A 72089-nucleotide genomic window follows, 5' to 3' on the forward strand; every position below is an offset into this window, starting at 1 on the left:
AACAGGGAATCAGAGAGGTTAATCTGTAAATGACAACAATGTCAGAACAATAAAAGAGGGAATAAACAGTGTACATATAGAACTTCCTAGTGGAGAGGAAGGCAAAGCAATACTAAGTAATAATAGACTGGTTCAAACCTAGGGAGATAAGGATAAATTTCAAGGTAGCCACGAAGATAGTTAACAAACCTACTCATCAAAATAAAGAAGAAAAACATAAGATCTCAATAAAAAGAAAATCTACAAAAGCAAAAGAAATGAAAAAGAAATTCACAAAGAAACAGAATTCAGCACAAGAGAATAATAGGAACAAAGAAAACGTCAGCACTACAAAATGACAGCAATAAACTCACACCTATCAATGATTACACTGAATGTAAATGGCCTAAATGCACCCGTAAAGAGACACAGAGTAACAGAATGGATAAAAAAAAAAACCAAGATCAATCAATACACTGTCCACAAGAGACACACCTTAGAAACAAAGACATAAATTTATTAAAAATCAAAGGATGGAAAAAATACGTATATATCAAGCAAACAGCTACCAAAAAAGAGTGGAGTGGCAATACTAATCTCAGATACAACAGACTTGAAAACAAAATCCATCATAAAAGACAAAGATTGTATATATTATATAATGATTAAAGTCACAAACCATCATGAAGACTTAACCATAATAAACATCTATTCACCCAATGACAAGGCTCCAAAATACATAAAACAAACTCTATAACAGCACTGAAAAGAGAAATTGACAGTTCCACATTAATAGTAGGAGACGTCAACACACCACACTCAATAAAGGACAGAACTTCAAGAAAGAAACTGAACAAAGTAACAGAAGAGCTAAAGGGCACAATCAGCCAACTTGACTTCATAGATATATATATATAGAACACACCACCCAACTGCTGCAATGTACAAATTCTTTTTCAACGCACATGGAACATTCCCCAGAACAGATCACATCTTAGGCCACAGAGCAGCCCTCAACAAAATCCAAAGCACTGAAATAATGCAAAGTATCTTCTCTGACCACAATGCCATCAAAATGGAAATTAACAACAGAAAGAAGGAGGAAAAAAATATCTTACATGGAAACTGAATAACACCCTGCTTAAAAACCACTGGATAATAGAAGAAATCAGAGATTTCCATCCAGAGATGGAATCAAAGAATTCCTACAATCAAATGAGAATGAAAACACATCATACCAAAACCTTTGAGACAAAGCAAAAGCAGTCCTCAGAGGTCAATTTACAGCAATAGATGCACACATCAAAAAAGAAGAAAGGGACAAAATCAAAATTTTACCTACGTAACTTGAACAAATAAAGAACAACAAAAGAAGCCCACAGCCACCAGAAGAAAGGAAAAAATAAACATCAGAACAGAAATAAATGAAATAGAGTATAGAAAAACAATAGAAAGAATCAACAAAACCAAAAGTTGGTTCTTTGAAAGGATCAACAAAATCGACAAACTACTGGTGAAACTGACAAAAGAAAAACAAGAGACAATGCAAATAACCCAAATAAGAAAAGAAATGGGGGATATTACCACAGAACCAGCTGAAACAAGAAGAATCATAATAGAGTATTATGAAAAACTATACTCCAGCAAATCTGAAAACCTAGGGGAAATGGACAAATTTCTAGACACGCACTACCTACCCAAACTAACACAAAATGTTGTTGAAAATCTGAACAGACCCTTATAAGAGAAGAAATTGAAAACATAATAATAAATTCCCAACAACAAAAAAAGCCCCAGCCCAGATGGCTTCACTGGAGAATTCTACCAAACATTCAGAGAAGAGCTTACACCAGTACTACTCAAACTATTTCAGAACATACAAAAGGAAGCAATATTTCTGAATTCATTCTATGAAGCTAGCATAGCACTGATACCAAAACCAGGAAAGACACCACAAAAAGAAACTCACAGACCAATATCTCATGCAAAAATTCTCAACAAAATTCTAGCCAATAGATTTCAGCATCATATCAAAAAAATAATACACCACAGTCAAGTAGGATTCATACCAGGTATGCAAGGATGGTTCAACATTAGAAAATCAACATAATCTACCACATAAATAAAAGGAAAGAAAAGGATCACATGATCTTCTCAATTGATGCAGAAAAGGTATTTGACAAAGTCCAACACCCATTCCTGATTAAAACTCTCAATAAAATAGGTATAGAAGGGAAATTTCTCAACACAGTAAAGTGTATCTACGCAAAACCAATGGCCAACATCATTCTTAATAGAGAGAGGATGAAAGGGCATCCAAAATGGTAAGGAAGAAGTTAACCTGTCCCTATCTGCAGATCATATGATACTATACATAGAAAACTCAATAGACTCTATGAGAACAATTGGAACTAATAGATTCAGCAGAGTGGCAGGATACAAGATAAACATACAAAAATCAGTTGGATTCCTATACACCAATAGAGAGAACAATAAAAAGGAAATCAGGAAAACAGTACCATTTATTATATCCCCCCCAAAAATGAAATACTTAGGAATAAATCTAACCAGGGATGTAAAAGACCTATACAAACAAAACTACAAAACACTACTGCAAGAAACCAAAGGAAATCTACATAAATGGAAAAACATAACATGTTCATGGATAGGTAGACTCAACATTGTGAAAATGACAATTCTACCCAAAGTGATTTATTTTCAAATACAATGCAATACTGATCCAAATACCAACAACATTCTTTAAAGAGATGGAAAAACATCATTAACTTTATATGGAAAGGGAAGAAGGATAGGTAAAGCACTACTGAAGAGGAAGAATAATCTAGGAGGACTCACACTTCTTGACTTCGGAACCTACTCTATAGCTACGGTAGTCAAAACAGCCTCGTACTGGTACAAGGACAGATACATTGACCAATGGAATAGAACTGAGAACCCGGATGTAAATCCATCCACCTATGGTCACCTAAACTTCAACAAGGGCACAAAGTCCATAAAATGGGGAAAAGACAGTCTTTTAAACAAATGGTGCTAGCAAAACTGGATGTTCATCTGCAAAAAAATGAAACAGAGCCCTTAAAATCTCACACCATATACAAAAACTAACTCAAAATGGATCAAAGACCTAGATATAAAACCCAAAATCATGAAGTTCATTGAGGAAAAAATAGGATCAACACTAGAGGCCCTAATACACGGCATTAACAGGATACAAACAACAACCAACAACACACAAACTCCAGAAGATAAGCTAGACAACTGGGATCTTCTAAAAATAAAACACTTAGCTCATCAAAAGACTTCACCAAAAGCGTAAAAAGAGAACCTACAGGCTGCGGGAAAATATTTGACTGTTGCAAATCAGATAAAGGTCTAATCTCTAAAATCTACAAGAAAATCCAATACCTCTACAACAAAAAGACAAATAATCCAATTAAAAAATGGGCAAAGGAAATGAGCAGACACTTCATCAAATAAGACATTCAAGTGGCCAAGGGACACATGAGGAAACGCTCACAATCACTAGATCACTAGCCATTAGAGAAATCCAAATCAAAACCACAATGAGATACCATCTCACCCCGGCATTACCAGCCAGAATCAAAAAAAAAAAAAAACAGGAAATAACAAATGTTATGGAGGCTGTGGGGAGATCAGAACTCTTATGCACTGCTGGTGGCAATGTAAAATGATACAACCATTTTGGAAAACAATATGGCACTTCCTTAGAGAGCTAGAAATAGAAATACCATATGATCCAGCAATCCCACTCCTAGGAATATATCGTAGAGAAATAAGAATCATCATACCAATAGACACATGCACACCCATGTTCACTGCACCATTGTTCACAATAGTAAAAAGATGGAAACAACCTAGATGCTGATCCACAGATGAATGGATAAACAAACTGTGGAACATACACACAATGGGGTATTATACAACAATAAAGAAAACGATATATCTGTGAAGCATCTCATAACATGGATGAATTTGGACAGCATTATGCTAAGTGAAATAAGTCAACCACAAAAAGACAAATACTGTATGAGACCACTACTATAAAACTCATGAAAAGGTTTATGCACAAAAAGAAACAATTTTTGATGGTTATGAGGGTGGGGAGGGTTGGTGTGAAAAAACACTAAATAGACAATAGATAAGCGGTAACTTTGGTGAAGGGTAAAACAGTACACAATACTGGGGAAGCCAGCACCACTTGTACAAGGCAAGGTCATAGAAACTCCATATACACATCGAAACTCCCTGAGGGGCCAAATTGTTGGGGTGAGGGCTATTGGGACCATGGTCTTGGGGAACATCTAGCTCAACTGGCATAACATAGTTTATAAAGAAAATGTTCTACATTCTACTGTGGTGAGTACCATCCAGGGTCTTAAAAGCCTGTGAGCAGCCATCTAGGATACTCCACTGGTCCCACCCCTTTGGGAACAAGGAAGAATGAAGAAAACTAAACAAACAGGGGGAAGATTAGTCCAAAGGACTAATGGACCACATCTACCACGGCCTCCACCCGGCTGAGTCCGGTACAGCTAGATGGCGCCTGGCTATCACCACTGACTGCTCTGACAGGGATCACAATAGAGGGTCTCAGACACAGCTGGAGAAAAATGTAGAACAAAATTCTAACTGAAAAAGAAAGACCAGGCTTGCTGGCCTGACAGAGACTAGAGAAACCCTGAGAGTATGGCCACTGAGCATCCTTTCAGCTCAATAATGAAGTCACTCCTGAGGTTCCCACCTCAGCCAAAGATTTGAACAGGCCCATAAAACAAAGGGAGACTAAAGAGGCACACCAGCCCTGGGGCAAGGACTAGAAGGCAGGAGGGGACAGGAAAGTTGGTAAAAGGGAACCTAATGTTGAGAAGGGAGAGTGTTGACATCTCGTGGGATGGTTAACCAACATCATAAAACAATATGTATACTAACTGTTTAATGACAAACTAGTTTGCTCTGTAAACCTTCATGTAAAGTACAATTAAAAAATTTAAAAAAAAGATTAGCCCTAGGCTGAGAACTACTCTAACCCCACCTAACAAATCTTAAAACAGGATATAAAAGTATAAAGCTACTTCCAAGTAATTTTGATTTGTCCCAGAACAAAGCTCAATAGTGTTTACAGAATACCAAAAAATCCAGCAGATAACAGGGTAAAATTCAAAATGTCTGGCATCCAATCAAAGATTATCAAATATAAAACAGCAAAAAAATATGACCCAGGAGAAGAAAAATCAATCAACTTAAAATTACCCAGAATTGACAAACTTGTTAGCATTAGCATAAAAGAGCATGAAAATAGTTGCTATAACTGCATTACATAGAATTAAGTTAGTAAAGACATGAAAGATTTTAAAAAGACCCAAATCAAAGTCTAACAACAAAGACTACAATGTCTAAGGTGAAGAATACACTGTATTTTATATGTCTATTAGTACTTTAGACATTGCAGAAGAAAAAATTAATGAATTTGAAGGCATAGCAGAGAAGTCATCTAAAATAAAATACACAGAGGAAAAAGAATTTTAAAAAGGAACAAATCATCAGTGAGTTATAGAACATCTTCAGGTAATTTGCTTCTGAAGAAGATGGATGAGGAACAGGAAAAAAAAATTGAAGAAATAATGGCCAAAAATTTCCAAATTACATGAAAACTATAAACCAACAGATCCAAGAATCCCAATGAAACAGAAACACAAGAAACAGGAAGAAAACTACATGAAAATCATAATGCACAAATCAGTGATAAAGAAAAAAATTCTAAAAGCAGCCAGAAAAAAAAAAAAAAGGTGTGTTATTTACAGAGCGGCATCAATAAAAGCAACAGCAGATATTTCCTTGGACAAATACGAAGCAAGAAAGTGGAGCAACATGTTTAAAGTACTGAAAGAAAAAAAAACAGTCAATCTAAATTCTGTACCCAGAAAATAATGAAGACATTTTTAAGACACACAAAAGCTGAGAGAATTCATCATCAGCAGACCTGCCCTAAAATAAATATAAAGTCCTTCAGGTAGAAGGATAATGATACCAGATGGAAACTTGTACATACACAAAGAAATGAACAGAACTGGAAATGGCAAATACATAGGTAAATATATGAGATGTTTTCATTTAAATCTCCTTAGAAAAACTTATTGATCATCACCGAAGTATGCTAGAGAATGAATTCATTATCCTGAAGATAGGTGAAAAAAAGAGGAAGCAAGCATTTATCTACCTTTCCCTTATGAACTCTAACTCAGGTAATCAAAGAGTTGGGAGGAAAAGTTCTCCTTAGAAAAACATTTTTTTTCCCCCAGAAGAAAGCCAGTTAATAAACGAAGTAATAATAGACTTAGAATATCACCAATTTGAAACCCCTAATGAAATACTGTATCTAAGCAAAGATCTAGGCAATGCGTATTAAAAAACTTTATAATACATTGATCAGATAACAAACCCTGATCTCAATAATCAATCCGCACATAATTAAAACAGCGACAGCTAAACATGATACCAGCCAAAAACCAAAACCACTGTAGTCCAGTGGATTCAGACTCATAGCGACCCTGTAGCAGAACTGCCCCACAGGGTTTCCAAGGCTGTAAATCTTTACCGAAGCAGACTGCCACATCTTTCTCCTGAGTAATGTGATACAATAAGAAGGTTAAAATATCACCTATTAAATATTCTTAACAAACAAACAAAGCCAAAGTAAACTGAATTTAATCAAGCGTCTAGATTAAACTTCCAGTTTACGGGAAATACAGGGATTGAGGGACTTTTTTTTTTTTTTAATATCACAGCGATATAAACAGTAGAGCCCAGAACGTCAGGAACTCTATGAGACAAATAACCAGGTTTCTTCAACAAATAAACTGTTAGGGAGAAAAATAAAAGGAGGAAAGGGAAATTTATAGACTAAAAGAGGTTTTAAAAAACCAAAAAAAAACCAAACCCACTGCTGTCGAGTCGATTCCGACTCATAGCGAGCGTATAGGACAGAGCAGAGCTGCCCCATAGAGTTTCCAAGGAGCACCTGGCCCATTTGAACTGCCGACCGCTTGGTTAGCAGCTGTAGCACTTAACCACTACACCACCAGGGTTTCCAGAAGAGGTTTTAGAGACATATAAAACAAATACAATGTGTGAACTTTGTTTGGGTCTGCATTTGAATAAACAACTGTAAAATAAAAAAATATACATAAAATATTTGGGGAAATTTGAACACCGACTGGATGGATATTTAATATCGAGTAATTTATTGATTTTTATTTTAGCTTTGATAATGATATTGTGCTTTTCTTTAACAAAACAAGTTCCTTTCTTCAGAGATACATACTGAACATTTTATGGATGAATTGATATGATGTTTGGGATTTGTTTCAAAATAATTCAAGTGGGGGGAAGAGTAGAATTCAGGTAAAACAAGTCTGACTTTGAGTTAACAATGGTTGAGTCTGGGTGATGTGTATATGGGAGTTCATTATACTATACTCTCTCCTTTTATGCATGTTTTAAATTTCCCATAGTTAAAACAAATAATACCCTGTTTTGCTTCATTTCTGGATCATAGGCTTCAGAGGGCAGTGAATGTGAGGGAATGAACAGTAAAGACTGGTGTTGCCATAGAAAATTTACTTCATGAATAAACAATAGAGAGAAAAATAAGAAATTCAAGCATAATAAATAGCCTTATAGCCTTATAAACCAGATTATCTTATTTTAAACAATCAGGTGATACATATTCTACAAGGGATTAAACTTTATCACAGCAAGGCTTTGACTATAAATACAGGTTTTCCAATGTATAAATCACCACCTTAACCAATTTATTGTAAAAGTCCACGAAGAATACCTGTAGATTTCAGGAATTAAAATGGGCAAATAGTGTTATTTGATCTAGTAACATCTATAAGAAAAACAGAAGACAAGCATCTGATCTTCTGCCACACTGTAATAAATTGAAATCAGTGAAAATTGGCTTGTTTTGAGATAAATGTATGTCTTCTTTGCTATACTGCTTTTTATTTTTTGTCTTAATTAACGCCTCTTTTCTGATATTTCATTATAGTTCTGGGATGTATTCCAGAATTAAGCAGCCCACTGCCTGAGAATATAGCATGAGAAACAATGTGTTAGAAAACTAAAAACAGTGGGAAGATATTAGTTAAATCTTAGGCCACATACCCGAGTCAACCTTTTCCAAAGCTGTTTCTATCTGGACTCCCTGATGCAAGCTTGTATTTGGGGAAACTACAAAACAACAACAAACAAAAAAATACAGCAATAACAACAAACAAAAACAGGAAATAGCAGTCAATTTCTAAGCTACTTTAAGTCAAGCTTAGTTGGCGGCCTGGATGTACCGATCTAGACAAGAGCAGGAGGCAGTGTTTGGCACTGAGAGGGGAGGAGAGCCAAGCACTAAAGATATAAAAAAACAAAAAAAAAAAAACAAGGCTGCCTTAAATCTAGCCACAATGTCAAAGCAACACATGAAAAATGAAAATTTCAGTTTGGTCTCACAATGAAAAACATTCAGATATTTCAAAGTCTTTGCAATTTTCGCTTTGCAGGAGGATAGTAGGTTTACTCAGCCATAACAATGTGATTCTATAGCTAAGCCCACGAGTCTGTAATTTCACGCAATTTTTTTAGCTGTCACACCATGTAGCTAAATGACAGTTTTTATCACTAGAAATTCTTGTGCCCATGATTATCTTTTAAAAGCAGTAGAGCTTAGCAGGGTCTTACAAAGAAGCAAATACCCTATTTTTGAAAATAGAGAACCAGAACATGATGCAGGAGAAAGAACACTGAAATGATCATCAAGACACCTGACTCTGGCCATACTTGTCATTTACTAGCCGTGTGTTCACGGGCAAGTCACTTCACTTCTTTATTCCATTTAACTCACTCTTAAAATAAAGACTTTGAATTAGATCATCTATAAGGTACATTTTAGTTCTAATTCACTCATTCAACACATATTTATCAATTGCCTACTACAAGGACGTAACATAGTAGCTAACAGTGTGTTTTTGAAATCATATTACCTGTTTTCAAATCCTGTATCTACCCCTTACTAGCTATGTGTGTCCTTGAACAAGATATTTTAACTTCTCTGTGCCTCAGTGTCCTCATCTATAAAATGGAAAGAGTTATAGCATCCAGCTCATAGAGCTGTTGTAGAAATTAAAGTAAGATAATTAATTTAAAGAATTTAGAACAGTGCATGGCATTCAGTGAATGTTAGCTATTATCATTATGAGTTAATCATTGGAGATACAATGGGGAACAACACAGAAACAATCCTCGTTCTCAGAGAGCATCCATAGAGGAAAGAAAGAACAAATGACAAAAATGGATAAAACTATAATAGATGAAGCAGTTGCTGTGGAGAAACATAGCAAGAAGCAGCAGGAATGACTGACAAAACTTGTGGGGCTGAGGGGAGAGGGGCTTAAACTGAGACAAGAAGAATAAACAGGAAGTAGCTGGTTAAGGAAGAGGGAAGGAATATGTTCCAAGCAAATAGAACAGAATGTGCAAAGGCTGTAATTCAGCAATTCCTATGAGCTAAGACATGATATTTCCATGAAGTATAATTCATGAAACAATTACCATACATTAAAATGTACCATGAATTTCTGTTTATCAATTAAGAGATTAAAAAGGCAAATGACTGAGTGGGAGAAGACATCCAGATCATATATATGTCAAAGGACTAATATCCAGAATACATAAAGGAATGAATACACAACCCAGTAGAAAAATGAACAAAAGACTTAAACTGATATCTCATAAAAGAGGCCATCCAAATGGCCAATAAACATAGAAAAAGGTGGTCAACTTCATTACTTACTCATCAGGGCAATATAAATAAAAGCCACAATGCAGTACCACTATACATTCATGAGAGTGGCTAAAATGAAAAGGAAAAAAAAAAGTCCAGTATTAACAATGTTGTAGAGAAGCCATAACTTTCATACGCTGCTGGTGGGAATGTAAACTTGTACAAACACTTTGGCGGCAGCATCTACTATCTGCATGTTTTATGATCCTGCTATTACATTTCTAGATACTCAATAAAAATGTACACACGTGTTCACAAAAAAAACTATTAGAATGTTCATAGCAGCATAATGTGTAACCGTTCAAAAACTAAAAATCTGAATGTCCACCAGCAGCAAGACAAATAAATAAATAAATCATGGTATGTTCATTCGCATTCACATACAGCAATGAGAATGAGTGATCTAAAATTAAACCTAACAATCTGGATTCTTCTCACAAACATAATGTTGAAGAAAAAAATGCAGACACACATACACACACACACACACAAAATACTACTTGATTCTATTTATATAAAATATAAAACTGGCAAAATTACTCTATGCTATTAGAAATCAGGGCAGTGCTTAATCTAATGGAGAAGGTAATGACTGGGTTGCTGGTAGTAGTCTGCCATCTGATCAGAATTCTGGTTACATGAGTGTGTTCAATTTGTGAAAATGCATTGAAAATTCACTTAAGATATTGTACTTTTCTGTATGTATGTTATGCTTCAACAGAAGCCTAAAATTCCTTACAAATGTACCATGGATACCATTTATCACATGATTATCTTGAGAAAATGTGGGTAGGACCTTGAAGAACTGAAAGTCGAGACAAATAAATATTAATGGATATAAAGGGAGAAGAGAGAGGTCAATGGTTGTTACTGCAGGGAAAGCAACCTTGATGTGACATCATGTGGTGTGGAGATGTGAGGTCCTAGGCACTTAGGCAAACATGAGAACAGAGAGAACCTGGGAAGAGAGAGAACTGACCAGGAGAAGGAGAGTGATTTTCAAAAGATACCCTTTGTTTCCGGCTTGCCATGATCAAAATAGTTACGTATTTACAAGATTTCAAGATTTTGTGGGGAAAAAGAAAGAAAATCAAAGTATAGATTTATTTGGGTTTCATAAAGCAATTTAGGAATCATATCTGAGTCCTCCTATTTTATAATGGATTGGTAATGTCTACAATTGAAAACAGAATTGACATGCTTCTTGCAGATCTCTCACAATTAAGAGAAAAGATGATCACAGCAATTCCAAGACTGAGATGAACTTGCACTTCCCTCTCCCTTATGAATATAGGGTAATAATGTTTTCAAATCCAGGATCATAATTAAAAAGGAATAAAGTGTTGAGGGACTACAGACCACGTGTATAATTTGCAATAATGAAACTAATAGTGGCAGTCCTCAACTTAACGACCTATTCAGGTTAAGATGAACCCACACTTACTACTGTCCTTTTTATTTTTTCTTTACGGCCTATGATAATAGAAAGTTGGTGAGATACCACGTGAGGAAGGACTGTCTCATTAGACTGTTTTAACAGTCATCAAACAGAAGAATAGGATTTTGGAGGGAGTTAAAGAGTGATTGGCATAAAATTGACACTTTTAAAAAACAAAGAAGAGTAGAGGTAATGGCCAACAGAGGTGTAACTAAGGTATGGCAGGTAGGGTGTGTGCCCTGGGCACTGCTTGAGAAGGGGGTGCTAATGAGCAGCTTCTATCGGACATCGCAGTTTCCATTGCCAGCTATGAGAGACCATCCTCCAATTTAAAATTAATTGCCATAGGTGCTGTTTTCCGTACATAGGCCCCTGAGAGCCGATACACGGAATAGAGAAACTTTTGATGATGTGTATAGAAGACCAAATCCAGAAGTGGATTCCTATGAGTTTTTTGACAATTCAAATGAGAGCACTCAGCCTTTTCGAAAATCTGGAAGAACAACAAGGAGAAAACTACTGCGGGAGCACTTCACTGCCAGCTAGGCCTGGCTTCAACACTTCGAACGCTGATGTGGGTGCGTATAACTGAAGAAGGAAGCGCTGATGTTGATGCTGCCAGAAAAATTCAACAGGGAGCTGCACAAGATGGAAGAGGAAGGAGAGAAGGTGTCAAAAAATTTTAGAGTGAAAGGATTAGCTGGAGTTTTTTCTAAACTAAATAGGGGGCTTCAGTTGCTTGGAAACATGGACCCAAATGCTGATTGCTTTGCTTAAGTCGATAGGCAGATTCAGGAAGCAGCGAGATGTCACGGCAAAATACATGAAAAAAAGAGCCATACAGACAACTCTCACTAATTTTCTGACTCGAAACGACATCCCTATCCCCAGGGATAATCCAGATGATCCAGAACCTTCCACAAGTGGAGTTATTACCGTATCTGACAAAATGTGAACATCATCCTACTCTTCATTGTCAATTTTTATGATTTTTTATGTATGTATTAAAATATATCTGTAAGTTTATATGTAATGTTTCCAACCCCCAAAGACAAATAAAGATCAGATTTATAAAAATATTGATAATAAAAGGCAATAATAATAAAAACTAAAAAAAAAAAAAAAGAAATGAAGTATTCTACTTACTTTGGAACCAACTTACGATGGAGTCATCGGAACAGAACCCCACTGGAAGTCGAGGATTACCTGTACAGCATGGTAGCAGGTGACACGTCAGATGTAATAATGGATTCATGGGGCATTTTCTTTATGAATACAATTCTATATTCTACAAGTATATTCATTGTATTCACTCATGAAGGTGTTAATGTTGGTGATAATACCCTGCTTGCGACATTCAATCATTATCTTTGAATAACAGTATCCAGTTATTGGATTCCCCATCTCTCATCTTGCTCCCACCTCTCAGGCTACACTATATACCCCTCACTCCAGTTTAACCACTCTAGGGTGGGGACAGGGTTCTCCTCATTTTCCATTGGGTAAATGAGGGAATCATGCCAGATCTCTTTTATTTAATTTTGAGGGGAGATGATCTGTTGGAAAAACTTTTGTAAATTATAAATTTTCAACCAAATTAAGAGCCTAAATTTAGTAGGCTGAATAATGGCCATCGAAGGTCTAGCCCAATACATTTGCCATTGAGTCGATTCTGACTCATGGTAACTCCATGAATAAAACTGTGTTCCACAGAGTTTTCAATGCTGATTTTTTGCAAGTAGATCACCAGGGCTTTCTTCCAAGGAAACTTTGGGTGGACTCGAACCTCCAACCTTTCAGTTAGCAGCCAAGTGCGTCTGCACCACCCAGGGCCTCCCCACACAAAGACATAAGGTCCTAATCCCTGGAATCTATAACTGCTACCTAATAAGGGAAAGGAGCCCTGGTAGTGCAGTGGTTAAGAGCTTGGCTGCTAACCAAAAGGTTGGAAGTTCAAATCTACCAGCCACTCCTTGGAAATCCTATCAGAGAGTTCTACTCTATCCTATATGGTTGCTGTGAGTTGGAATCAACGTGACAGCAATGGGATGATAAGAAAAAAGAGGTCTTTGCAGATATAATGAAGTTAAGGATCTTGACATGGGGAGATCATCCAAGATTATCTGGGTAGGCCCTATATCCAGTCACAAGTGCCGTTATGTGAGAGAGACAGAAGAAGATTATACACACATACAGAAGGCTATGTGAAGACACGAGCAGAGATTAGACTGATGCAGCCACAAGCACAGAATGCCAGCAGCCCTAAGAAGCTGGAAGAGGCAAGGAACATTCTCCCCTAAAACCTCCTGAGGGAGTCCAGCCCTGCCCACACCTTGATTTCGGCACAGTGAAATCGATTGCAGACTTCTGGTCTCCAGAACTGTGAGACAATACATTTCTGTTGTTTACAGCCACCGATGTGTGGTAATTTGTTACAACTGCCACAAGAAACTAATACATAGGCTATAGTGACTATTGTGGTGGGCATAAAATAGGAAAAAAAGTACATCCCATATTATGAATGTGTGTGCGTAAGAAAGAGAGATGAACAGAAGTTCAATATCAATATATTCCTTTACTTTCTACCCTTTAGGAAAGCTGTTATTAGCTGGCGATAGAGATGAACGGATTCTGTATACCACCCATCTCTCTGACCCCAAATGCCTAGCATACTGCCAAGTACACACCAAAGATTGTTTTGGAGTAAATGAATGATCAGAAACAATATTGTGCACATCTCTGTCATCTTTAGGCACATTAATCTATAAAATAAAATTTCTGACATATTCAAAGTTTAGACACAGACTAAAAAAAAATTATGATCTTGTCAGACCAACAGCATGAGCATCACATGGGAGCTTAGCAGAAATGCAGAATCTCATGGCTCATCCCCAGGAAACCCTGGTGGTGTCGTGGTTGAAGAAATACGGCTGCTAACCAAAAGGTTCAAAGTTCAAATCTACCAGGCACTCCTGGGAAACTCTATGGGGACAGTTTTACTCTGTCCTATAGGGTTGCTGTGAGTCAGAATTGACGGCAACAGGTTTGTGTTTGTTTTTTTTTTAATAACTCACCCCAGACCTACTGAATCATATTCTGCCTTTTAGTAATATCCCCAGATGATTCCTATGCACATTAATATTTGAGAAGCACTGATCTATGAGACAGAGAAATCTGAACTCTGAGTACTGATAATATTAAGAGGTTACTGTTAACATTTTTAGGTGTGACATTGGGTTAAAAGGGTCCTTTTAGAGGTACATATTGAAATATTTATGGATTAAAATTATATGATGTCTGGGTTTGTTTCAAATTATTCTGCAGGCAGGGGTGAGAAATGGATGGGGGTATAAGAACAACATTTGGCCATGAAATAATATTTATTGAAGATGAGTGATATATGCATGGAGGTTCATTATACCATTTCTTCTACTTTTGGATACCTTTGAAATATTCCACAATAGAAAGCTAAGTAAATGTTTACGAGGTGAGTCTTCCCCCTTCCCCCATACCCTGCAATAGTTCTTATTGAACTGGGAATCTTTCCTTATAGAAACTGGCCAATATGTGAAATAAAATTTAAATTCAATTGATTCATTATCTGCAGGGGGAAAATGCACCATACTTTCCCTTACTCCCACTGTAACCTCTCATATAAAAAAAATGACCTTGGCGAATGTCCACATGCGGGACTCTCAAGAGTTATGTGGCCTCCTTGGACCTGGGTACAGAACCTTTTCTATGCCCAAAACACATAATCGGAGCAGACATTCTTCCAGTTACTGTATACAAACAGAATGCTTGATTAGGGAGTGAAGAGTTCTAACTGGACAATCTTCAAAAGATAGAGTGGCTGAAGGACTAGAAAAGAGATTTTCTAGTATCCCTTTAAGGGACAGTGATTGGGAAATCCAGCTAAGTAATGCCAAAAAGGATCCACTTTGCTGTTATCACCTTAGCATTATTAAAAAAAAAAAAAAAGAAGAACACTGCCGTCAGAGCAACTATTTCTCTCAGTGATAAATATCTTACGTCTACAACCTCACAGGCAGGAGTCTGAAAATGTAGCTTATTTAGCTCCTTTCTCTTCTTCGGTGTTTTCAACAATAATCACCATTCATCCATCTTATTTGTCTGCCTCTGTTGCTAGTGCAAGAAAGAAGCAGCAGCAGCTCCGCCAGTGGTATGCTCATAGTCTATCCAGCTGCAGCAGAATGTTCTGCAGCAGAACATCCCTTTTGCTTGGCAACCATGTCCTCATCATTATTGAGGCTCTCATCAGTTATGATTAGAAAATGAATTCAATTAAAATCAGTTTGCCTACAGAAAACCAGAAGATTTTACCCCTCCCCCACCTCATTTCCCCAAATACTGTAGGATTACTGAGAATGTGTAATTATTGCAGTTCTTTAAAAGAGGAGGTCAATTGTTCTCTCTGCTTAGGATCCTTATTCTTGATAAAGAAGCAGGGCACATTCAAATTGGAAGACTGAAAGAAATGACAGATAAATTGGCTTGAGCAACCTGACTGTGACTCAGAATCTGAATTTACCTTTGTCCTGCTGCTTTGGGAGCTTAGGAGTTGGGGGTGGGTTGGGGGTTTCATTGGGATGTATACACACCATGTATGTTTTTCATTAAATTGCATGCATTTTTTAAATTACACTAATCAAATTGGCTTAGTAGTCCTTTGAATGTAAATTTCCTTTAGCAAAACACTGAGATAAATTACCACAAATTTACATATGGATACTAAGATTGATGCCAGGCAAGATTTCAAGCAGATGCCTTACAATGTGAAGAATCAGGCTGAGACTAAATGAAATCACTTGGCCAAAAGTTCTGTATTATCAGTTGCTGGCTGGGATCCAATTGGACAGATCCTAACAGTAATCTTAACCCTCTCCTCAAAATCTTTGAGATCTCCAATTCCCATGACAAAAGTGTGAAATAGGTATTATTTTGCTATTTTTACAAATCAGGACATTGAAGCACAGAGACCAAATGATCAAAACACCTTTCAAAACATTTTAATCCACACTGCTGGATATTCTTACAGAATTTAGCACCAAAAAAAAAAAAACAAAAAAAGGACACAGGTGTCTTCAAATTAGAGTACACACTCTCCTGAAAATATATGAAAACTTTCCAAGGGGTGCACAGGAATGGGTTGTTAAAAAAAAAAAAATGATCATTTCTAAAATTTCAACTTCCGTATGCATTCCTTTGTCTTTCCTAAAACTTATCATTTGCTAAATCCCCTTTCACTATCCCCTTTCTTCTCCCATTTTACAGAAGAAAAACATACACTCTCACCCATCCCAAAAGTGATTTATGGTAACTGTCCCAGGGTGTACAACCTCCAAAGAATGCTACAATATGTATGAACCTCAAAAACATTTTGCTCAAAGAAGTCTGCCACAAAATTCTACTAACTGTATGATTCCATTTATATGAAATTTCTAGAAAAGACAAATCTCTATCCACAGAAAACAGAGCAGTGGTTTCCTGAGGCTGGAGGTAGGAGCAGTGATTGATGGCGAACGGGCATAAGCAAAAAATTCTGGAACAATGGAAATGTTCTAAAACTAGAATTGTGGTGGTGATTGCACAAATCTATACATTTACTAAAAATCATTGCTGTTTATACTTACAAAAAGTGAAATTTTTATGCCTCAATAAAGCGGTCGTAAAAATTAAAAAAAAAAAAAAACAACATGATGCCAAACAAACAGACAATTAGAAATAGTGGTGTCTATTTGGACTGTAATGCTTGGGAACATTTACAATCTAACTACAGTCCAGGTCATTTCCAAGTCTTTGCTTTCAACAAAACTGAAAGAGTGCTCAATCCAATTGTCAGTTGGTAGATCATTCAAAATAATTCTTGATGATAGATTGCTGTGATTTTTGGCATTTAAATGTAAAGAAAGTCAAAGAAATATTCCGTACATTCCCATCTGCACAGTACATTTCCTCAGTGCTTATATTTACAAAAATGACAAAAGAGAAATAGACTTGATGATGAGTTGTCTGATTATACCTATCCAAAAAAACCAAACCAAACCCAGTGCCATTGAGTCGATTCCAACTCATAGCGACCCTATAGGACAGAGTAGAACTGCCCCATAGAGTTTCCAAGGACCGCCTGGCCGATTCGAACTTCTGACCCTTTGGTTAGCAGCCATAGCACTTAACCACTATGCCGCCAGGGTTTCCTGTTAATACATATAAAAAAAAAAATAGGTAAACTAATTACAAAAAATCTATTACCTTAAGGAAAGCATTTCAAATTGCATATTTAGTAATTATTAATCAAAAAAAATATAACACTTTAGGTTGTTTTGACCAATTTTGGATTAACAATAATAATGTTATTAACCCAATCTAGAAAAAAAAATTTTACTTGGAGCCTTATAAGATCATATAAAATCATAAATATCAACATATGTGCATGTTTTTGTTGCACGAATGTATGATACAATGAACAACAAAAGCTTTTCCAGCATAAAAGTATAACCCAATAATATTTGAATAAAACTCTGAGGAAGGAAAAGAAGAGAGGTACAAGTTCAAAGAACTTAATAAACTATACAGAATTTCCAAATGTTTACAAAGAGATTTTTCATGAGTTTTAAATGGATGATAAAAAGAGGGTTTTTTTTTGTGAATTTTAAATGGATAATAAAAAGCTTCACTCCAGTATTTAGCCCCATTTGGTACATTTATAATAAAAACAAACCAAAACCAAACCCACCGTCGTCAGTGGATTCCAACTCATAGACAGCCCATAGAGTTCCCAAGGCAGTGAATGTCTGTGGAAGCTGACTGCCACATCTTTCTCCCGTGGAGCCACTGCTGGTTTCAAAGCACTGACCTTTCGGTTAGCAGTCCATAGCTTTAACCACTGCTCAGTGGTATATTTTGTTTATATTCTATTGGTGCATGAAGTTCAAGAATAGGCAAAACTAATTTATTGTGATAAAAGTCAAAACAGTGGTTATCTCTGGAGTATTTTGTCTGGGAGGGGACATTGGAGAGCCTTCTAGAGTGTAGAAATACTCTGTGTGAGTGGGATCTGCAGAACTACACAGTGGTATACATATGTAAATAATCACCCAGCTGTACATTTAAAATCTGTGGACTTTATTGGGTTTGAACTCACTCAGAAGTGCCTCAAAAACAAGCCTGGTGATCTGCTTCCAAAAGGTCAAAGCCTTGAAAAACTTGCAGAGCACCATTCTCCACATGGGGTCCGTTGTTCTGAGTGGACTCAATAGCAACCAACAACAACATGTAATTCTTCAATTAAAAGATAAATAAAAGACAGCGTCGCATATACAAAACCCTGGAGATTGCATCCTTTGCTTCTGTTTAAATTTATGGTAAAAAAATAAATTAATTAACAGGTCATCTTCAAAATGTATATCGTGGTATACAGTTTTTCCCAGTTCTTTTAAGGAACCACGTGAGCCAAAAGTGTGAGAACCATCAAATTAGCCTTTCTGAACCAAAAGAGCTGTAGTCAATCCCTCCACAGTGCAGGCACAGCTCTCTGTAACAGAGAAGTTTTACCCCTATCCCCATCTCTGCCCCCACCTCTAACCTGGGCCTGTCCACCCGTTGGTAGCTCACTGTCCACATTCATTTCAGGACTACACTTCCCGGTAATGCAACCTAGGTGCTGGTGGAAATTTACATTCCTTACATCGCATTCCGGAGTGTGAGTGGTAAATTCAGCAGTAACAAAAATTCAATAGTAGAAAGGGGTTAAAAAAAAAAAAAAAGGCGGTGATTTGGGAGCTTTGCATCCTGGGACTTGTAGTTTTCTCTGCACTGGTCTTGGCAAGGAAAGAACTACAGAAGGCTTCAAATCTGCAGGAGGGTAAAAAAGAAAGAAAAACCGCGACCTCGGCATGAAGAAAGAACCAGGCGGCAGGAACAGAGACGTGTTAAGTAAATCTCAGTAGAACCTATGGACTATGAACAGAAACTCAGCAACTGGCACCAACAGATTAAGAACTAAATAGAGGATTAAAAAGAAATCAGTGATTTTTGTTGTTTTTATAAAGGAATGCTCACACATGGTTGAAAATATTGAAAAGTATGCCTATGAAAATAAAAATCACAGGTAATCGTACCACCCAGAGACATACATTTATATAATTTTATACGCTAGGGTCTATTTTGCTATGTTCTAGAAGATGCAATTAAACTCTGCATAACTATTGAAATGGAGAGGTAGCACTACCGAAAATGAAGAAACAAAATTGTTTGCAGATGATATGATTGTACACCTAGAAATACCCAAAAAACGTAAACCGACAAATAGAACTAATTAGGGTTTAGAAAGGTGGCTTCATATAAAATGCAAAACAAACAAAAAATAGCTTTCCTATATGCCAGGAATAAACATTTAGAAATTATAATAGGGAGGAAATACTAGAACTTAGGGAGGAAATACTAGAACTAGGTCTTATATGGAAAAAAATGTTATTACTGGGGGGGAAATGCCCTGTTCCTTAATGGAAATTTATTTTTTTTAAATGTCAATCGTTCCCAAAATGTGTTTGCTTAAATGTCTCTAATCTGCTCTATGGAGTCTTGCTACCAATTTAATACCTTTTGGTTTCTGGTCCTCAGTAAACACAGTGATGCTTTCTTGATTTTATTCTTCCTTTCTCTTTATTTTCTTTACCTTTAGGAAAGAAGTGTTCGTGTCATGGAGAGGGAAAATGAAATTAACATTTGTTGAGCAACTCCTATATACCAGACACTATTTTAGGAACTTTGCATACTTTACCTACTTTAATCCTGACACCAACCTATGAAATCGATACCAACTCTATTTTATAGATGAGAAACCTAAGACTCAGGGATTACGTAAAACGTACCCCAGGCCTTACCGTTAATATAGGGAGTCCCTGAGTGGTGCAAATGGTTAACATGCTCGACTACTAACCTAAAGTTTGGTGGTTCGAATTCACCCTGAGGCTCCTCAGAAGAAAGGCCTAAGGATGGACTTCCAAAAGATCACAGCCATTGAAAAGCCTATGGAGCAAAGTTCTACTCAGAAACACTTGAGGTCTCCGTGAGTCCAAATCTACTCCATGGCAACTGTTTTTATTTCATCACTAATAAGCAGTGGGAAAGGAGCCCTGGTGGTGCAGTGGTTGTGTTCAGGGGCTAATGGAAAGGTTAGCAGTTCAAACCCAACAGCCACTATGCGGGAGAAAGATGTGGCAGTCTGCTTCCCTAAAGATTACGTATAGCCTTGGAAACCCAATGGGGAGTTTTACTCTGCCCTATAGGGTTGTTATGAGTTGGAAACAAAGGCAATGGGTTTGGGTTTATTTATAAGTAGTGGAGGCAAGATTCAAATCCAGATATTAGAATTAACCCATGCTCTTTCTACTGAAGATTGACCTTTTTACATGCTGGTTTTGTGAGACTGAACATGTTAATTAATTAATGTGCCTCAGCTTCCTCATCTTTGGAGTTGAAACAAAAATATTACAGTACCTAGCCCTCAGGTTTGTTGTAAAGACGGAGTGATGTGATCCACATAAGAAGTGTTGGGGACATGATTGGTGTTCAATAGGCAATTGCTATGATCATGATGATGATGACTGCTACTAAGCACATGTTGGGAGAATGAAGCCCATTTGGTTTTCAGATATATGTCAGTACTACAGAGGTGGAGTGGTTGGTAACTTATTTGTTTGATAAATATTAACTGAGCATTTACTATGTACCAACATTAGGTAATTTTATATATGCTCTGGATTAAAAAACAGAAATGAAAAGAAGGGGGACTAGAAATAATATATATAACATGGTGATTATTATGCATTAGTAACTATTGAAGCTACATGAAATTTCATCCTATTCATATGACCATGTGTCTAAATAGCACACAAATCCAAAGCTTTTTCCCTTCTACTTGATAACAATTATTTTATTCTTTTATTTGAACATTTCAAAATCTACCTCCTAAAGAAATGTTTATTCAAATGCATAAATCTCCCATATGGGAAACTTAATTTATTTATTAATTTCTTCACATAAAAGAAATAACCTGTAATTAGTTTTATTGTACTTTCTCTGCTTGCTTCATGAACTGGTTTAAGAGAATATACCTAATAAGAGAATATACCTAATGCATATGAGAAATCCTGGCATACACTTGAATTTTAGTGCAAAGCATTTAGTAATAAGGTGGAGAGAAAAGAAGTAATACAATTGGTTTGGTTGCCACAGTTCATAAACAACTCATAAATCCATAATAAATTGCAAGAGGAGTGAGTTTAACATGAGGAATTAGAAATCCGGTCACTCTGCGAATAATAAAAGTGGCACCTAGGCAAGCCTTAAATATCCACTATTCCAGAATCTGATTTCAGTACTCCCTTTTGATCAATTTTAAGAAACTTCAGTTAAAGGGGCATCAAAATATAATATTTATTGTACAATTGTTTTTTTTTTTACAATTCCATAAAGATAAACCAAAAACCAAATCTGTTGCCATCAAGTCGATTCCGACTCATAGCGACTCAGTAACTGCTTTTTAAAAGCTCATTTTCCAAGAATTGTCCTATATGAAATTGATTAGACTGGTCAGAAATGTCTTAATCACCTAGTTTAAAATAGTTTATCATCCTCTGCAAGTGGAAAGTTAGTCATATGGTTTATTCTTTGTTTCTGTTTTTGTTGTTGTTTTGTACTTGTTGTTGTTGTTTTACTATCTTTTTGCAAAAGCCCTCCCTATCCTGGACTAACCTCTGTGAGAGCAGGGTCTTTGTTGTGTTCACTAATGGTGTCCCCTGAGGAGCCTAGAATAGTACCTGGCAACAGTAGGAGCTCAATATGGCGACACATCAGGAGTGTTTCACTTTCTAAAATACAATGTCACCAAAACTTGTACTAAATGGAAATACTTAATTATTACATTATCACCCTGCATAACATAGTGTTTCAATGTGCTTGGACATATTAGATTTTCCTTTGTGATTTGTCACTGTCCGTTTTTTTATGGGAAGCACTAGTAAAAGTTCTCATCTTGAAGAGCTTTGGAAGGAATATGGAGCTGGGAGTCCACAGATCATTTTTTTTATTCTAACTCCATAACTTAAGCACTGTATGACCGTAGGCAAGTCACTTTGCCTCTGTGCCTTAGATGGCTCGTCTGTAAAATCCGTTCTATAAAAGCTTTTCTAACAACTTCCAAGGATTCCTGTGGAGATCAATGAAAATATGAGATAGCAAGACAGCATCTGTATGTGGCAAGCATACTTCCCCCAATCCTTCCTTCCACCTTTTCTTCCTATGTAAGCACTATAAATATATTGGTTATTGACAGTTTTAATGATCCAGCAAGTTTTGTGACCTTTTATATAATTTAATTGTTTTCTTTTTGTTGAGAATATAAACATCAGAACATATACCAATTCAGCAATTTCTACATATAAAATTCAGTGACATTGACTACACTCTTCAAGTTGTACAACCATTCTCACCTCCTTTTTTGAATTGTTCCCCCCCCCATTAACATAAACTGCCTTCCCTGTAAGTTTCCTTACTAATCTTTTGAGGTGGTATTATCAATTTGATCCTATATAGATAGCTCTTAAAAGAGCATAACTCTCAAGGCAGGCATTTTTTACTAGTTAAGTTATTGTTTGGTTTAAAGAAGATTTTTGGTTTAAGGTTTAAAGATTATTTAAGGACAATAGTTTTAGGGGTTAATCCAGCCTCCATGTCTCCAGAAAGTGTGGATTCCATGAGAATGTGAAATTCTGTTCTGCATTTTCTCCCTTTTCATCAAGATTCTTCTATGGAAACTTTGACAAATTGTCATTAATGGTAGCCAGACACCATCCAGTTGTTCTGATCTCATGGCTAAAGGGGCAGTTGTTCATGGAGGCAATTAGCCACACAATCCAATTCCTCCTCCTATTCCTGACTCTCCTTCTTCCTCTGTTGCTCCAGTGGACAGAGACCAACTGTTGTGCCTCGGATGTCTGTTTGTATGCTTTTAAGATACCAGGCACTATGCAATGAACTGAGAGATAGAACAGAAACATTAAACATGATATCAGGCCAATTAACTGGAATGGCCCATGAAACCATGACCATAAACCTTCAAACCAAAAAACCAAACCCCATGAGGTGTTTGGTTGTACATAAGGCCTCAGCAGCTGTTCTTTTGTTGTTGTTGTTGTAAATATATCTGTCTCAGGCTGGGTTCCCTAGAGAAGCAAAACCAGTGAAGTGTATAAATATACAGAGAGAGAGTTTTATATCAAGGAAATGGCTCACACTGTTGTAGAGGCTGAAAAGTCCCAAGTCCGTTGATCAGGCTGGAGGCTTCTCCTGACTCATGTAGTGAGGGCTGGCAAACCCGAGATCAGAAGGTTGGACAACCAGCCTCTGGCTCAAAGGCTGCAGAGCTTGACAAGTCCCAAGATTAGGAGGTAAGCTGCTAGTTCAATTCCCAAGAACTGGAGGTCTGATAAACTAGAGCCAGCTGCAGGATCCAAAGTGAGCAAAAGTCCACCTATATTGGATGCAGGCCACACCACGAAGGAAACTGCCTTTCAGCTGATTGGCTGTTCATAATAAATGTCATCATGGAGGTGATTACATTATATTGGATCTCATTATGGGGGTGTTTACATCATTACATAGCTGCCAAACTATATCATAACTGCCAATCACTGAGAATCATGGCCCAGCCAAGTTGACACACAGCCTTAACCATCACAATATCTACCAAGAAACTTCTGCCAATTCAGCTTTTTACAGGTGTACAGTTTATCGACAGCAATTACATTAATTGGCTGTGCAACCCTACTTTTAATAAATGTGATTTTTCCATCACCTAAAGTGAAACTCAGTGCTCCATAAGCAATAACCCCACCCCTTCCTCCTGCCCAAGTGAAAAACAAACTTTGGTCTCCATACATTTGCCTGTTCTTGTCTTTTTATGTAAGTGAGGTCATACAGTATTTATCCTTTTTGATTGGCTTATTTCACTCAGCATACTATGTTCCAGCTCCATTCAGGTTGTAGCATGCATCAAGACTTCACTTCTGGGAGGCAGGGCCAAGATGGCGGAGTAGTCAGATGCTTCCTGTGGTCCCTTTCACAACAAAGATGAGAAAAAACAAGTGAATTGATTATATATGACAGTCTAGGAGCCCTGAACATCAAAGGCAAAGTTGAGGAATCAGATCGAACAGCAAGGGGAGGGAGAGATGGTTCAGAAGCAGCCAGGAATTGCCAGACTTGAGCTAGTGGGAATTGGCACCCTGCAGGCTGGATCAACTGACATGCACGGTGTGACAAGCAGTGGCACTCAGAAAGCGTTTTCCACATCAGGAGAGATCAAGCAACGAAGAGTCTGCTCAACCCTCCAGGACTAGCAAGAAGTGGCACTCAATCAGCAAAAGATAAGTACATATGTCTAACCTACTGCATGAAGCAAAAAAAAAAAATCCCTTTTGAGAAAAACTTCTCTCCCATTTACCTGCACCCTCCCTGCTCTGTGCCAGGTCCAGGCTGGCTTCAGTGATTGCTGCATCCCATAGACCAGAAGTAGGACCTGTCTCATGCCCCGAGCCATTCTCCCAGCTTTGGAGAGAGAACAAATTAACAAACAGGAAAAAATAACCTGCCAGCTCCCCTAAGCTGGGAACTCAAGGAAGGCACAGCCCATTTGCCTAAGCAGAGGTATAAGTGGTCCACAGATTTTGAATGCATTTCATCACTGCATAGACCAGTGTGGGCCCATTACAACAGTGTGGACCCTCATTACCACACTACAACAGGATATTTACCTGAAGTCTATTTTCACCTATATCAGCTTTAAGGGGAAGTGGCAGATTAATGACTTTTGATACTGCCCTGCCCATTAAGCAGGGTCCTCACATACCATATCAGGGGCCAGAGGGCTGGTGGCTCCACCAATGCCACCTAGCCACCTGAGATAGGGGACCAAAAATAAGTAGTGCCACCAATCTTTACAGCCAACAGCATTTGGTGCCCATAGTCCAGATACAAAGCCCACTCACCTACATGCTCTATGGAACAGGGACATGCTTTTGTCACAGACAGAGGAATCTGTCAGGCCCCTGCATTGCTCAGCTCATGACCCCTACTGCAGCCAGATACCTGTGCCTACTCCAATCACCCCTACCCATCTAGGACTGTAGGTGAGAGCCTGCACCACACACTTGGTGACCAGTTACCTGGAGACCTGAGCTAAATCCATACCAGAAAAGTAAACAGACTCCTGGGCTCACATACCTAGTAACAGCTCTAACCACCTGGTGACAGGATATGAGAGCTTTAAAGATGCCAATAATCAAAGTTGCTCACACCACAAGCCTATTTGAGCATAAAAAAAAGAAGCTAGGACACAGTAAACAAACATAAAATAAGTATAATAACTTATTGATGACTCGGAGACAACAGTCAATATCAAATCACATAAAGAGGCAGACCACAATGGCTTCAGCAAGTGAACAAAACAAAGAATCAAGAAACCTTCCAAAGGAAGAAAAATTTTTGGAAATACCAGAGGTAGAATTCAAAAGATTAATATACAGAGCTCTTCGACAGATCAGGAAGGTCAAGCAAAACACAGAACAAGCCAAGGAACACACAGATAAAGCAAAAGTGGAACTTAAGAAGGTTATAAAAGACCAGAATGATAAGTTTAACAGGCTGCAAGAATCCACACAGAGACAGCAAACTCAAATCCAAACGACTAACAATAAAATTTCAGAGTTAGACAACTCAATAGAAAGTCATAGGAGTAGAACTGAGGCAATGGAAATCAGAATTGGTTAGATTGAAGATAAAGCACTTGGCACAACTTGTTTGAGGAAAAGTCAGGTAAACAAATTTTTAAAAAAATGAAGCACAAAGGAGAATGAAGAACACCAAGGTCACATGACAACTAAGAGCCCAAGAGACACAGAGGGCCACATGAACCAGAGACCTACATTATCCTGAGAACAGAAGAACTAGTTGGTGCCCGGCCACAATCGATGACTGCCCTGACAGGGAGCACAATAGAGAACCCCTGAGGGAGCAGGAGATCAGTGGGATGCAGACCCCAAATTCTCATAAAAAGACCATACTTAATGGTCTGGATGTGACTAGAGGAATCCAGGCGGTCATGGTCCCCAAACCTTCTGTTGGCACAGGACGGGAACCCTCCCCGAAGACAATTCATCAGACATGAAAGGGACTGGACAGTGGGTGGGAGAGAGATGCTGATGAAGAGTGAGCTAATAATATCAGGTGGACACTTAAGACTGTCTTGGCATCTCCTGTCTGGAGGGGGGATGGGAGGATAGAGAGAGTTGGAGGCTGCCAATGTTTTCACGAAAGGAGAGACTGGAAGGGCTGACTCATTAGGGGGAGAGCAAGTGGGAGTAAGGAGTAAGATGTATATTAACTTATATGTGACAGACTGACTTGATTTCTAAACGTTCACTTGAAGCTCAATAAAAGTTCATAAATAAATAAATAAAAATGAAGCAACCCTGAGAATTTTGTGGGACTCTATCAAGAGGAAAAATCTACAAGTGATTGGAGTACCAGAACAGGGGGGATAACAGAAAGTATAGAGAGAATCTTTGAAGATTTGTTGGCAGAAAACTTCCCTGATATTGTGAAAGATAAGAAGATATCTATCCAAGAAGCTCATCGAAACACACGCAAGGTAGATCCCAAAAGAAAGTCATGAAGACGTATTATAATCAAACTTGCTAAATCCAAAGATAAAGAGAGAATTTTAAGATTGGCTAGAGATAAAGAAAAAGTCACCTAAAAAGGAGAGTCAATAAAACTAAGCTCTGACTACTCAGCAGAAACTATGCAGGCAAGAAGGCAATGGGATGACATATATAAAGCCTTGAAGGAAAAAACTGACAACCAAGAAATATATATCCAGCAAAACTGTCTCTCAAATATGATGGTGAAATTAGGACGTCTCCAGATAAACAGAAGTTTAGGGAATTTGTAAAAACCGAACCAAAATTACAAGAAATACTAAAGGGAGTCCTCTGATTAGAAATTCAATAACATCAGATAAAAACCCAAGACTAGAAACAGGACAGAACAATCACATATCAAGCCAGGTAGGGAAGTCAAAAAAAATAAATCAAAGCTAAAACACTGAAAATAGGGAAACAGAGACATCAATATATAAAAGATGGCAACATTAAACCAAAAGACAGGGACTAAAAAATGTAGTTATGTATCTTTCATATGGAGAAGAAGTCAAGGCAATATAAACAAATAAAAGATTGGTTTAAACTTAGAAAAATAGAGGTAAATGTTAAAGTAACCACAAAGGAAATCCTACAATCCTACACATCAAAATAAAAAACAAGAAAAACATAAAGACTCAGCAAATACAAAATCAACAATAATGAAAAAGAGGAAAAGACAAATATATAAAGAAAAACAACTCAGCACAGAAAATTAAGTGGAACAAAGAAATGATCAACAACACACACACACACAAAATACATCAAAATGACAGCACTAAACTCATGCCTATTAACAATTACGCTGAAAGTAAATGTCCTAAATGAAGCAATAAGAGACAGAGAGTGACAGAATGGTAAAAAACACTATCCGTCTATATGCTGTATAGAAGAGACACACCTTAGACTTAAAGATGCAAACTAAAATTCAAAGGATTGATAAAAAATATACAGAGCAAACAAAAAAAAAAGCAAGAGTGGAAATATTAATCTCTGACAAAATAGACTTCAAAGCAAAATCACCACAAAGGATAAGGAAGGACACTATATAATGATTAAAGAGTCAATACACCAGGAGGACACAGCCATAATAAATATTTACACATCTAATGACAGGGCTCCAAAATACATAAAACAAAATCTGACAAAATTGAAAAGAAAAATAGAGAACTTCACAATAATAATTGGAAACTTCACCACACCACTTTCAGTGAAAGGACAGAACATCCAGAAAGACCCTCAGTAAAGACAAAGAAGATATAAATGCAACAGGCAACCAAGTTGATCTCAAGGACATATACAGAACATTCCACCCAACAGCAGCCAAGTATGCTCTTTTTTCCAATGCTCATGGGGCATTCTCCAGAATAGATCACATATTAGGCCACGAAGCAAGCATTAACAGAATCCAAAACATCGAAATATTACAAAGCAACTTTCCTGACTATAAAGCCATAAAAATAGAAATCAACAACAGAAGAAACAAGGAAAAAACAATCAAATACATGGAAACTGAACAACACCTTGCTCAAAAACTACTGGGTTATAGAACAAATTAAGGACGGAAAAAAGAAATTCACAGAATCAAATGAGACTGAAAACACATCCTACCAGAACCTTTGGGACACAGCAAAATCAGGGCTCAGAGGTCAATTTATAGCAATAAATGTACACTTCCAAAAAGAAGAAAGAGCCAAAAACAAAACATTGAATCTACGACTCAAACAAATAAAAAGAGAGCAGCAAAAGAAGCCCCCAGGCACCAGAAGAGAGCAAATAATAAAAATTAGAGTAGAGTTAAATGAAATAGAGAACAGAAAACCAATTGAAAGAGTTAACAAGATCAAAAGCTGGTTCTTTGAAAAAATCAACAAAATTGATAAATCATTGGCCAAACTGAAAAAAGAAAAACAGGAAAGGAAGCAAATAACCAGAATAAGAAATGAGATGGGCAATATTACAATAAACCCAATGAAATTAAATGAATCATAACAGAATACTATGAAAAATTATGCTCCAACAAATTTGAAAACCTAGAGGAAATGGACAATTTTCTAGAAGACACTACCTACCTAAATTAATCCAAACAAAGGTAGAACAACTAAATAAACATATAACAAAAGAAGAGATTGAAAATGTAATTTAAAAACTGCCAACAACAAAAAAAATCCCTGGCCCTGATAACTTCACTGGAGAATTCTACCAAACTTTCAGAGAAGAGTTAACACCATTACTACTAATGGTATTTCAGAGCATAAAAAAGGATGGAATACTCCCAAACTCTTTCTATGAAGCCAGCATAACCCTGATACCAAAACCAGGCAAAGACAACACAATAGAAGAAAACTACAGACCAATATCCCTCATGAACACGGGTGCAAAAATCCTCAACAAAATTCTAGCCAATAGAATTCAACAACATAACAAAAAAATAATTCATCATGACCAAGTGGGATTCCTACCAAGTATGTAGGGATGGTTCAACATTAGAAAAACAATCAATGTAATTCATCACATAAATAAAACAAAAGACAAGAACCACATGATTTTATCAATTGACGCAGAAAACGCATTTCACAAAGTCCAACACTCATTCATGATAAAAAAAAAAACTATCAGCAAAATAGGAATAGAAGGAAAATTCCTCAACATAATAAAGGGCATTTATACAAAGCCAACAGCCAACATCATCCTAAATGGAGAGAGTTTGAAAGCATTCACCTTGAGAACGGGAGCCAGATGAGGATGCCCTTTATCACCATTCTTATTCAACATTGTGCTGGAGGTCCTAGCCAGAGTAATCAGGCTAGAAAAATAAATAAACGGCTTCCAAATTGGTAAGGAAGGAGTAAAAGTATCCCTATTTGCAGATGATATGATCTTATACCCAGAAAACCTCAAGGAACCCCCCCCCCAAAAAAAAAAACTACTGGAACCAGTAGAAGATTTCAGCAAAGCATCAGGGTACAAGATAAACATACCAAAATCAGCTGGATTCTTCTAAACAAACAAAGAGATAGTCGAAGAGGAAATCACAAATCAATAGCATTTACATTAGTCCCCAAGAAGATAAAATACTTGGGAATAAATCTAACTGGAGATGTAAAAGACATATACAAGAAAACTGCACTACAGTACTGCAAGAAAATAAAAGAGACCTGCATATGTGGAAAACATATCTTGTTCATGAATGGGAATGGTTAACATTGTGAAAATGTCAATTATACCCAAAGTGATCTACAGATACAATGCAATCCCGATTCAAATTCCAAGGACATTTTTTAATGAGATGGAGAAAAAAATCACCAACTTCCTTTGGAAAGGGAAATGTTTCCGGATCAGTAAAGCATTCCTGAAGACGAAGAACAAAACAGGAGACCATACACTACCTGATTACAGAACTTATTTTACCGCCAAGGCAGTCAAAACAGCCTGATACCGATACAACATAGACCAATGGAACATATTTGAGAATTCAGGTGTAAATTCATTCACCTATAAGCAGCTGATATTTGAAAAAGGCCCAAAGTCCATTAAAAAATGGGAAAAGGATATGAACAGGCGCTTCAACAAAGAAGATATTCAGGCAGCTAAGAGATATATGAGGAAATGCTCGCTATCATTAGCCATTAGAGAAATGCAAATCAAAACTACAATGAGATACCATCTCACCCCAACAAGGCTAGCATTAATCCAAAAAACACAAAGTAATAAATGTTGGATAGGTTATGTAGAGGCTGGAACACTTATACACTGCTGGTGGGAATGTAAAATGGTACAACCACTTTGGAAATGGATTTGGCTCTTTCTAAAAAAGTTAGATACAGAAGTGCCATACGATCTAGCCATTCTACTCCTTGGAATACATCCTAGAGCCATAACACAAATAGATATATGCACACCCATGCTCATTGCAGCACTATTCACAATATCAAAAAGCTGGAAACAACCTAGGTGCCCATCAACAGATGAATGAATAAACAATAATGGTATATTCGCACAATGGAATATTATGCAATGATAAAGAACAATGGTGAATCTGCAAAACATCTCATAACATGGATTAATTAGGAAGGCATTATGCTGAGTGAAATTAGTCAGTCACAAAAGGACAAATATTGTATGAGACCGCTATTATAAGAACTCGAGAAAAGGTTTAAACACAGAAGAAAACATTCTTTGATGGTTACGAGGGTGGGGAGGGAGGGAGACGGGTATTCACCAACTAGCACTAGACGAGAATTACCTTAGGTGAAGGGAAGGACAGCACACAATACAGAGGAAGACAGCTCAACTGGACTAAACCAAAAGCTAAGAAGTTTCCTGAACATGACCAAACACTTTGAGGGACAGGATAGCAAGGGCAGTGGTCTGGGGACCATGGTTTCAGGGGATATCTAGGTCAATTGGCATAACAAATTTTATTAAGAAAATATTCTGCATCCCACTTTGGTGAGTGGCTTCTGGGGTCTTAAAAGCTAGCGAGCAGCCATCTAAGATTGGTCCCAACCCACCTGGAGCAAAGGAGAAAGAAGAACACCAAAGACACAAGGAAAATATTAGCCCAATAAACAAAAAGGGCCACATAAACCAGAGACTCCATCAGCCTGAGACCAGAAGAACTAGATGGTGCCTGGCTACCAATGACCACCCTGACAGGGAACACATTAAAGAGTCCCTGAAGGAGCAAGAAAAAAGTGGGATGCAGAATTCAAATTTACATAAAAAAACCAGACTTAATGGTCTGACTGAGACTGGAGGAACCCCAGAAGACATGGCCCCTGTCATAGATTGAATCATGTCCCCCAGAAAATTTGTGTATCAACATGGTTAAGCCATGATCCCCAGTATTCTGTGGTTGTCTTCCATTTTCTGATTGCAATTTTATGTTGAGAGGATTAAGGTGAGATTGTAACACCACCCTTACTCAGATCACCTCCCTGATCCAAGGTAAAGGGAGTTTCCCCGGGGTGTGGTCTGCACCATCTTTTATCTCTCAAGAGATTAAAGGAAAGGGAAGCAAGCAGAGAGTTGGGGACCTCATACCACCAAGAAAGCAGCACCAGAAGCAGAGCACATCCTTTGGATAAGGGGTCCCTGAGCCTGAGAAGATCACTGACCAGGGGAAGATTGAGGACAAGGACCTTCCTCCAGAGCCGACAGAGAGAGAAAGCCTTCCCCTGAAGCTGATACCCTGAATTTGGACTTGTAACCTACTAGACTGTGAGAAAATAATTTCCTCTTTGTTAAAGCCATCCACTTGTGGTATTTCTGTTATGGCAGCACTAGATAACCAAGACAGGCCCTGTGCTCTGTTAACCCAGAACTAAAACCAGACAAAGATTAGACTGGACTATAAGACATAAAATGATACTTGTGAATAGTGTGCTTCTTAGTTTAAGTAGTCTTAAGTGATGGAAGACAGGAAAAGCAAAATTGAAGACAAACACTTGGATACAACTCTGAGGAAAAATCTGAAAAAAGAACGAAAAAAAATGAGGAAATCCTGAGAATTATGTGGGATACAGTCAAAACCAATAATTTGCAAGTGATTGGACTTCCAGAACAAGGACAGAAAACAGATAACACAGAGAGGATTATAGAAGAATTGCTGACAGAAAACTTCACTAATATCATGAATGATGAAAAACTGACCATCCAAGAGGCTCAACAAACCCCATACTGGATAGACCCCAAAAGAAAACACCAATGCAGATCATAACCACACTCGCTAAAATCAAAGGCAAAGTCCTGAGAGCTGCTCAAGAAAAACAAAATGTCACATAAAGAGGAGAAACAATAATACTAAGCTCTGATTATTTGGCAGAAACCATGCAGGCAAGAAGGCAATGGAATGACACATATAAAACCTTGAAAGAAAAAACTTGCCAACTAAGAATAATAAAATATATCCTGTAAAACTTTTCTTCAAATATAATGGTGAAATTAGGACATTTCCAGATAAGCAGAAATTAAGGGAATATGTAAAAACCAAACCAAACTTACAAGAGTTATTAAAGGGAGTCCTTTGGTCTGAGAACAAACAACATCAGACCACAGCCTGAGTTTAGGATGCAGGATTGTACCAGCCAGATACCAACCTAGGAAATGAACTCCCAAGGACTAACCAAAACCAAAAGAATTGCAACAAGGAACCAGAGAGTTTAATCTGTAAATGACAACAATGTTAGAACAATAAAAGAGGGAATAAATGGTGTAGGTATAGAACTTTCTAATGGAGAGGAAGGCAAGGCGATACCAAGTAATAATAGACTGGTTCAAACCTAGGAAGATAAGGGTAAATTTAAAGGGAACCACAAAGAAAGTTAAGAAATCTACTCATCAAAATAAAGAAGAAAAACATAAAGTCTCAACAAAAACAAAATATACAAAAACAAAAGAAATGAAAAAGTAATCTACAAACAAAAGAAAATCAACACAGGAGAGTAAGAGGAACAAAGCAAATGTTAGCACCGCAAAAAAGCACTACAAAATGACAGCAATAAACTCACACCTATCAATTACACTAAATACAAATGGCCTAAATTCACCCGTAAAGAGACACAGAGAGACAGATGGATAAAAAACAGGATCCACCAATACATTGTCTACAAGAGACACACCTTAGAAACAAAGAAGTAAATTTATTAAATATCAAAGGATGGAAAAAATATATCAAGCAAATGACTACCAAAAAAGAGCAGGAGTGGCAATACTAGACTCAGATAAAATGGACTTTAAAACAAAATCCACCATAACAGACAAAGATGGGTACTATAAAATGATTAAAGGGATGATCATCATGAAGACTTAACCAGAATAAACATCTATGCACCCAATGACAGTGCTCCAAATACATAAAACAAACTCTAACAGCACTGAAAAGAGAAATTGACAGTTCCACAACAATACTAGGATACTTCAACACACAACTCTCGATAAAGGACAGAACATCTAGAAAGAAACTCAACAAAGATACAGAAGAGCTAAAGAGCACAATCAGCCAACTTGACCTCATAGACATATATAGAACACTCCACCCAATACTGCAAATACACATTCTTTTCCAATGCACATGGCATGTTCTCCAGAATAGACCACATCTTAGGCCACAGAGCAGCCCTCGACAAAATCCAAAACACCGAGATAATACAAAGTATTTTTTCTGATCACAATGCCATTAAAGTAGATATTAACAACAGGAAGAGTAAGGGAAAAAAAATTGATTACATGGAAACTGAATAACACCCTGCTTAAAAACCACTGGATAATAGAAGAAATCAGAGATGGAATCAAAAAATTCCTAGAATCAAACAAGAATGAAAACACATTGTACCAAAACCTTTGGGACACAACGAAGGCAGCCCTCAAAGGTCAGTTTATAGGAATAGATGCACGCATAAAAAAAGAAGAAAGAGACAAAATCAAAACATTAGCTACACAACCAGAATAAATAGAAAGAGAACAGCAAAAGAAGCCCACAGCCACAAGGAGAAAGGAAATAATAAAGACCAGAGCAGAAATAAATGAAATAGAGAATAGAAAAACAATAGAAAGAATCAACAAAATCCAAAGTTGGTTCTTTGAAAGGATCAACAAACACTGGCCAAAGTGACAAAAGACAAACAGGAGAGGATGCAAATAACCCAAATAAGAAATGAAATGGGGGACATTACAACAGACCCAACTGAAATAAAAAGGATCATAACTGAATATTATGAAAAACTATACTCCAACAAATTTGAAAACCTAGAGGAGATGCACAAATTACTAGAAACACACTACCTACCCAAACTACCACAAAATGATGTTGAAAATCTGGACAGACCCATAACAAGAGAAGGGATCGAAAAGTTAATTAAAGAACACTCCCAACAACGACAACAAAAAAAGCCTTGGCACAGATGGCTTTACTGCAGAATTCTACCAAACATTCAGAGAAGAGCTTACGCCAGTACTACTCAAACTCTTTCAGAACATAGAAAAGGAAGATACACTTCCGAATCCATTCTACGAAGCCAGGATAATGCTGATATCAAAACCAGGCAAAGACGCGACAAGAAAAGAAAATTACAGATCAATATCTCTCGTGAACATAGGTGCAAAAATTTTCAACAAAATTCTAGCCAGTAAAATTCAGCATCATATCAAAAAAAAAAAAATACACCATGACCAAGTAGGATTCATACCAGGGATGCAAGGGTGGTTCAACATTTAAAATCAATCAATGTAATCCACCACATAAACAAAAGAAAAGAATCACATGATCATCTCAATCAACACAGAAAAGGCATTCAGCAAAGTCCCACACCAATTCCTGATACAAACTCTCAGTAAAATAGGTATAGAAGGAAAATTTCTCAACATAATAAACGGCATATATGCAAAACCAAGGGCCAACATCATTCCTAATGGAGAAAGGCTGAAAAAATTCCCCATGAGAATAGGAACAAGACAAGAATGTCCTTCATTACCACTCCTGTTTAACATTGTGTTGGAAGTCCTAGCTAGAGCGATAAGGCAAGAAACAGAAATAAAGGGCTTCCAAATTGGTAATGAAGAAGTTAAAGTCTCCCTGTTTGCAGATGATATGATACTATACACAGAAAAACCAAAAGGCTCCACGACAAAACTACTGTAACTAATTGAAAGATTCAGCAGAATAGCAGGATACAAGATAAACATACAAAAATCAGTTGGATTCCTATACACCAATAAACACAATGATGAAAAGGAAATCAGGAAAACAATACCATGTATAATAGCCCCTAAAAAAAATAAAATACTTGGGAATAAATCTAACCAGGGATGTAAAAGACCTATACAAACAAAACTACAAAACGCTACTGAAAGAAACCAAAAGAGATCTACATAAATGGAAAAACATACCATGCTCATGAATAGGTAGACTCAACATTGTGAAAATGACAATTTTACCCAAAGCGATTTACAAATACAACACAATCTCAGTCCAAATACCAACAACATTCTTTAAAGAGAATGAAAAATGTATCAATAACTTTATATGGAAAGGGAAGAAGCCCCAAATAAGTAAAGCACTATTGAAGAAGAATAAAGTAAGAGGACTCGCACTACCTGACCTCAGAACCTACTCTACAGCTACGGTAGTCAAAACAGCCTGGTACTGGTACAACAACAGATACATTGACCAATGAAATAGAGTTGAAAACCCAGATGTAAATCCATCCACCTATGGTCACCTGATCTTCGACAAGGGCCCAAAGTCCAACAAATGGGGATAAGACAGCCTTTTTAACAAATAGTGCTGGCAAAACTGGATGTCCACCTACAAAAAAAAGGAAACACGACCCTTCCCTCACACCATATTCAAAAACTAACTCAACATGCATCAAAGACCTAAATATAAAGCCAAAAACCATGAAGTTCATAGAAGAAAAAATAGGATCAACACTAGAGGCCCTAATACACGGCATTAACAGGATACAAACCACAATCAACATACAAGCTCCAGAGGATAAGCTAGATAACTAGGATCTTCTAAAAGATAAACATTTATGTTCATCAGAAGACTTCACCAAAAGAGTAAAAAGAGAACCTACGGACTGGGAAAAAATTTTTGGCTATTAAAAATCAGACAAAGGTCTAATCTCTAAAATCTACAAGAAAATCCAACACCTCTACAACAAAAAGTCAAATAATCCAATTAAAAAATGGGCAACGGAAATTAAGAGACACTTCACCAAATAAGACATTCGAGGGGCCAACAGACACACCAGGAAATGCTCAAGATCTGTAGCCATTAGAGAAATGCAAATCAAAACCACAGTGAGATACCATCTTGCCCCAGCATTACTGGCACAAATCAATAAAACAGGAAATAACAAATGCTGGAGAGGCTGTGGGGAGATCGGAACTCTTAGGCACTGCTGGTGGGAATGCAAAATGATACAACCATTTTGGAAAACGATGTGGCGTTTCCTTAGAAAGCTAGAAATAGGAATAGCATATGACCTCACAATCCCATTCCTAGGAATATACCCTAGAGAAGTAAGAGGCGTCACACGAATAGACACATGCACACCGAAGTTCATTGCAACATTGTTCACAATAGCAGAAAGATGGTAACAACCTAGATGCCCATCAACAGACGAATGGGTAAACAAACTGTGGTACATACACACAATGGAGTATTACGCAAAAATAAAGAACAATGATGAATCTGTGAAGCATCTCATAACATGGACGAATCTGGAGGACATTACGCTGCGTGAAATAAGTCAATCACAAAAGTACAAATACCATATGAGACCACTACTGTAAAAACTCATGAAAAGGTTTACATACAATAGAAACAATCTCTGATGGTTATGAGGGAGGGGAGGGGTGGGGTTGGAAAAACACTAAATAGACACTAGATAAGAGGTAACTTTGCTGCAGGGTAATACGGTACACAATACTGGGGAAGCCAGCACAACCTGTTCAAGGCAAGCTCATGGAAGCTCCATAGATACATCCAAACTACCTGAGGGACCAAATTGCTGGGCTGAGGGCTGTTGGACCATGGTCTCAGGGAACATCTAGGTCAATTGGAATCAACTCGACGGCACTGGGACTGGGTATAAAGAAAATATTCTACATTCTACTTTGGTGAGTAGCATCTGGGGTCTTAAAAGCCTGTGAGCGGCCATCTAGGTTACTCCACTGGTCTCACACCTTCGGGAGCAAGGACGAATGAAGAAAACTAAACATACAAGGAAAAGATTAGTCCGAAGGGCTAATGGGCTATACCTACCATGGCCTTCATCAGACTGAGTTCAGTAAAACCAGATGGTGCAGAGCTACACCACTGACTGCTCTAACAGGGATCACAATAGAGGGTCCCAGACAGAGCTGCAGAAAAATGTAGAACAAAATTCTAACTGAGAAAGAAAGACCAGACTTGCTGGCCAGACAGAAACTGGAGGAACCCCAAGACTACGGCCTCTGGACATCCCTTTAGCTCAGTAATGAAGTCATTTCTGAGGTTCACCTTTCAGCCAACGATTAGACAGACCCATAAAACAAAACGAGACTAAAGGAGCACACCAGCCCGGGGCAAGGACTAGGAGGCAGGAGGGGACAGGAAAGCTGGTAACAGGGAACCCAAGGTCTAGAAGGAGTGTGTGTTGACGTGTCTTGGGGTTGTTAACCAATGTCATAGAACAATGTGTGTACTGCTTGATGAGAAACTAGATTGTTGTGTAAACCGTCATCTTAAGTACAATAATAAAAAGGAAACAAATATTACCATAGTCTATATAAGATACATACATTTGAAAATATATTTCATTTGAAAATATGTGTGTTGCCATTGTGTTTTGGACAAAACTATGAATTAAACTTACAGTGTTTCCTGATGCCCATATTACATGCAATTTGGTCAAAATCTGTCAAATCTTTTAAAATTAAAAAATGTCACAGACCAGATAAAAACAGAATTTCAGGAGGTTGAGTTAATAAATCAACCTTGCTTTGGTTAATAAACAGTATTGATTGAAAATTTGTTTCATTTAGTGAGTCCATATTGTTGTTATTATGTAAATTTCCTTCAATAAAATTGTGGATGTGTCTGAGTCATGTTTAATACCATTTTGTAAATTGCCAAGCTGTATTTGTACATCAGTGAACATTACTGTCAAGGTGCCTTTGAATAAAATTTGAAAACTAAAATACTGGTTTGCAGACTTTCCTTTTCAGTGAAATAATTATGCAACTGTTGTCACATGTTTCTTTCTAATACAGTTAATACAAATCTCATGATAAACAATTCCACAAAGATCTACTAATATGATTTGGATTTCACAGAGACTTTAAGAAATACATGGAGGAACTATGCAATTATTTTACTGTAGAAAAATTATCAGCTCTTAGCACCACCCCCAAGCCAGAATCTCTACTCTTCTACTTCAGCATCTATTATGGAATTATTTGCTTGTTTGCTGGACAAAGCAAGACACTCAAGTATTAGCAGTGATTTCCTTAGTGGAAAAATCTAAGGGAAATGATTGAAACATCTGGCAGTGCTCTTAAATGAAGTAGGAGTTTGCTATGTTATTGATTCACTTTGTCCAAAGATTTTAAACAAATGACACATATACAATTAATATTTGAAGCATGCTTAATTTTATAATTACACTTCACAGATGATCAGGAAAAAATTAAGAAGTATGGTGACTTGGTGTTGAGTTGCCATGCAGAAATTCTAATCCTCTGAATCTTCACCTTTCTCTTAAAAATAAGTATCTAATTTAGTATTTAGATGCTCAAAGGCTTGGGAAATATAATATCTCACCTAAATCCTTAATGTACAATCAGATATACAGACTTGTTGCAATTTGGCAGTAAATATATAGAAAATATAATAAGTCAAAAACCTATTTAATTTATTTCCACTGAGTGACTATAGAAGTACTTCTTATATAGTGATGTGCATAGGAATCAATTAGATTTTGTGAGATGGCAGATTCAGTGGGTCTGGGGTGCAGTCTGGGGTTCTGCACTTCTAACAAGCCCCCAAGTGATGCAGATGCTACTGGTCCTAACCACACTTTGAATAGCAAAGTACTACATAAGATACTATTATATTAAAAGTTGTGAAGGCAAATATAGGCATCGCAACAAGCATCGGGGGAAAAAGCGAGAAAAGCATCCGTATGCTTAGACAACACAGACAGCACAGAGGTGGTTTTGTCTTTAAGTGAATTGGATGTTTTGGTTTCATTCATGCCTTTTCCCTAGGAGAGTAATGAAAAGCAATCTTCAAATCACGACAGATCATCCAGGTCCTGCCACAGGTGTGGCAAAATGTGTGAGAGTTTTGATACCCAAAGGGCCTTGGTTACAATCCCGACTTTGGTTACTAGCCAGGTGGCTTTAGGCAAATCACATGCTTTCTCTGAACCTCTGGGCTTTTTTTGTTGTTGTTTTTAATCTCAAAAATGGAGATTGATAACAGTTGACTGAGTGCTTATTATGTTTTGGGCACAGATCCAAGTAGTTTAAATGTATTATCTAATTTCATCTTCACAGCTATAAAATACCAAAAACCAAACCAAACCCAGTGCAGTCGAGTCGAATCCGACTCATAGCGACCCTGTAGGACAGAGTAGAACTGCCCCATAGAGTTTCCAAGGAGCACCTGGCGAATTCAAACTGCCGACCCTTTGGTTAGCAGCCGTAGCACTTAACCACTATGCCACCAGGGTTTCCCAGCTATAAAATAGGTACTATTATTACCCCATCTTAAAGATTAGGGAATTAAGGGACATAGAAGTGAAGAAAAATGCTCCAAATCATACTTCTTCTATGTGGTATAAAAAAAGAAAAAATTGTTGTCGAGTTGATTCCGACTCATAGTGACCCCATAGGACAGAGTAGAATAGGGTTTCCAAGGAGCATGTGGTGGATTTGAACTGCCAAACTTTTGGTTAGCAACTGAGCTCTTAACTACTGTGCTGCCAGGGCTCTATGTGGTTTAAGTGGTATTCAAAGTCAGGCAGTTTGACTCTATAAAAAACCAGTTGCCATCTAGTCTATTCCAACTCACAGTGACCCCGTATGTGTCAGAATATAACTGCACATAGGAATTTCAATGACTATGACCTTTCCCAAGTAGATCGCCAGGCCTTTCTTTCAAGGCATCTCTGGGTGGATTTGAATAGCCAACCTTTGGATTAGTAGCCAAGTGCTTAAGCATTTGCAGGGACTCCTTTTAACTCCATAGCCCCCTCTTAACCACTATGCTATGATGTCCTTTCGGAGTTGCTGTTACCATCAAACCAATTAAGAAATAGAAGTAGAGAGGTAGAGCAGATGGATATCAAAGATCCTCTTTATAACATATAAAACTGATACTGGAGAATATGGCCTCCATGAGAAGAAAAGTGTGCTTCTTTACACTGAATCACTTAATTAGGCAGATTTACCCGCCCAGGTAACAGGCAGCCATGGAACACCTAGGCCTTGCACACAGGGACTTGACCTTTACTCCAAAGCTCATGCAGACAGAATCTAGGTTCTGTTCTTTCTCCCAAACTCACCATTCAGAGAAGTCACTAACGGAGCTTCCTCCACATGGAAGAAAACAAAAGGTGTGGAGAATAAATACATAAATCTCCCCCACGCAACAGTAAGATTCTGTCTTTAATCTCTTGCTAAAAATTATACTAAATGACATTTATTTTACATCTATTAAGTATTTGAGAATAACAGTTAGCATTCTTTTGATGGTAGCACTCTTTTCTGCTACCAATTAGCTATTAATCATGAACAATCAAAAGAGATTACTAATACTTAGCAGGGTACAAAATGCTAGCAGGAAAAGAAATTCACCTAATATTACATATAATAAAATAATCTCCTCAAATTTAATCCAGAAAGGAATATCTGTTAGTAATATAATTTGCAATTAGAGACTATTGAAAGTGGCATTCTCCGTATTTCATTAACATTCCTCCAACATATGTCTAAGTTTTAAAAAATAGCTCAGGATGTGAGAAAAAAATCCCTATTAACAGTACTAGTATAAATGTTTATCTAGCAAATAGTAAAAAAAAATGAGTTGGTACATAGGAGACTCAGAACAATGTGGAGAAACAAAGGAAAATGTAAGGTAGCATAATACTAAATTCGTTTTGTAGATCAAGTTCATTTACCTAATGTTTTTCATACATTGGACCATATCATTATTTGGTGCTGCCTCACTGAAAACCAATGTGCCAGAATTTCTTCTAGTGTATGTACTCCTTTATTCCCATCATACTTGTTCTTTGAACTTAGCTCTCAATTCCCGAGATCATTCCCTTTTTCCTCAAATCAACAGCCCTCTTTTAAATTCACTTTCCTTCATATGCAACCTTGACCCTATAAACCATCTCTTCAACTACTCTTTTGTTAGCATCATCCACTACCTTCTCTCTGTGATTTGCATTGATCTTGACCTGCAAATTGCAAAACCTGAATCGATGCAACCTACTAACTCCCTCACTCCCACTCTGGTTGCTGAGATTGGCCACCTCCCTATGAATGTGAACATTGATACAACCACAAATTTATGGATTCCAACCACAGCTGGGCTCTCAGAAAAGTAGGGTAATTTGTTCAGGTGTCCCTGGGACAATCCCTCTTCCATTTCCCAAATCAACTATTTCAAATCTTCACAATTCTCTACTCATTTCAAAGGAAAATAGATGTCTTTGGGCAAAAACTACTGCATTTTCCTGCTCCCAACCTGCAAATTTAGCTCTATCTATATATAACTTTTTTTTATATATATAACCTTACTTCTATTGGTTCCATCTCTTTCTTTCCAAAACTAATGTTTCTGCCTGTGCTCTGGGTTAAATCACTTCTTGTCAGCTCTGAAGTATTTCTCTATCAGTACTTGTTCCTTTCTATTATAGCTTCAATCTATCCTTTATTGTCTGACTGGTTCACTTTGGCCTATAAATATTTTAGTCTCCCCACATTAAAAAATATTAAATCTTCGATTCCTCCAAGTCCTTTTCCAGCTACTAGTCCCTCTCTCTGCTTTCCTCAACTGTTAACCCTAAATGGGTTTTTTTTTTTTTTAATACTCCCTATTTCCATTTGCTTTCTGTTTCCATCTGGTCTCACTACTGCTGCCACTACTCCATAAAAACTGCTCCAGTGATCTCCATTGTATCAGTCCAGGCCCTAGCAGGAAAGAGATGGCACCCCCAAACTTGGTAATTTGAAGATAAGTTAATAAAAGGGTTATTTATAGAGTTGTGGGCAGGGAGTAGAACAACAACTGCAGAAGCCCAGGGCTTGTAACGGTGGAGTCCCTTTACCATCCTTAAGCAAGAAAGAGCAAGAGAAGGAAGCAGTTACTGGAATCTGGAAGTAGAGGAAGCTATCTAGAGAGGGACACTTGAGAAGAGCTGTGACTTCTGTTACAGGAAAAAATCTAGTATGTACTGACCATACGGAGGTAGGAAGAAGAATAAATAGCCCAACCTCACTCTCCTTCTTCTTCAGATCTCCTGCAAGGAATTTCATTATTTGAACCTAAATGGTAGCCCATTGATGAAGTCCATTACAAGTCAGACTCCTGGGCACAGATTGTAGTAGAGTGGAGAAGGATGGAGAGTAGATCTGGAAGGGCCTACAGAAGATATCCAGCACATTATGGATTGAATTATGCGCCCTAAAAAAGATACTTTGAGGTTCTAACCCCTATATTTTTGAAGGTGAACTTGTTTGGAAATAGAGTTTTTCTTTTGTATGTTAATGAGTTCATGCTAGAGAGTGGATCTTAACATTAACCCCTTCTGAATGGTGTCTTATAAAGAAGCAGAACCTACATGAAAGTTCACACGGAGGGAAGCCGGCATGTGAGGATCCATCAACAATCCAAGAAATGCCCAGGGCTACAGAAGCTGAAAAAAACTAGGAAGGATCGCCCCTCAGTACTGACTGCTTAAGCCCTGAATTCTGACTTCCAACCTCCAGAACTGTGAGAAAATAAACTTACGTTCTTTAAATCCATCCACTTTGTGGTATCTTGTTATGGCAGACACAGCACATTCATGTTCCCAGGTCCAGTGACCACCTTTTAATCTTATTTGATTTCTCTGCAACAAGTTGACACTCTGGGTCCTTTTGACCACCTCAAAACTCTCCCCTCTGGTGATTTATGCATTGTTACCCTTTAATATTTCTCCTACTCTGACCTTCCTGATTGCCCTTTTTCAATTGTTTCATCATCTCCTCTCCCTCTCCCTATCTTCCTCTTACATTATTGATGTGTTCTAGGATTTCGTCCTCATCCTACTTGTCAAATACGGTTCTTAGGGTTCTTAGTTTGATGTCAGTCACAACCAGTGTTTCAACCCATATACTAACAAATATCAAATATATTTCTCCAGGCCATATTTATTTTTTCTAGAGCAGCAGTGTCTATTTTCGACTGTCCACTGAACATCTTTTCTAGATGTCCCACCTCTAACTCCATTTCAACATGTCCAAAATCTGGCTTGTCATCTTTTACCCAGGAAAAGCTATTCCTTTACAAACCCAGTCCTCTTCCTGTGTTTCCCATTTCAGTAAATGATAGCAATTATCCCCCTACCTGTCCAAGCCAAGCATCTGAGTGATATCCTTGTCAATTCCATCTCCCTCACCCCACACATCCAAGGGATCTTAAGGTTTTTTCAACACTACGTGGTTAAAATACTTTAGTCTCTATTCTCTCATCTTTGTCTCACTGCTGGTACCTTACATCAAGTTCTCATTTCTCACTGGGACTATGGCAGTGGAATCACAACTGATTTTCTTTCCCTAAAAGTTTAGTCCCCACTTTCTCTGCTGCCAGAATTATTTTGTAAAGAGGTAAATATGTTCATAATACCCCACTTTGGGAGAAAGGTAGACAAGGCCCTTTGTGATTTAGCCATTGCCTATCAACATAACCTCATCACCATGCTCTATACAGATGTAAAGATTTGTGTAATAAGCAATTAACTGTATTCAGTTGCTTCTAATAATCGTTACCTATATTGAGGAATTAATAGATGTTACACACTATCCTAAATGCTACATGTGAGGTATATTTCACTTAAACCTCAGCACAATTCTATGACCTAGGTATTTTTAACCATATTTTACAGATGAGGAAATGCAGCCTCAGTAGCATTATCTGCCTAAGGTCACAAGAGTGGTAATTGACAGAGGCCCTATTTTATTTTAATCTGGAGCTGCCTGAGCCCAAAACATATAGTCCTGGCAGTATCCACAGGCCTTTGGCCCTGGAGTTCTGCAGTCAGACTACCTATATTTGAATCTCAGTTTAGCATCTTACTAATGGTTGTGATGATTAAAAAATACTAGCCCTGTCGAGCTCTTACAAAAATGCCTGGCATTTGGTAAGTATTCCAAAAATGTTAGCTATTAGGCTTTAGGGCCTCCTAGGACCTGAAAGAGTTAATTGTTTCCTAAAGCCCCTACATTGATTGCTCCTGTTGCCTGACCCTCAATTGCTTTTCTGTAGAAAACTGGAATGAGAACTGGTGCTGATCCTTATTCTGCACACACGGCAGGTTTTGCTTGAAAGAGGACTGCAACACTTTCTCATTAGGAATTCAAGACCACATTCGCCTGCAGCCTTACAGTGAGAACTCATCTTTTTGAGCAATCACTTCACAAGCCAACTTGAAAGGCACAAGTCCAGATATAGTTACACAGTTTGTAGGTTTGGTGGGGAAGCTTGTTGTACTTTTTGTTAGTCTATTTGTTTGTGTTTGGGAAGAACGGGAGCAAACTGCTTTTATCAGTGTTTGGAGAAAAGTAGGACACATCAATATTAAATCAATGTGTGTGGAGGGTATTGGCTTTATGACAGACACACACACAGACACGCACACATACACACACACACACTTCCTTACTCTCTCCTAGCCCACTCTCTGCCCAGGCGACATGAGTGAATCATCCAGCGTTATGACTGCCTACACAGTAAAGAAACAGTCATAGCATATGTCCCTTTTGTCATTGCCAGTATTCCTGAACCCCAGTGCCCTCCTTGGCTTGCCACCTGCTGAGGAGGCTGCACAGTTGAATGACTCAGGCATTTGCTTTTTTTTCACTCCTCACACCAAACATAAGTGCTTGTTCCTTTTCAGCTTCTTTTTCCGGAGCCTCTTGAAAAAGTTTATGTTGATGAAAAAAATGAACCATGCATACTCCCCCTTCCTTTTCTTTTTTGTCTTAAGAATTAAAAAATGATTCATCCCCTTGCCAGTCTTACTAGGCTAGCTTCCATTTGCACTAAAAATTATTTCCTTGAACTTAATTCATTTTTTATATAGCACCATCCTTCCTTTTCCTTTTCCCCTCTGTAAGGTCATATAAGGCAGTCAAAAAAGTTAAATCTAAAAACATTTTGTATTCCTCTCCATTGTTCCAGACATTGCACTGGATGCAGGCCATTCAGGGGGCGATCAGACCCACTTTATGCCCTGAAGGAGCTTACGTTTCAGGAAGATGGGTTGTCATCTACTAGGTGGCTTAATACCAAGGGATCAATAAAATCCCTATCTTGGGGTCATTTAGAGATAGGTACACCCCAAAAAACACATTATTAGCACTTTCTACTTTTAATTCTGGAGATGATGAGCATCAACACAATCCAATAACAAGGTAGATAAAGTTTTCATAAATTGAATCAATATCATCATAATAAGATAAGCCAGACACAGCCAAGGTTTTTGCTTGTTTGTTTGAATAGAATTTTAAACAAGGATGATTTTGTGCCATTGTAATGTTTATTTGCACTTATCTAAAATAGGAGTAAAAGAGAGAAATGTGCTAATACATGTTGCGGGGTTCATTAAAAAAAAGACCCAATTCAATATTTAATCATTAGGAAGTTCGTTCTTCCCCCTGGAGTATGTTCACTTTAATATATAAAGATGTTATTAAGGTTCATGTTCAGAGTGATGCCAGTTGGATGAGTGGGGTGGGTGTTGGATAAAATTGTTTGGATACTTTACTTGTTTGCCCAATTCCCATTTACTCAAAAGCGGGCATTTTTGGTTTTTACAAGATAGCTAGTTGGTATGTCTATGAGCCACAGTGAAAGTCACTAGGTCATTGGGAAAATAAATTGAACACTAGAACTGGCTCTGGATAAAAATATAAATTATGTGAAAGTGACCTTTGATGTAGCCCATCTTCTTTTACAATTTTACAATTTTTGCCCTCTTATCTCGTAAATATCAAGTGCTTTTCTGCTGTACTAGTCTTCTTCCATTCCAGAAAAAGAAAGCGTCACATATACTAATAATTGCCAATCAAGAAATTTTATATATTGAGTACTGTAAGTATTCCTCCTCTAGAAATAATTGCATTTAAAAAAAAGACTTCTGAGAGGGGACAAAGCTTAACTGGTGCCTTTCATTTCGTATCATGCAAGTGGACATTCGGCCTTAGGTTAGTCCTTGTAACCTCATTAGCTCTGGGCTCTGCCTAGGACACAAATTCTTTGGTAGATGCAAGTCCCCTTTGTCTTATTAGTTACTCATACCTCATATTTGACGGTCATGCATAATGAGGACCTGACCAACCAGAGAAGTCTGAGATATAGGCTCTTTGCCATTTATTCCATTACTTTGAGGAGGGGCCATGTCAGCACTCAAAGACCTATTACCATATAAGTTACTGGCATTCAAACTTTTAAGATTTTTTTGATGGAAACCTATAGAGCTCTATGTATTTTATATTTTGACTCATTAAATGCACACGTATATACACATATGTATGTATGTGTGTATATGCATGTGTGGAAGCAAAAGTTCTACAAAGCAATATTGACCTTTATTACTTGAGATGTACTCATATATATTTTCAATTCTCTTTTATTGTATTTAAAAATGTTTAAAAAGAATTCTTATTACCTATTAAATTAATTTCACAACCTACTAATAAGTTCAACCCACATTTTGTAAAAACTCTGATATAAGGTGAGTCCTTGTTGCATCAGAGCTACATTTTTCTTTGTTCTATTTCTAATTGAGTCATGAGGCCTGCAGCAGGCTTAGTCATTGCCTACCACAGATACTGACTAGAAACCGGAGGTACCTCCTTAGCTACCTGACATATTACTAGGGAATGAGGAGAACAAAAGGAAAGGTTGTTAATTATAAGGCTAACTGTCACACATTTCCTCCACCCAACATCCTATGACATTATTAGGGCCCATGATTCTAATTTTTTCGGAATATTTTAGGTGAGAAAATACACACTTTAAAGCTGTTGATTTTTTTTCCTCCTGAGGTATAATTCACTTAAAACAAAAGTTGCCCTTTTAAGTATACAGTTCAGTGAGTTTTGACAAAACGTACACAGTCATGTAATCACCATCATAGGCAAGGTAAAGAATATTTCCATTACCCTAGAAAGTTTCATTATAGTAAATTTGCTCCACTAATTCACAGGCCCTGAAAACTACTAATCTGTTTTTGTCCCTATAGTTTTGCCTTTTCTAGAATCTCAGATTAATGGAATTATACAGTAAGCATTCTTTCGTGTCTGGCTTCTTTCATTTAGCATAGTACTTTTAAGATTTATTCATGTTGTTACATGTTATCGCTGAGTGGTAGTACATCGTATGGCTATAGTTCAATTTTTTTTTCCATTATCTATTTTCTATTGATGGACAGCTGGGCTGGTTCCAGTTTTTGTCTTTGATGAATAACACTGCTATAAACATTTGCATATAGGTCTTAGTGTAGGCATATGCTTCCTTTCTCTAGTAAAATACCATTAGAGTGCAATGGCTGGATCATATATTAGGTATGTTTAATATTCTAAGAAACTGCCAAACTGTTCATTGCAGTGAATATACCATTTTTCATTCCCTCCAGCAATAAAGGAGAATTCTAATTGCTCCACATCCTTGCCAAAACCTGGCACAGTCAGCCATTTTAATTTTAGCCTTTCTAGTTTTACATACTGGTATCTCACTGTGATTTTTGCGCTCTATTTATATTATTCGAAAGAGAAAAATATCTAAGCATATGCAATAAAACTGTCATATTTAAATCACTGAAGGCACTCAATCTAGTACAGGGACTAGCTAGATGACAGAGCACACTACTTGCTAGATGACAGAGCCCCAAAGAAGCACTGATTTTCAATGCATCTCTGTTTTGAACACTGCAACGTTAGATCTTAAACATTTCGCAGGCGTTCAAATAAATAAATGCCTTAAATCTACTAGTTCAGATTTTTAAAAAATATTTGAGAGGTGTGAGCACTTAAAAGGGAACAGAACACAAATTTTAGTCCCGAGAAGTTAAAACAAAACCACAATAACAAAATCAAAACTAGAACCCAAGAATTTTATGTTCTCATTAAAATACTATCTAGCTTGGTAAGGGTAAGGATTGAGGGAATTATGAAAGATGAAGTTGGAAAGGAAGATTAGAACAAAAAATGGTGCTTGACCTTAAACGCTATGCCAGCGAGCTAAATATTAATGACTTTGACTTGTTTGTATGTGCATGTGCGTACCACTTCATGTGTTGCTCTCCATTTATTCGTCTGTTGCTTCCTTTACCCATTTAACAAATATTTATTTAGCAAAGCTTATTGAAAATTCCCCTCTATTTCCTTTATGTGGTTACCTCCTACTCATTCAGATGTTATTTGTGCTGTTTGTCTCAGCTCAGACATTACTTTCCCTTGGAAGCCATTCTTGAGCCAATTACTCAGCCCCCATTTTGAGTTTTGTGGCCCTCTTCTGTGATCCTATTCTATATCTATACTTAAAAATCTATCACATCTACTTACGCTCTTCACCTTGTATTGTAATTGCCTGGTTTTACTTGTCTGTCTCCCCTATGAGGCAAGAATCTCTTTGAAGGCAGAGACTAAATTCTGTTCATTGTTGCACCAACCACATCAGGCACAACATCTAGTATACAGTAGGTACACAATAAATGCTAGTTTATTGAATGAATTAATTCTCCTCCTTTCTGACTCATGCATTTTAACAGGAACGTTCAATGTCGTGAAACATTTGGCTAATACTGAAATTTCAGATAGGCCATGGGTTGAGATATTCTTTGGGTACGATGGCAGCTAACTTCTTGTCAATGAGTAGTCCTGCCTTCACATCCTGGCCCACTTCCTCCAGTGTCTGTCTTAAATGTAATCATGGAGTATTGTAGTTATGTTCTTAACTCAGAATGAGAGAAGCTTGTTCCAAGGATTCTGTAAACTTGGCATCAGGCACCATTAGAAACTCCAGAAAAACTTCCTTGATTAAGTTATTTCTTTTCCCTGTATCCATGTGTTGGTTTCCAGGTGTTATTTTATTTGGTTCTTATTATCTTCATGTAGAATCCATTTTCAAATGTGAAAATATTTTCATTTTAAACAACAGTAATAAATGTTTACTGTTCATACTCTAACTCTTTTAAATTCTATTAAACAGTTTGAAATTTTTAACCAATTTCCATAAATTCTCTACTTTTTTTTTTTAACTCCCCATTCCCTCCTCCCCAGAGACCCTAGGAACCACTAACCTTTTGTCTCGTGGATTTGCCTATTCTAGGTATTTCACATAAGTGGGATCATTCCAGGTGATATTTTAAGAATAATTTGTCATATATTTTGTATCTCTAAATCTATTTTATCTGTATGTATAATGTCTCCCCAACTTAGCTGGTTGGCAGCTTGACATGAGGAATATAAAGCATGAATGCAAATTTTTTTTGTCTCTGTCTGCACCTCTTTTTCTCTGCAATTTCTGCATACAACAAAAGTCATTGTCTAACTATGTGAATTCTCCTTGAGAACTGCTCCTCTCATTTAAGCAGAAACTTCTTTCTTTAATAGTGTCCTCCTGACCCAATGACTGTCAACCTGCATAGAATCTTGGAGCTAAGATAACTTAGATAAATGTGTTATTACAAAGAAAAAACAAAACCCTTAAATTCAAATGCTTAAGAGGAAAACTAAGAAAAACATTTTTTGTTTGAAAATTGTGAAACATCGTCACTTCTAAGTGTTCAAGCAGCAGATGTAAAGAATGGTCAGAAATGAAAATTACAAATTCTAACCCTCAGTCAATTACAACTAGCAACTATTTCTAACAAGTACTTTTCATAGCTTGTTGCTTTTTAAAACACCCTTTTCTTTACGTTGGAACCCTGGTGGCGCATTGGTTAAGAGCTACAGCTACTAATTAAAAGGTTGGCAGTTCAAATTCACCAGCCATTTCTTGGCAGTTCTCCTCTGTCCTACATATAGGGTCACTAATATTCAAAATGAACTTGATGGCTATGGCTTTTTCTTTTTTCCTTTTTTTATTGTACTTTAGATGAAGGTTTACAGAACAAACTAGCTTCTCATTAAAAAGTTAGTGCACATATTATTTTATGACATTGGTTAACAACCTCAGGACATGTCAACATTCTCCCTTCTCGACCTTGGGTTCCCTATTACCAGCTTTGCTGTCCGCTCCTGGCTTCTAGTCCTTGCCCCTGGGCTGGTGTGCCCCTTTAGTTCTTGTTTACTTTTACGGGCCTGTCTAATTTTTGGCTGAAGGGTGAGCCTCAGAAGTGACTTCATTACTGAGCTAAAACGGTGTCCAGGGGCCATACTCTTGGAGTTTTTCCAGTCTCTGTCAGGCTAGCAAGTCTGGTCTTTTTTTCTGCGTTAGAATTTTGTTCTACATTTTTCTCCAGCTCTGCCCAGCAATCTCTAATACAATCTTTGTCACAGCAGTCAGTTGTTGTAGCCAGGTACCAGCTAGTTGTACTGGACTCAGTCCGGTGGAGGCCATGATTGTTGCTGTTCTTGTTGTTAGGTGCCGTCGAGTCGGTTCTGACTCATAGCGACCCTATGCACAACAGAACGAAACACTGCCCGTTCCCGAGCCATCCTTACAATCGTTGTTATGCTTGAGCTCATTGTTACAGCCACTGTGTCAATCCACCTCGTTGGGGGTCTTCTTCTTTTCCGCTGACCCTGTACTCTGCCAAGCATGATGTCCTTCTCCAGGGACTGATCCCTCCCGACAACATGTCCAAAGTATGTAAGACACCATCTTGTCAACCTTGCTTCTAAGGAGCATTCTGGCTGCACTTCTTCCAAGATAGGTTTGTTCGTTCTTTTGGCAGTCCATGGTATATTCAATATTCTTCGCCAACACCACAATTCAAAGGCATCAACTCTTCTTCGGTCTTCCTTATTCATTGTCCAGCTTTCACATGCATATGATGTGATTGAAAATACCACTGCTTGGGTCAGGCGCACCTTAGTCTTCAAGGTGACATCTTTGCTCTTCAACACTTTGAAGAGGTCCTTTGGAGCAGATTTGGCCAATGCAATGTGTCTTTTGATTTCTTGACTGCTGCTTCCGTGGCTGTTGATTGTGGATCCAAGTAAAATGAAATCCTTGACAACTTCAATCTTTTCTCCATTTATCATGATGTTGCTCATTGGTCCAGTTGTGAGGATTTTTGTTTTCTTTATGTTGAGGTGCAATCCATAGTGAAGGCTGTGGTCTTTGATCTGCATTAGTAAGTGCTTCAAGTCCTCTTCACTTTCAGCAAGCAAGGTTGTGTCATCTGCATAAAGCAGTTTGTTAATGAGTCTTTCTCCAATCCTGATGCCCTGTTCTTCATATAGTCTAGCTTCTCGGATTATTTGTTCAGCATACAGATTGAATAGGTATGGTGAAAGAATACAACCCTGAGATACAACTTTCCTGACTTTAAACCAGTCAGTATCTCCTTGTTCTGTCCGAACAACTGCCTCTTGATCTATGTAAGGGTTCCTCATGAGCACAATTAAGTGTTCTGGAATTCCCATTCTTCGCAATGTTATCCATAGTTTGTTATGATCCACACAGTCGAATGCCTTTGCATAGTCAATAAAACACAGGTAAACATCCTTCTGGTATTCTGTGCTTTCAGCCAGGACCCATCTGACATCAGCAATGATATCCCTGGTTCCACGTCCTCTTCCGAAACCAGCCGGAATTTCTGGCAGCTCCCTGTCGATATACTGCTGCAGCCGTTTTTGAATGATCCTCAGCAGAATTTTCCTTGCGTGTGATATTAATGATATTGTTCTATAATTTCCACATTCGGTTGGATCACCTTTCTTGGGAATAGGCATAAATATGGATCTTTTCCAGTCAGTTGGCCAGGAAGCTGTCTTCCATATTTCTTGGCATAGACAAGTGAGCACATCCAGCGCTGCATTTGTTTGTTGAAAAATCTCCATTGATATTCCATCAATTCCTGGAGCCTTGTTTTTCGCCAATGCCTTCAGAGCAGCTTGGGCTTCTTCCTTCAGTACCATCGGTTCCTGATCATATGCCACCTCTTGAAATGGTTGAATATCGACTAGTTCTTTTTGGTTTAATGACTCTTCTTTTGATGCTTCCCGCATCGTTTAATATTTTCCCCATAGAATCCTTCACTATTACAACTCAAGGCTTGAACTTTTTCTTCAGTTCTTTCAGCTTGAGACACGCCGAGCGTGTTCTTCCCTTTTGGTTTTCCATCTCTAGCTCTTTGCACATGTCATTATAATACTTTACTTTGTCTTCTCAAGCTGCCCTTTGAAATCTTCTGTTCAGTTCTTTTACTTCATCAATTCTTCCTTTTGCTTTAGCTGCTTGACACTCGAGAGCAAGTTTCAGAGTCTTCTCTGACATCCATCTTGGTCTTTTCTTTCTTTCCTGTCTTTTCAATGACCTGTTGCATTCTTCATGGATGATGTCCTTGATGTCATTCCACCACTCGTCTGGTCTTTGGTCACTAGTGTTCAATGATGGTCTCTAAATTCAGGCGGGATATACTCAAGGTCATATTTTGGCTGTTGTGGACTTGCTCTGATTTTCTTCAATTTCAGCTTTAACTTGCATATGAGCAATTGATGGTCTGTTCCACAGTCGGCCCCTGGCCTTGTTCTGACTGATGATATTGAGCTTTTCCATCGTCTCTTTCCACAGATGTAGTCAATTTGATTTCTGTGTGTTCCATCTGGCAAGGTCCATGTGTATAGTCACCATTTATATTGGTGAAAGAAGGTATTTGCAATGAAGAAGTCGTTCGTCTTGCAAAATCCTGTCATTCGATCTCCGGCATTGTTTCTATCACCAAGGCCATATTTCCCAACTACTGATCCTTCTTCTTTGTTTCCAACTTTCACATTCCAATCACCAGTAATTATCAATGCATCTCGATTGCATGTTCAATCAATTTCGGACTTCAGCAGCTGATAAATATCTTCTATTTCTTCATCTTTGGCCATAGCAGTTGGTGCTTAAATTTGAATAATAGCCATATTAACTGGCCTTCCTTGTAAGCGTATGGATATTATCCTATCACTGACAGGATTGTACTTCAGGATAGATCTTGAAAGGTAGGAAGAAGGACCCGGCAGTCTACTTCTGAAAAGCATTAGCCAGTGAAAACCTTATGAATAGCAGTGGAGACCATGGTAGTTGTGCTCTATTAGTCCTTTGGACTAATCTTTCCCTTGTACCTTTAGTTTTCTTTAATTCTTCCTTCCTGTCAACAGAGTGAGACCAGGGGAGCATCTTAGATGGCCAGTCATAGGTCTTAAAAAAGACCCCAAATGCTACTCTCCAAAGTAGAATGTAGAAAATTTTCTTTATAAACTGTTTTTTGCCAGTTCAGCTAGATGTTCCCCAAAACCACGGTCTCCACAGCCTTCAGCCCAGCAATTTTGTCCCTCAGGGAGTTTGGATGTGTCTGTGGAGCTTCCATGATTTTGCCTTGGACAAGCTGTGCTGGGTTCCCCAGTATTGTGTACTGTCTTACCCTTCTCCAAAGTTACTGCTTATCTATTTTCTATTTAGTCTTTTCCCATCCCACCCCTCCCCTCCCTCATATCCATCAAAGATTGTTTCTTTTTGTGTGTAAGCCTTTTCATGAGTTTTTTTAGTAGTGGTCTCATACAATATTTTTCCTTTTGTAATTGACTTGTTTCACTCAGCATAATGCCCTCCAGATTCATCCATGTTGTGAGATGCATCATAGATTCATCATTGTTCTTCATTGTTGTATGCTACTCCATTGTGTGTATATACCATAGTTTGTTTATCCATTCATCTCTTGGTGGGCATCTAGATTGTTTCCATCTTTTTGCTATTGTGAACAATGCTTCAATGAACATGGGTGTGCGTATGTCTATTCATGTGACGACTCTTATTTCTCTAGGATATATTCCTAGGGATGGGATTACTGGATCATATGGTACTTCTATTTCTAGCTTGCCAAGAAAGCACCATATAGTTTTCCAAAATGGTTGAATCATTTTGCATTCCCACCAGCAGAGAATAAGAGTTCTAATCTCCCCACAGCCTTGCCAACATTCGTTATTTTCTGTTTTTTTTTATTCCTGCCAGTAATGCTGAGGTAAGATGGTACCTCACTGTGGTTTTGATTTGGATTTCTTTAGTGCCTAGTGATCGCTAGCATCTCCTCATGTGTCTGTTAGCCGTTTGAATATCCTCCTTGGTGAAGTATCTGTTCATTTCCTTTGCCCATTTTTTAATTGGATTATTTGTCTTTTTGTTGTAAAGGTGTTGGATTTTACAGATATTACAGATTAGACCTTTCTCTGATTTGTAATAGCCAAAACTTTTTCCCAGTCTGTAGGTTCTCTTTTTATTCTTTTGGGGAAGTCTTTTGATGAGCATAAGTGTTTAATTTTTAGAAGATTCCAGTTATCTAGCTTATCTTCTGGAGTAAGTATGCTGTTAGTTATGGTTTGTATACTGTTAATGCCGTGTATTAAGGCCTCTAGCATTGATCCTGTCTTTTCTTCTATGATCTTTATAGTTTTGGGGTTCATATTTAGGTGTCTAATAATTTTGAATTAGTTTTGTGTATGGTGTGATGTATGGGTCCTGTTTCATTTTTTGGAAGATGGATGTCCAGTTTTGCCAGCACCATTTGTTAAAAAGACTGTCTTTTCCCCATTTGATGGACTTTGGGTCTTTGTGGAAGATCAGGTGACCATAGATGGATGGATTTACATCTGGGTTCTCAATTCTGTTCCATTGGTCAATGTATCTATCATTGTACCAGTACCAGGCTGTTTTGACTACTGTAACTGTATAGTAGGTTCTGAGGTCAGGTAGTGCAAGTCCTCCTGCTTTATTCTTCTTCTTCAATAGTGCTTTACTTATCCAGGGCCTCTTCCCTTTCCATATAAAGTTAATGATTAGTTTTTCCATCTCTTTAAAGAATGTTGTTGGTATTTAGACTGAGATTGCATTGTATTTGTAAATCGCTTTGGGTAAAATTGTCATTTTCACAATGTTGAGTCTTCCCATCCATAAGCATGTTATCTTTTTCCATTTATGTAGATTTCCTTTGGTTTCTTACAGTAGTGTTTTGTAGTTTTTTTTGTATAGGTCTTTTACATCCCTGGTTAGATTTATTCCTAAGTATTTTATTTTTTTAGGGGCTAATATAAATGATATTGTTTTCCTGATTTCCTTTTCATCGTTTTCTTTATTGGTGTATAGGAATCCAACTGATTTTTTATGTTTATCTTGTATCCTGTTTCTCTGCTGAATTTTTCTATTAGTTCTAGTAGTTTTCTCATGAAGTCTTTTGGGTGTTCTATGTACAGCATCATATCATCCACAAATAGGGACAGTTTTACTTCTTCAGCATCATTTTGTTTGTCTGTTTCCTCCATAGGATATAAGCTCCATGAGGGCATGTACCTTATTCTTGTTTACCACTGTATTACCCAAAGAGTGTTGATGGCACAACAGGTAAGCTCAGCTGCAAACTGAAATTTTGGGAGTTCTAACCTACCTATCAGCTCCACGGAAGAAAGACCTGGCAATCTGCTCCCATAAAGATTACAGCCTTGAAAACCCTATGGGGCAGTTCTACTCTGTCACATGTGTTGGCTATGAGTCAAAATAGACTTAGTGGCACCTAACAACAACAACTGAATCCTGAACACCCAGAGCAATGACTGGCATATAGAAAGTACTTAATAATTGTTAGATCATTGATGTCCAAAGTGTGACCTCTGGATCAGCAGCAGCAGGAGCATCTCCAGGGAGCTTGCTAAAAATGCAAATTCTCAAACCCACACATGTACGGCCAATTGATTTTTGACAAGGGTGTCAAGTCCATTAAATGGGAAAAGAATAGTCTCTTCAACAAATGGTGCTGGGACAACTGGATCTCCACATGTGAAAGAATGAGGTTGGACCCATACCTCACACAATATACAAAATTAACTCAAAATGAATTAATTACCTAAGTATAAGAACTAAAACCATAAAACTCTTAGAAGAAAACATATGGTTATGTGTCAATATCTTGTTTTGACTATGGATTCTTAGATTATGACACCAAAAGCGCAAGCAACAAAAGGAAAAATGAATAAATTAGACTTCAACAAAACAAAACAAAAAATTGTACATCAAAGGTCTTTAGCCAGAAAATGAAGAGATGACTTACAGAATGGGAGAAAATATTTGGGAACCATATGTATCTGATAAGGGTTTAATATCCAGAATATATAAAGAACTCCTACAACTCAACAAAAAAGACAAACAACCCAACTTAAAAATGGGCAAAGGACTTAGACATTTCACCAAAGAGGATATGCAAATGGTCAATAAGCACATGAAAAGGTGCTCAGAATTACTAATCATTAACCAGTTGACCTCAGGTTGATTCCAACTCATGGCAACCCCATATGTTGCACAGTAAACTGCTCTCCGCAGGGTTTTCAAAGCTGTGGTCTTTTGGAAGCATATCACCAGGCCTTTCTTCTGAAGGTCTCTGGGTGGGTTCAAACTGCCAACCTTTTGGGTAGTAATCAAGAACTTAACTGTTGATGCCACCCAAAGCTTCCATTAGTCATTTAAAACAAATAAACAAACAAAAAAAAACCCATTGCCATTGAGTCGATTCCAACTCATGGTGACCACATATATTACAGTGTAGAACTGCTCTATAAGGTTTTCTTGGCTTTAATCTTAATGGAAGCAGATCACCAGGTCTTTCTTCCACAGTAGTGCTAGGTGGGTTCAAACTGCCAACTTTTAGGTTAGTAGCTGAGTGTAAACTGTTTGTGCCACCTAGGGACTTCCCATCAGTCATTGGAGATATACACATCAAAACTACAGTGAGATACCACTTCACACTCACTAGGATGGCTATTATCAGAAAAAGAGAAAATACCAAGTGTTGGCTAGGATGTTGAAAAATTAGAGCCCTCCTGCATTGCCGGTAAAGGGAATGTAAAACGTAGCCACTGTGGAAAACAGTTTAGTAATTCCTCTAAACGTTAAACATAGAATTACCATATCACCCAGCAATTCCACTCCTAGGCATATACACAAAAGACTCAAATGCTGTTCATTTCAACATTACTCACAATAGCCAAAAGGTGGAAACAAGCCAAGTGCCCATCAATACATGAATGAACAAAATGTGGTAGAGCCTTACAATGGAATATTATTCAGCCATAAAGATAGAAGAAGCTCCGATACATGCTATGACATGGATGTAGCTTGAGAACATTATGCTGAGTGAAATAAGTCAGATAAAAAAAGGCAATATTTTCTGATCCTACTTATATGAAATATCTAGAATAGGCAAATATATACAAACAACAGTTTGTTGGTAATCATCAGGGGCTGAGGGAAAGAGGTAATGGAGAGTTATTGCTTGAGGGGTGCTGGGTTTCTGTTTGAGGTGATGGTAGGTTTTTGAAGATGGATAATGGTGATCGTTGCACAACATAGTGAATATAATTAATGTCAGCAAATTGTACACGTAAAAATGGTTAAGATGGAATTTTTTATTTTATATATTTTACCATGATAAAACTTTTAAAAATGAAAAATTTTGGACCCCATCTCAGACCACTGAATCAGAAATGCTGTGGGTGAGGACCACCAATCTGTGTTTTGACATGCCCTCCAGGTGATTCTGATCCATGCTGAAGTTTGGATAACACTGTGTTAGAAAATGACTGAATTAATGACTATTAGGCCTGATTGCTTCGACTGGGCAAATATCTTCATGCTGACTTTCCTGTGTTTCATTAATTCCCAGTTAATTAAGTTAGAATACCAGTTACATCCACCTGTTTAAAAGGCTACACATTAGGAAATGAGAATTTTAATAGGTGGCTTGAAACTTCTAGAAATCTGGTCATGGCCTATCTGGAATATCAAAGGACAAGAGGGAGGCTCTGCATAAGATAAGATTTGAGACATTTTAGCATGATGGAAAAAGTTGCTAATTGACTATCTTCACTTGCCTATGAAAGTTCTTCCTATAGTCTCCCTAACCCATTCTCATATGGATGATTTAGTATTATGTTGGAGGAATAGTGGAATTGGAAGGGGACTAGAAATTGCATATAACATCTATTCATTCAACAAATATTTAGTGGGCATCTACTATGTACCACGAGCCCTGGTGGCACAGTGATTAAGAGCTCGGCTGCTAACAAAAAAGTTGGCAGTTTGAATCTATCAGGCACTCCTTGGAAACCATATATGGGGCAGTTCTACTCTGTCCTATAGGGCTGTGATGAGTCAGAATTGACTTGACGGAAATGTGTTTTTACTATGTACCAGTCACTGTTTTAGGAACCTGGGATGTATTAATGAATAACAACAACAAAAACTCACCTTAATAAAGTTTACTTTCTAATGGATCCTGATGAAAACATACATCTCTCTTTCTCTTTCATGGTCAGGCTTAAACTAGGACTTTGCGTCATACATAGCCTATGGCATTGAGGGAATTATGGAATCAAAATATCTTAACATTCTGTTTGCCAAGAATCTCTGTTTTTCATCAGGTTATGTCTGAAGCTCCAAAAGGTCATGGCTAAAGTGGAAGATAGGTCCTGCTTGCCTTAGATTGTCTCCTAAGTGCCAGACAGTTGGCTTCTGCATAGCCTGTGCCCTAAAGTCAAACAATCAGACTTAACTTACTGCTTGTTATTGTTGCTGGCTGTAGTAGTAATAATAACTAACATAACCAAACCAAACCCCCTGCCATCAAGTCAATTCAAACTCACAGTGACCTTATGGGACAGAGTAGAATTCCCCATAGTGTTTCCAAGGCTGTAATCGTTACGGAAGCAGACTGCCACATCTTCCTCCAAAAAGTGGCTGGTGGGTTCAAACAGGTCACCTCTCGGTTAGCAGCCCAGCACTTAACCACTGTGCCACTAGGGCTCCTTATATCTAGCATTGTTGTTGTTGTTAGGTGCTGTTGTACACCGTTGTGTACAACAGAATGAAACACTGCCCAGTCCTGTGCCATTCTTACAGTCGTTGTTATGCTTAAGCCCATTGTTGCAGCCACTGTGTCAGTCCATCTCCTTGAAAGTCTTCCTCTTTTCTGATGACCCTGTACTTTACCAATCATGCTGTCCTTCTCCAGGGATTGATCCCTCCTGACAACATGTCCAAAGTATGTAAGACGCAGTCTCGCCATCCTTGCTTCTAAGGAGCATTCTGGTTGCACTCTTCCAAGACAGATTTGTTCGTTCTTTTTGGCAGTCCTTAGTATATTTAATACTCTTTGCCAACACCACAATTCAAAGGCATCAATTCTTTTTTCGGTCTTCCTTATTCATTGCCCAGCTTTCACATGCATATGATCTGATTGAAAATACCATGGATTGGGTCAGGCGTACCTTAGTCTTCAGAGTGAAATCTTTGCTTTTCAACACTTTCAAGAGGTCCTTTGCAGGATATTTACCCAATGCAATGTGTCTTTTGATTTCTTGACTTATGCTTCCATGGCTGTTGATTGTGGACAAAGTAAAATGAAATCCTTGACAATTTCAACTTTTTCTCCACCTATCATGACGTTGCTTATTGGCCCAGTTGTGAGGATTTTTGTTTTCTTTATGTTGCGGGGTAATCCATACTAAAGGCTGTGATCTTTGATTTTCATCAGTAAGTGCTTCAAGTCCTCTTCACTTTCAGCAAACAAGGTTGTGTCATCTGCATAATGCAGGCACAGGTTCTTAATGAGTCTTCCTCCAATCCTGATGCCCTGTTCTTCTTCATATAGTACATCATCTCAGATTATTTGCTCAACATACAGATTGAATAGGTATGGTGAAAGGATACAACTCTGACACACACCTTTTCTGACTTTCATCCACTCAGTATCCCCTTGTTCTGTCTGAAAAACTGCCTCTTGATCTATGTAAAGGTTCCTCATGAGCACAATTAAGTGTTCTGGAATTCCCATTCTTCACAATATTATCCATAATTTGTTATGATCCACACAGTCGAATGCCTTTGCATAGTCAATAAAACACAGGTAAACATCCTTCTGGTATTCTCTGCTTTCAGCCAAGACCCATCTGACATCAGCAATGATATCCCTGGTTCCACGTCCTCTTCTGAATTCGGCCTGAAGTTCTGGCAGTTCCCTGTTGATATAGTGCTGCAGCAGCTTTTGAATTATCTTCAGCAAATTTTGCTTGCCTGTGATATTAATTATATTGTTTCATAACTTCCACATTCAGTTGGATCACCTTTCTTGGGAATAAGCATAAATATGGATCTCCTCTAGTCAGTTGGCCAGGTAGCTGTCTTCCAAATTTCTTCACATAGACGAGTGAACACTTCCAGCATTGCATCCATCTGTTGAAACATCTCAATTGGTATTCTGTCAATTCCTGAAGCCTTGTTTTTCACCAATGCCTTCAGTGTAGCTTGGACTTCTTCCTTCAGTCCCATTGGTTCCTGATCATATGCTACCTCTTGAAATGTTTGAACATTGACTAATTCTTTTTGGTATAATGACTCTATGTATTCCTTTCATCCTCTTTTGACACTTCTGTGTCGTTTAATATTTTCCCCATAGAATCCTTCACTATTGCAGCTGGAGGCTTGTATTTTTTCTTCAGTTCTTTCAGCTTGAGAAACTTTGAGTGTGTTCTTCCCTTTTGGTTTTTTATCTCCAGCTCTTTGCACATGTCATTATAATTCTTCACTTTGTCTTCTCGAGCTGCCCTTTGAAATCTTCTGTTCAGTTCCTTTACTTCATCAATTCTTCCTTTTGCTCTAGCTGCTCAGTATTCAAGAGAAAGTTTCAGAGTCTTCTCTGACATCCATTTTGGTCTTTATTTTCTGTCTTTTCAATGACCTATTACTTTCTTCATGGATGATGTCCTTGATATCATTCCACAACTTGTCTGGTCGTCGTCATTAGTGTCCAATGCATCAAACCTATTCTTGAGAGAGTCTCTAAATTTAGGTGGAATATACTCAAGGTTGTATTTTGGCTCTTGTGACTTGCTCGGATTTTCTTCAGTTTCAAGTTGAACTCGCGTATGTGAAATTGATGATCTGTTCCACAGTTGGCCCCTGGCCTTGTTCTGACTGATGATATTGAGCTTTTCCATTGTCTTTTTCCACAGATGGAGGTGATTTGATTCCTGTGTATTCCACCTGGCGAGGTCTATGTGTATAGTAACCGTTTATGTTGGTGAGAAAAGGTACCTACAATGAAGAAGTCTTTGATCTTGCAAAATTCTATCATTCGATCTCCGGCATTGTTTCTATCACCAAGGCTATATTTTCCAAGTACTGATCCCTCTTTTTGGTTTCCAACTTTCACATCCCAATTGCCAGTAATTATCAATGGATCCTGATTGCATGTTTGATCAATTGCAGACTGCAGAAGCTGATAAAAATCTTCAATTTCTTCATCTTTGGCCTTAGTGGTTGATGCGTAAATTTGAATAATGGTCATACTAACTGGTCTTCCTTGTAGGCGTATGGATATTATCCTATCACTGACGGCATTCTACTTCAGGATAGATCTTGAAATTTTCTTTTTGACAATGAATGCAACACCATTCCTCTTCAAGTTGTCATTGAAGGCTTTATGATTTGGGAAATTTCTCAGCCTATCCAGATGCCAAAACATATTCATCCCACAAAGGGCTATTTGATGAAATTAAGGTTGTGCCTCACAGAACCTCTCAAACAAGCAGAGGGGACCTCTAGGAACCTTAAGGATATTATTCCTTAGCCATCTCAGCAGACACCAAAAATAGATAAAGGATTATCTCAAGCTGATTTGTATACCTAACTTATGTCTAATGGAGTGAATATCTGTGACATCCACAGGAGACCCACAAAATTCTTGAGAATTTTATATTAGCAGAAACAATTCCAGCTTGGATTTTAAAGGAGAGAGACAAGGCTATCAAACCCCCAAAATGCTAGTGGCAGTAAGCAAGCTGATAACACTACTCAGCTGCAAACGCATGCTACCTTTCATGGAAAATGAAGAGTGACTCAGAGGGAAAAACAGAGCCCAGAGAGTGGATCTGAGCACACAGAGGGCACAGCCGAGAGCCACAGAAAATTTATTTCCAGGCATTGAACCATAAAGGAGTTTGACTGGCTGGATTTCAAAACTGGTTTGGACCAGTGATTTCTTTTTACCACCCATTTCCCCACTTTTTGAAACAGAATGTCTATAACTTTCATCCTATGACTGTCCCACAGGTGTATGTTGGGAGCAGATAACTTTTTTCTTTCGTGTCATAGGTCCATAGATGGAGAGAAATTGTGCTCTGAGAGTTGAATTTAATAGATTGTATCCAGAACCTTAGCTACACCTGATTTAGATGATGAGATTTGGGACTTTTTAGCTGAGATTTTTGGACTTTAAGTTTATTTGTAATGGGGTAAGGATGTTGAGGACCTTAGGATAAAGTGAATTTATATTTCATTTAGTATGGATGTGAACCTTTGGGGTCAGAGGATGGAATGTGGTAGGCAGAATGGCCCCAAAGATGTCCATAATTTAATACCAGGAACCTGTTAATATGTTATATTACATGAAAAGGGGACTTTGCAGGGATAATTAAGGTTTCCAAACTTAAGGAGCCCTGGTGGTGCAATGGTTAAGTGCTTGGCTGGTAACTGAAAAGTCAGGGGTTTGAACTCATCCAGCTGCTCCATGGGAGAAAGGACCTGGATATCTGTTCCTGTAGAGATTACAGCCTAGGAAACCCCATGGGACAGTTTTACTCTGTTCTGTAGGGTCATTATGAGTCAGAATTGACTCAATAGCATACAACAACAACAACCTTAAAATAAGATTATCCCAACTATCTAATTGAGTTCAATACAATCACATGAGCACTTAAAAGCAGAGAACTTTCTCCAACTGGAGTTTAGAGACATGCAGCAAAAAGGAATGCCAGAAAAATTCAAAGTCTGAGAGAGACTCAACCAACTGTTGCTGGAGGTAACCACATAGAAGGCATGGGAAGTAACTCAGGTGGCCTTTAGGATCAAAGACTGACCCTAGGCTGATGGCAAGGAAACAGGAACCTTAATCCTATAACTGCCATTGGATACCCATATGTAAATAAGTAAACAAACCAGCCTTGACCTATACCTCACACCTTATAAAAAATTAACTCAAAATGGATAATAGACCTACATGGAAAAGTGTAGAAATATAAAACTCCGAGAAGAAAATATAGGCAAAAAAAAACTTTTATCACCTTGACTTAGGTAAAAGTTCTTAGAAACAACATTAAAAGCATGATCCACAATATTAAAATTTGTAATTTTTTACTTCATCAAAATTTAAAACATTTGCTCTGGAAAAACAGTTGTTAAGAGAAAGAAAAATAAGTCACAGACTGGGAGAAAATATTTGCAAAGTATATGCCCAACAAAGGACTGGTATCCAGAATATATTAATATCTGTCAAAACTCAATACTAAGGAAAAAAAGTAAAAATGGACAAGAGAGTTGCCCATTGTAGATACATTTTGTTGTTAGTAGCCATTGAGTTGATTCTGACTCATGGCAACCTCATGTGTGCAGAGTAGAACTGCTCTATAGGGTTTTCAATATTGTGACCTTTTGGAAGCAAATCACCAGGCCCATCTTCCATAGTGCCCCTTGATGGGTTCAAATCACCAATCATTCAGCTAGTAGTTGAACGCTTAATTGTTTGCACCACCCAGGGACTCTTACAGACATTTTCCTATGTAGAAATTATAAATGGATGGTAAATAAACACATGAAAAATTGCACAATATCATAATTTGATCCAGAAAAAAAAAAAAAAACCATACCCATTGCCGTCAAGTTGACTCCAACTCACAGCCACCCTATAGGACAGAGTAGAGCTGTTGCATAGGGTTTCCAAGGCTGTAAATCTTTATGGAAGCAGACTGCCACATCTTTCTCTAGCAGAGCGTCTGGTGGGTTCAAACCACCAAGCTTTGGGTTAGCAGCTGAGCACTTAACCACTGTGCCACCAGGGCTCCTTCTATTATTCATAAGGAAAATTAAAATAAAACTACAATGGAATACCACTTCGTATTTATTAGAATGGCCAAATTCAAAATAACTGACAATATTAAGTGCTAACAAGGATGTGGAACAACGGATACTCTCATATATTATGGGAGTATATCACGATACAGCCATGTTAGGAAAACAGTTTGGCAGTTTCTTTTATAAAGTTAAACATAAACAAACTATACGATTTAACAATGCCACTACTAGGTATTTTCCTAAGACATGAAAACTCATGTTCACCTGTACGTGAATGTTTATAGAAGCTTTATTTATAATTGCCAAAAACTGGGAATAACATATTTTTCAGCTGGTCAATGGGTAAACTATACTAATCCATACAATGGAATTCTACTCAGCAATTAAAAGAAACAAACTATTGATACATGCAACAACATAGATTAATCTCAAATGCATTATGTTAAGTGAAAACAGCCAGACTCAAAAGACTACACATATTATTAAATGTATTATTCCATTTATAGAATATTCTGAAAAAGGCAAATCTATAGGATGGAGAAGAGATCACTGGTTGCCAGGGGTTAAAGGGTCAACGGATTGTTTGACTACAAAGAGGCAGTGTCTGCCTGCACTGTACCTGCATAAAGACTGTGCCTCAAAATTCCACGCGCCATAAGACTGCTAGGAATGAGACATATACACCCACTGGCAGCCATTCCATGGGTGCTACATTCATCTGTGATTGAGCCAGACACACGAGAAACTTACACAGTATTAGCAAAGTGAAAGCCATTATTATTACTTATAGAAAGTGAATGTTAAACAGTAACAACAGATTGCCAAAGGACAACTGCTTATCTTTCCCCAAATTATCCATGCCCATTCTTATGTCATTGGGCAGACAACGCTGTGGTACAGGTCAGATGCTCTGTTCACATCACCACTGCCTCCAGCTATCACAGTGCTACTTGGGGACCTGCGTGGCTTCCCAGTGTCTGCTCAGCTGCTGGGCCTTGTTGGGCTTTGTCTCGCTGTCGGGAAGACCACTACACAGGATCTCCTGAACCTCTGCCACTGATCCTTTTCTATGCCTCTGCTGCTGGCACCTGCCACACTACCTGGGGCCCTGTGGTTCTCTCTTTTGCTGCCATACTACTACCAGGGCCTACACTGCCTGAGGGCCCTCATGGCTCTTGCCACCTGCCCCGGGGTGAGGGATGGGGGATAAAGGGAGGTGGAGGTGGAAGGGGATAAGGGTGGGGGTGGAAGAGGATGCATGCAACCCCTGCACAGGGCACACTCAGGCCTCTGCCATGCATGGGCAAGTGTTACAACCCCTTTAGCTCTGCCAGCAAGCCTCCTACCCAAAAGCGTTCAGCTCTCTCTCCACGGACCGGCGAGCTTAAAGCAGCTGTCTCTCTCCATGGGCCCACCAGCTCACCATCTCTCCATCTTCCATATTGCAGCAATTTTTTCTGGATCTAGGAGTTTCTCAGCACAGGGACCCCAGGTCCAAAGGATGAGTTCTTCTCCAGTCTCTTCTTGATGGTAGTGAGGTCTCCCCAAAACTCTGTGGTATTGGCCCTTATATAAGCCTAGCAGGATGGCAAAACTGACCAATTCCCTAGCAGGACTACAAGGGGCTCAATTCTATTGGGTGGATTTTTAAGCCACTATTTTCATAATAATCAACCAATCCCTTGCAAGACTGTGGCCAAACCAATCATTTTGTGGGAGTTACAAGACCATGGCTAGAAAAGCAATATAAAAGTAATTTTACATTGCAAGCAGCAATTGGAATTTTGGGGTGAGTTGATGGAACTCCTCTGTATCTTCACTGTGGTGGTGGTTACTTAATGAATTTATCAAAGCACATAGAACTGTACACCAAAGGGGGTCCATTTTACTGAATTGTAAATTTAAAAATTAATGTCAAAAATCAAATATCCATTCTTTTCCCCAAATATCTTTGGAGGAACAAACAAAAATGAATATTAACTTCTATGAAAATGACAAAGAAAAATAAAACTACCTACTCAGATTTGTTTCCATTAAAATTTAAACCCATGAAATCACCCTTAAAAAAAAAAGAACAGAAGAATATTCTTATCAGAGTGTAAATCCAATGACAAAACTAGATTGTACTGTTCATCAATAGGACAGGATTAAGAAATAACAATGCCAGCTAACTTAGCAGCGAAGTATAAAAATTATCAAGTGTAATGTAACTGGATTAGATTGATCCATCAAATCATATAACACCTCAGATTTAATTAAGAAATAAAATGCAAGAATACGTTGCTTACAAGAGGCATATTTTGAGGAAAAAGCTAAAGAAAGGCTAAAACATGTAAAGTAAAAGTCATCAGAAACTACTAGTAACAAGGAGAAAATGAGGGAAACAAAATTGTAGTTTAGTATTTTAACCCATAATTTCTACAACAGATAACACAAAAACCAAAGAGCACAGAGGGAATAAAAATTAAATTATGAAGGTGTAATTAATAGACATGCTTTGAATTCTATAACCCAGCAGTTGGTATTACACCTTGTTTTCAAAAACCTCTGTGCATAAAAATTGGCAATATATAAAGCTACCAAGAAAATTTCAATAAAGTCTGCTGTGCAGAAATGTCACAGGCATGAAATTAAAATAGAGGTTAGTAATATCAAAAAATAATGCATTCTCAAATGAGTTCCTCAAAGACTAAATTAAAAATATCTGATTATCTAAAAATATTTAGAAAATAATATGTACACAGTACTTACTATGTATAAGATCTTGTTACAAGAGCTTTACATGTATATTAACACTTTTATTCCTTTCAACAACCCTATGAGATATATTTGTGTGTATATAATTATTATTATTATTATAACTCATTTTATAGGAGAGGAATACAGGAAGAGAAGTATTCAGAAATAAATCAATTATCTTTAGAGGCTTTTTTAATAGTCAAGTTAGAGTAACTAATGAGTGCCCAGACACAACCCATCAAGTTGAAATCTAGGCAAATTGAAACCTAGGAAAAATTGTGTAGGGACGCAAGATGTAAAGTTTAGACATCTTAAATTAGAATCCCTTTGGACATGAAAATGGAGTTAACCAACAGGGATTTAGATATATAGTCTGAAGCTCAGGAGAGAGAGACCATGACTAGAGTTGTAAGCTCCTTCAATTCTTTTCCAGTGAGACCTACAGCCATTAACTCAAGTAACTATGCACTGGGGGAAGGAAAATACCCTGACCTTGTGGGGGTTGATAGCTACTCACATGGATTTTAGGCTGATCCCTGGAGACTTGAAAACGCCAGTGTAGTCCTTTGGTCAAATTGGTGGCTTAGGGAAGTCAGGCAATAGGTGGAGTCTTGGCCCATATCCATTTCACGACAAATCCATTTGGAATGTAGACGCAGTATGTGGTTATTTCCCCAGTTGCAGAATATATAAAGGGAAAAGATATAGTAAGTGACTGGCAGAATCAATGGCTCCTCATTGTATAGAGTGAGGGCTACTATGGTACCAAAACCTCTTCCAAAATAGCACACCAAAAGTCCTACAAGAATGTGCAGAGGTTAAAGACTTGAGAGATGCAGGGGACATGATTCCTGTAATGGTCTCATTTATCATGTTTGTTTGGCTGGTGCAAAAGCCAGATGGATTACGGAGAATGACAATGGATTATTGCAAACTCTATCAGGAAATGATGCCAATTGAAACTGTGGTTTCAAACCTGGTGTCTTTACTAGAGCGAATCAGTACAGCCCCTGATACATGCAGCTACTGACCAGTAAAATGCTTTCCTTTATCTTCTATTAAGTATGGACTATCTCAAACAATTTATATTTACATGACACTGACAACAATGTATTATTTACTGTATTGCCTCAGGATTGCAAACTCTCCTACTCTCTGTCATAATATAGTCTAGAGGGACTTTGATCGTCTTGATATCTCACAGAATATCACTCTAGCCTGCTGCATTGATGACATTATGTTAATTGGATCTATTGAGTGGGAAGAAGCAAGAGTCCTAGATCAGTTCCTCTCAAATCATCATGGGTGAAGGATCTTTTTATTTAGGTTCTGATCTTTTAAAATTTTTAATTAACTAAATTAATTCCTTTATTAATTGTTTTGACTTCATCAAAGACTGATATTTTCGTAAAATATAATAAACGTGAATTACTAGAAAAAAATTTATGCGCTTGTATGTTTCAATTATGCCAACTGCTATGTAATTTCTTAAACACTTTCATCAACTTCTGTGTTTATCTTGCTGTAGACCAATAACAAACAGTTCAGGAACTATCATGAGTCCACAGTTCACACTTTGAGTAGCACTACCATCAATGCCTTAGCAAAACATCTGAACACCAAAAAGTGAAAAACAGACCACGCAAAAGTTTAGGACCTACCACACTAGTGAAGTTTCTAGGAATCCAGTGGTGTAGGGTATGTAGGTATAGTTTCTTCTGAAATGAGAGACAAGTTGCTTCAGCTTTTACCCTTCCAGCAGAGAAAATAGGCATAATGCTTGGTGAGCCTCTTTGGATTTGGGGGGAAACATGTAATAAAACACATTTGTGGTGCTGTCCGGAGTCATCTATTGGTAATCTGTAAAGCTTCCGATTTTAAGTGAGTCCTGCAAAATAATGGGCTCACCATCAGTACCAGGCTGCCGTGCAACATGATCTACTACTAAGGCTTTATGAACCAGAGGAACCAAAGGTTTCGGAAGTGTCCATGGCAGAAAGGGATGTATGGAGCATCTGGCAAGCCCCAATGGGAGGATAAAAGAATAGATTCCTTGGATTTGGGAGAAAGGTCTAACCCTATTCTATCGCCCATTTGAAAAGCATCACCTGGCTGATGAATGGGCCCTAGTAGAGACTTACTGCTTATCATGAACTGCTGCTATTTGATTCACACAACCATGAATTTGGATGTGCACAGCAGCATTTCATTATAAAATGGAAGTCATATATGCCTGACCTAAACATATCTGGAAGGCAGTGTAAAAGTTATGAGCTAATGTCTCATACTCTCATGGTACCTGCTTATACTGCTTTACCACCTATGTGCTTAAGAGAAGTTCCTTATGAGCAGTTAATGAGGAGGAAAAAGCATGGGTCTGATTTGCATATGGTTTGCTGGTATGATATGCCAATATCAGCAGGAAGAAATGGCCCTGAAAGTCAGCGGTGAAGGGAATTCTTTCCAGTGGGAAAAATACTTGACAGTACATCTAATTTTGCACTTCAGTGGAAGGAGAGATGGCCTGAAGTATGCATATGCATCAATTCATACGCAAAGGCTAACAGGTTGACAAGCTAGTCAAAAACCTGGAAAATTCAGAATTCAAAAATCGCTGACAAGGAAGTAATAACGGGAGGTATTTGAATGTACCTCTTGGAATGAAGACGTTCATAGCCCATGTAAGTGCCTCAGAGGATGTTCTCAATAATCAGGTGGACAAGGTGATCTGTTCTGTTGGTTAGTCAAACTCTTCCCCAGTCAGCCTGATGTTTATTCAATGGGCCCATGTACAAATTGTATATGCTGGCAGGGTTAGAGACTATGCATGGGATCAACAACGTGGTGTTTCCCTTGTCAAAGCTAACTTGGCTACCACCACACAGCAGGTTGAGTGCCCAACCTGCTAACAGAAAACACTAACATTAACCCCCTAATATGGCATTGTTTCCAGTGGGCCAGCAGTCTATGTACTACCAAACTGATCACATCAGATCTCTCTCCTTATGGAGGAGGCAGTGCTTTGTCTTTAATGGGATAGTCACGTATTCTGGATATGGATTTTCCTACTTTGCCTGGAGATATTCTGCCAGCATCACTGTTCATGAACTTATAAAAAAAAAAAAAATGCTGTTCTAAAAGATGTGATATATACCTAAAACCAGTGGTCAATAAATGGTTCAATTTCTCCCATAGCTAGGAAGGAAGGGGTGGGTGGAAGTGGCCCTTCCTACTACTCCAGTTATTAATTTACTTGAAAAGTTTTTGTTTCTATTCCTACAACCCTGGTTTTCATTAGTTTGTAAACCCTAATGTACAAGGGAGGGATACTTCCACCAGGAAACAGTCATGGTTCTGATGGATGGAAAAGTGAGATATCCTCATGGCCTTCTTGAGCTCATCATGCCACTAAAAAAGGAAAGGGGAGTCACTGTATGGGACTAGTAATTGATTTGATTCTCCTGTGAAAAATTTGGTTGTTGCTTTACAATGGGGGCAAGGAGGATTATGTTTGGAATCCAGGGCCTTCAAAGGAGTGCCTTTTGGAGCTCAGTTGCCCAATTGTCCTCATCAACTGAAAACTGCAACAACTGAATAGAGGCAAGACCACAAGGACTCAGATCCTGTGGAAATGAAGGTTTATTTCACCCCATCAGGTAAAGAATCCATGCCATCCATGTGCTTGCTAGCAGATGGTAAGGGGAACATGAAATTAGGGAGGGGGAAGCCAGCTATAGTTACCAATTTAGCATTATGAATAGTACAGAGGAGAAAAATGTAGCACTATGTTTTAAATTCCTTTTTCTCCCCCTCCCCCAACATCGCACCATTATTTTAATGAAGAATGTCAGTAGTGGCTAACATTTTAGATGGAATGTGACTAAAGTGACATCACCCTGCAATGATGCGGTAACTTGTATGACTTCATGCAATCCCTTGGCTGAAGACATGAATTCCCACCCACATGAAAGACAAGAATGTATACCAATGAGCAATACAGTGAGCAGTGCTGGTATCTTGTTTTTGTTGTTCCTCCGGCTCCACTCTCCACCCTTCTTTACCCTGCTGTCTGCCACAGGATGCTGACCTGTACGGACTACATCCACAGGATCCCGTGATTCCTGATTTCCAGTTTGGTTCAGCTAATTGGGAAGCAGGACATGAGATAAGAAAAAAGAAGAAAATGAGGTCAGGGTATTTTTTCTCAGAAATGCCAGTTCAGGCTGATTATGACCGTGCTTAGCTCAAGGTAGCCCTCTAGACACACTGTCCCCTTCATAGTTCTAGTCTCTTTGGGCCTAGACATAGTAACATCTCATTGTTATAAGCACTGTCCTTTGTGGTTCTCCCACATCCTGCCCATATCTTTATAAATAGCCCTTTTGTAAATAAACCCTTTCC

Source organism: Elephas maximus, chromosome X, assembly GCF_024166365.1.
Source record: "Elephas maximus indicus isolate mEleMax1 chromosome X, mEleMax1 primary haplotype, whole genome shotgun sequence".
NCBI classification, from domain to species: domain Eukaryota; kingdom Metazoa; phylum Chordata; class Mammalia; order Proboscidea; family Elephantidae; genus Elephas; species Elephas maximus.